The sequence below is a fragment of the Gastrolobium bilobum genome, unplaced genomic scaffold, assembly GCF_033153095.1.
Source record: "Gastrolobium bilobum isolate Gb01-03AN ecotype WA unplaced genomic scaffold, APGP_CSIRO_Gbil_v1 utg2492, whole genome shotgun sequence".
In the NCBI taxonomy this organism is placed as follows: domain Eukaryota; kingdom Viridiplantae; phylum Streptophyta; class Magnoliopsida; order Fabales; family Fabaceae; genus Gastrolobium; species Gastrolobium bilobum.
The window spans coordinates 17,445-89,533 of NW_026896979.1; the positions used below are offsets into that span (position 1 = coordinate 17,445).

Below are 72,089 nucleotides of genomic sequence, written 5' to 3' on the forward strand. Positions count from 1 at the left end.
TGCGTTGCAGATTTCGACGAAATTGGTTGTCAGTTGAAAATTTCTATGAAAATATTTTTCCGTTGAAAATTCTAATCTCTATTTTCAATGGATTGTTTTTCATAGATAAATTTCCTCTCTATTTTCGACAGAAATATTTTCAGTTTCTATTTTTTATGGACTTGGATTTTTGTCAAAATATGTCACTATTTGCAACGGAATATTTTATGTTGATAAATTCCGTTAATAATTAGAACTTTTCTAGTAGTGTTCTTTTCGTTAATTTTGTGGTTGGCAAAAAAATAGTGTTCTTTGGATCTCGTAGAATGGGTGTAATACAAAATTGGCGGCACTACAATATTTTCGTCTATGACAAAGTTTCAAGACCATAGTTTAAATAAAAAAATTATTTTTTCAATAGACAAATCGAACGATCACAACATTATAAAACATTTCTCATGCGGCATGAAAAATCTTTTTTTCCTTTAATTACAATTCAAATCTTTATTTTCTTTTCCTTATTAATAATAATCTTTTCAATTTTTTAATTTAAATCATAAATCAAATATTTATTTCTTTATTTTATATTAAAATTAAAATTTTGATTTAATTTTTGTACCGTATAATACACAATTTGTATTGTATCGTCCGGTACAACCATTTTTTCAATACACTCCATGATATATATTATTACGTTTGTAAATCATATCATATCGTACGAATCATATTCTGTATTATATACAATACTGATAACTACGGTTTTAGGTGACACTTAAAAGGGGACTAGGAATTGAGTGGTGTAACGCCTGGCAACTTGCAAGGATCAACTACTGTCCCCACACACTAACACGAGACTTTTCAGCGTGCTTTGTCCTCACTCGCACACTTCCCGGGAAAACTTTCCAGGAGGTCACCCATCCCACAATTGTTCCAAGTCAAGCACGCTTAACTATAGAGTTCTTCCGTTCCGAGCTACCGAAAAGTAGATGCATCTTCTTAGTATAGGTAGTACCAATTAATTCTTTTAAGTTATCCCAAACTGTTCAGTCTCACACCTGCACAGTCATTGGAATCCATCTCTTTCGGGTGTCGATTCGATTCATTCATGCACGTAAACTCCCGCTAAAAGCCTGTCAGGAGCCGCTCCTTGTCCGTGCCTTTTTGCACCGGCGATCACTCCTCGCCCTCATCAGCGCTCGGGATGATACATGCCCACCAGCTTCCGCCTGGTTCGTCCTTGAACCACATCGTACTGGAAGAGAGGCCCTGCTCTGATACCATTTGTAACGCCTGACAACTTGCAAGGATCAACGACTTTCTCCACACACTAACACGAGACTTTTCAGCGTGCTTTGTCCTCACTCGCACACTTCCCGGGAAAACTTCCCAAGAGGTCACCCATCTCATAATTGCTCCAAGTCAAGCACGCTTAACTATGGAGTTCTTCCGTTCCGGGTTACCAAAAAGTAGATGCATCTTGTTAGTATAGGTAGTACCAATTAATTCTTATAAGCTATCCCAAATTGTGCAGTCTTATACCTGCACAGTCATTGGAATCCCTCTCTTTCGGGTGTCGGGAGCCGCTCCTTGTCCGTGCCTCTTTGCACCGGCGATCACTCCCCGCCCTCGTTAGTGCTCAGGATGTTACAAGTGGCACCGTTGATGATTCAACTTTTTGCTTCTAGACATCTCATCATTACAAATTTAACTAGCTAATTTAGAATATCCTTTTTGAATTGGTATATGATGTGCGTCTAGCACATGATGCTGTCTAACTTAAAAGAAGCAAGGAATTAATCATAAATGTGTGAAAATAAGTCATAAATGCAAGAAATATTGATTATTCCTTCTCAATCATTCTCTCACTTAATTTATGTGTTTTAATAGCAGGAAACGCCACAAAAGGAAGCAAAAGAGAGAAGTCCAATTTTCCAGCTGGCGCACGGTGCGCAAGACCTGGCTCACGGTGCGCGGGACCTGGCTCACGGTGCGCCATTTGATGCAAATCGTCCATGTATCCTAGCGCACGGTCTGCTGGATGTGGCGCACGGTGCGCGAGCCTGGCGCACGGTGCGCTGGACCTAGCGCACGGTGCGCCATTTGACAGCGTTCCCTCTGTTTTCTCGTGCAAAGTGCGCCAGACTTGCGCAAAGTGCGTGGGAGATACTTTTCAATTTTAATCTAATGCGAATTACTCAAAAAGGAGGCCCAATTGGAGAGCAATTGAAAGTAGGTTTTCCCAAAACCTAATAAAAGGATCAGAAACAGAGGAAGGAAGAACTTTTTGACAATAAGGAAGAGAAAAACAACAAAGAGAGGGAGAATTCTTGGAGTTTCAAGGATTCGATTGATCAAGACGGAAGATATTCATCTTCCTTTTCTCTTTTAGGTTCTCAATGTTATTTTCTTTTATGATTATTTTGTCAGACATTAATATGTCTGGCTAGTTCTATTATTGTGATAAGGGTCACAACCCTTGATGTGAACCCTTTGTAGTTTGGTTGAAGTTTATGTTTATTTATTTAAATTGAAATTATCTTGCCTTGTTCTTCATTATATAATTCTTTTGGAACTGATCAATCTATTAGGATTTGTGAGGGTTAGGGTTTTCAATTGGGATATTAGAATTCTAATTCCTGACAAAGGGTAAGATAACTGTTCATGTATGCACTAGGGATAGGCTACATGAACCGCAAACGTTAAAGATTCATTGATTCTAAGGGTTAACTTGAAAATGGATTTCTAAGGGATTAGGATTCTAATAGAGTTAATAAGGTTAAAGTCATTAAGGGATTAGGGCTTAACTAATCATATAAAAGATGATGAATCGTTTGATCAATTGAATAAGTAAACGTAAATGTAATCCAAGTTGCAAGGTGGAGATCGTAAAGGTGTTTGTTTCTCTTTACCGCAATATTTTATCAAACATTTTCTCAACTTTTAATCTTTTGTTCTTGAATTTCTTTAAGAACCTTTGAACTATTTACATTTTCTTGAATTGTTCTCATATTTCACAAACCATAATTGTTCTTAAACCATTTTTATGAATCTAACAAGAGAGGAATAATTATAATAACTTTGGTGCCTCAATCCTCGTGGAGACGATACTCTACTCATCATTTTATTACTTGGTACGATCGGTACACTTGCCGATTTTACGCAACAGTATGTAAGGAAATCTTTGTCAATTAGATAACTTAAACTGAAGGTAAATGTGTCATATCAACCTTTTCTAAACTAAAAGAAAAATTGTACTTAAATTGAGTAGATGGGAGAATGGGCTTTATTACTTCGTCTTTTGTGTTACATGTGTAAGTCAGCATGTGCATTCATATACTTGCTGTTACTATTCGAATACTTCTTGAAAGTATTCTATAGTTTCGAGATAATAACCTCAAAATGAGTTCTTCCACTGAAGTATTTAATTACCAGCCAAAAGTAATTGAATACTTCATTAATACCAACTATAAAACCCCTATTTTTTTGCATATTGAGCCATTGAAACACCTTCAAAGCTCTAGTTTCCACCTAATTAGCCATTCCTCATGCCATATACATATATCTAGCTATCCATTGCATAACTTGCAATTTCCATCCATTGATTCATGTATCTTGGAATCAAACTATCATGCATAATTACATAAATCCTTATACTTCATGTTATATAAGATGTATCTTTTACATTATACACATGGCATTCAAACACTTGAATTACAAACCATGAATCACGAACTTGAATTCTAATATATATGCAAGATTTATAAGTTTTTAACCAAATTACAAGTTCTTTCAAAAATGGTTCTTCAAATGTAACTATCTCTAAGAAGCATAATTCGATACAAAACACTCCAAGAGAGCTAAACATGCTCCTTTCCCCCTTAAATTGAAAGCTCCTCCTCCTTGCGAACCTAAAACCACATAGGCCAAACAAGGTGAAATAAAAATCTCAGTAAACTAAGGGTACTTGGAGATTTTTCCACCCTTAAGTCAACATTCCTTCATGAAAGGTTAGAATATATATGATATAACATAACATCATATAATTAGGCAACCAAGAAATAATACAATCCATGTACCTAGGGGTGAAAATAGGCTGGACTGGGCCAAACTTTAGTTTGAATAGGTCAGATCTGTGTAAAATATTTTAAGCTTGGCTTGGTTTGTTAGCCAAATGTAGGCCAAATTATAAGTCCGGTCTGACTTATATTTAATAAACAAAAGGTATAGCCTAGGCCTGTTACTCTGTTTAAGCCTATTAGGCATTCAAGAATTAAAAAATAATTAAAATAATATTACTTTATTATTAATAATTTTATTTAAAATAAATAATATAATATAGGCTAGCATGCAGGCTTATAGGCTAGACCTTGTAAAAGAAAGCTTATGACCTACTTTCTAAAGAGGCTTAAGCATGTTATATTTTACTAGATGTAATAGGCTAAGTCTGACATGATGTAGGTCGGGTCGTAGGCCCTGACAGGTCGTTTGACCCATTTGCACCCCTACGTGTACCCAATACACTAGAACCACTCCAAAAAGTCATACCTTAAAGTGAGTGTTTATGTGAAATTTCCAAGAGTTATACCTCTTAGGAATGAATACCCAAAAGGTAGTCCATACTCCATATTCTCTTGGCCAATGAACCTTCTCAAGCAATCAGTGCAAATCTATGTACCCAGTATAATATCTCCTGGCTAATGAACATTCTCATCAATACTTGTAATGTCCGACCACTTGCAGGATCAATGACTATCCCCACAAACCAACATAAGACTTTTTAGCATGCTTTGTCCCCACTCGCACACTTTCTAAGAAAATTCTCAATAGGTCACCCATCTCATAATTGCTCCAAGTCAAGCACGCTTAACTATGAAGTTCTTATGTTATGGGCTACTTAAAAATAGATGCATCTTGTTAGTATAAGTAGTACATATTATTTCCTTTAAGTTATCCTCAACTGTACAGTCTTATACCTTCACAGCCTATGGATCCCTCTCGTTAAGATGTTGTTTCGATTCATTCATGTACCCATCCCGTTGGAAGCCTGTTAGGATCCGTTCCTTGTCTGTGCCTCATCTATTTTGCATCGGAGATCACTCCCCGCCACCATCAACACTCGGGATGTTACATGCCCACTAGCTTCGCTTGGTTCATCCTCGAACCACACTGTATTGGGAGATAGGCTCTGCTCTGATACCGCTTGTAACACCCGACCGCTTGCAGGTTCAATGATTGTCCCCATAAACCAACATAAGGATTTTCAGAGTGCTTTGTCCTCACTCACACACTTCCTGAGAAACTTCACATGAGATCACCCATCCCAAAATTGCTCCAAGTCAAGTACGCTTAACCATGGAGTTATTAAGTTATGGGCTACCGAAAAGTAGATGCATTTTGTTTGTATATGTAGTATGTATTAATTCCTTTAAGTTATCCTCAACTATACAGTCCCATACCTACACAGTCTCAGGATCCCTTTCGTTCGGGTGTTCATTTGATTCTTTCATGTAACCCCCCCAGCTAGATTCTTGCCATGAGCCGCTTTTTATCCCTGCCTCATCTCTTTTGCACCGGCTATCACTCCCCGCCCTCGTCAGTGCTCGATATTTATACTTTGCGCGGGATATTTCTAAACTACACTTGAAAAGGATGCTAAAACTCATTTGCGACATTGTAACAAATGTTAAAAGCATGCTGACATCCATTATGTTCCTCCTAAAGAGTTATCTTTCTATCTTCCCTTTGGCCATTCTATCAATGAGGAATATATTTACTGGGACCATTTCCAAATGCTACTGGAGGCTTGAAATGGTTAATAATTGCCATTAATTATTTCACGAAATGGATTGAGGCAGACCTCTAGCAACTATATCGACAAATAAGATTCGAAGATTTTTCTATAGAAAAATTGTTTGCAGGTTTGGTGTCCCCTACACCATCATAACTGACAATGGAACCCAGTTTATGGATAAGAAATTCAATGAAATATTGAAGGAACTTCAGATAGGGGTGTCAAAACGAGTTGACATGACATAATACGACACGAATACACTTAACACGAACATAATACGAATTTTTATTCGTGTCAAAATCTTTAACACGAACACGATATGAATGACACACAAACTATGGGTCAAAAAGGTAATTGACCAAAAAAATAAAAAATGGATCGAGATTTTAAAAAAATTATGAAAAATAAAAAAATTTAAAAAATTATGGGTCGACACTAATTTTTTTGCGGGTCAACTCGAACACAAATTTTTGTGTCGTGTCACAGGTCGACCCGCGTGTCATAACCTATTTTGACATCCATAACTTTAGGTAAAACAAAGATAGACTTAAGTGGAACATCCACAAACCAATGACCAAGTTGAAGATGCCAACAAAATTTTGAAAATGGGACTTGAATGAAAGTTAGAAGAGGCCAAAGGATAATGTCCTAACCATGTTGACTATGTGCTTTGGGACTACATGACCACCTCTCACTCAATAACAGGTGAAACACATTTTAAAATAGCGTATGGAAGCGAAGCAATGATCCCGATTGAAATTGGGGAACCAACATGGAGAAGGTTGCATCCAAATAAAGAAAATAATAGTTAAGCATTTCTCCACAGTTTAGACACAGTTGACGAGATCAGAGAAATGACACACATAAAAGAAGTGGCCTTGAAACAAACGATCTCTGTGAGATATAACCAAAAGTTTATGTCGCGAAAATTTGAACTAGGCGCGACTTGGTTCTAAGAAGATATGATATAGGAAACAAAAATGCGCGAGAAGGAAAACAAACTGCCAATTGGGAAGGGCCATAATGCGTGATAAAGAAAATTGATATAGTGCCATACCTGCACAGCCTCTGGATCCCTCTCGTTTAGGTGTTGATTCGATTCATTCATGTAGCCCTCTTGTTGGAAGCCTACCAGAAGTCGTTCCTTAGTCGTGCCTCATCTCTTTTACACCGGCGATCACTCCCCACACTTGTCAACGCCTGAGATGTTGCATGATATATGTACCCAGTACACTAGGACCACACTGATGAGCCATACCTCAAAGTAAGTGTTCATATGAAACTTCTAAGAGTCGTACCTCTTAGGATAAATCTCCAAAGGAAAGTCCATACTCCATATTCTCTTGGCTAATGAACATTTTCAATCAAGAACTCAATACAGTGACTATGGCACAAGCACATCATATTATGCATACAATTGCATATTAGCCTGTATGCTAATTACACAATTGCAAATCCATACAAATGTACGTTAGTTAGTATACTAACCAAACATTTTATCCTCCAGGTTATCATTGGTCTATACGATAACATCCAATTTAGCCCCCATCTAGTGGCATATTGCCATATTGGTCCACACACTAATACATCATTTAACCTCATATTTACCTGAATGTTAGTCTATACACCACCATCAAATTCAACCTCTGTATAATGTATATTAGTCTATACACTAACCTCCATATTATTGTATATTGATCCATACACTAATACACAATTAAACATCCCTATGATTGAATATTAGTCCATACATGTTGCAGACTCGGTAAATACACCGGTCGTACAAGTAATACGAGTAAGAGTATCATTCTCACGAGGATTAGATTTCAACCACTAATTCACTATTTACGCCTAAGTTAGACAATTGATCAAGAGAATTGTAGGAAAACTAACTTAAATAATAATGCAAGAAAGCAAAAATCGAGTTAATTGATAAACAATAAACACAATTAGGGTTTCAATTTCCCGTAACCTCCCTTTTACGGTATGAATTAAAACCCTTAATCAAACGTCCTTTTCACATCGTCAATCGATTCCCCTAAGTTAATTAAGACTCAATCCATTGACATCTTAATTCTTTACTTTCTTTAATGAATCATATTTACCAGGTTGTTATTCAAAAAAAATAAGTATTAATTTCAAGAATCATAAAGATTGTATTATTCCTATGTCTATCCTTAGAATCATAAGAATTAACGATGAATCTACCACACACGGTTCATGTACGAATATCCCTATTGCCATACACCCACCCTGGATCAATCTACAAGATCAAACACATAGAAGGCATGAAGAAAAGATAAATTCATTCAATATAAAAAGGAAATTAGACATTAAATAGTATTCATAACATAAAGATTTGATTGAGTTCCATCTAGCCCTAACGACAAAGGAAACTAACATAACATAGTAGAAACAAGAACATAAGAAAACAAGAAAGCTTTCTCAAACTCCATTGGGGTTATGGTATAGTGAATCTTCAAGGTTTCCAGTGTAATATTGCCTCTGAATCGTCTCTGGCTCTCAAAAGCATTAAGAACGTGTTTCTCCAATGAAAAGTATGCCTCCAGTGTCAAGTGATATCCAAAACTCATGAAGAATAGCGTAAATAAATGTATGAATATTTGTTTTAGGTGAAAACCACGTAATGATACTTAATTGAGTCACAATCGGGCGTTAAAACATGTTGGAGCGCGTTAAAATATGCTATGGCATAAAGGATTGCATGCATTAGAGCGTTAAAATGCGTTATTTTGACAACAAAAATAAGATTTCATAATTTGGGTTTAACTTGAGCTATACTCGTCTGATTGGTTTGATCTCGATCTATTGGAAAGATAAAAGAGAGATCTACAACTTCAATGAAGAACACAAGATCCAAATCCATCATCTTGGATACAAAAAATTGGCCGAAAGACAGCTTCTATGAGTTTTTTTACTAAATCATTGCTCCACATTTATCGCTTTAAGTCCTTCAAAACAAGCAAGAATCATTCACATAAGTTAATAATTCAAAGTTAATATTTTTTAGCCAAATAACTCCAAGTTTTCATGCTTTTGACAAGATATAAGAGTGCTTTTAGTCCTTTAAAACATGATAAACTATGCGTTTATCAATACACTAACATCCAATTTATACCCGTACAAATTCATATTAGCCCATAAACTAATCATGCATTTTGGCCTCCAATAACTATTCTTTGGTCCATACACCAACATCTATATGTTTCCATATGAAAGTATGTTATACCATACTATAACTCAACAATTAACCATTTAATAAATTAACCATAACTCTGATGGTGGAACATCAAGTGATACTAATCTCAAGGCCCAAGAGTTTGCCTCTTGAAGACAAACTTCCCAAAGATCCTCTTTTGTTCAACAAGTTGATAATCACCCAATTTCACCAATTAACAACCTAATCAAAAGAAGCATAACAACTAATAATTCATGCAACTCATGAATCCATAAACGAATAATTTTTATTTTCAAAACAGGCAAGCTTAGGCTACTTACCCTTAGCTCTTGAACTTTTCCAAAACAAGACATCCTTTCTTTAAATTTACCCAATGGTATTTCTACCACACTTTTTCCAAGGATTTACTTTAAAAGTTGTTTTCCTCTAACTCAAAGTTCCACATCTTTGATACCATTAACAAGAAGCAATTAAGGTACAAAGAATCCACATATTCAAAGTGGATAAAATCAATCGTTAACTCATAATTATTATAAACCAACAAGTCAATAGTTATAATTCTTCCAAGATTAAGGTTAAGCCACTTACCTTATTTTTGAATGTTTCAAGAATGGAATCCCTAGCTTAAAGTGAGATTCAAGGATGGTTCCACCACTAATTTTTAAAAATACGTTTGCAAAACAAACATTATCAAATAGATTTTTTTATTTAGTTTTTTGAAAATTAAAAACCTTTTTTTTAAAATAGAATTCAAAGTTGCTCTTTTATTCTAATTTATTGTTCAAAGAGGCATCCCCTAGTAAAAAGTTGTTTATGCTAGATTTTACACCCCAACCTTAATTAAAAAGGATAGGATATTATATTTATCTTTTTTTTATGTCTACTCTATATATTCAAGTAATCTGAAGGGTATCCTCCCGCTGTAACCGAAGACTAATCCCTAATCGAGCACTGTCGGATTCTTTTGGGGCAGCTCTCTCAAATCCTTTTTTTCCATTCCGAGAGCTCGAACTCGAGACTTCTGGTTAAGGGACCCAGGTTCCTTACCACCTATGCCAAAAGAGTTTGGTTACTCTATATATTTCTATACATACTGTTATATCATAATCTCAACCGACCTTCACCTCTTCTCTTTCTTCTCTTAGTGTGAAGCTAACGGTGTATATAGAAATAAATAAAATAAGAATGAACAAAAAAGATAGATATAATATTATATTCCTAATTAAACAACCCAACCTTAAACAACACTGCGCATACGTGCTGTAAAAGTTTCTTATTGCTTTCTAGGGTCTTTTTAACTAATCAGTTTTGTGAATACATATACCTATACATATATGTATCATAAATATAACGATATCATTTATGACTCTGTATTTCATATGCGTGCATTAAAGATATTCATTTATAGTTTACACTTGCTTACAACCACTCCCCCGTCAAGTACCAACATAAACTCCTTATTGTTGAGCCCCAAATGATATGAATAATGAGAGATGCCATTGAAAGGAAAAGAACGAGAGAAACTTGAAATGGATGATCATAATTAATGCCATTGTTACTTACATAGTTACATGACTATTATAAAAGGGTGTGATGTTGTTTATGTTATAGAAAATACACAAATAAAAATTTGTAAGATCCATGTAAAGAGTAGAGAAAAAAAAAAAATGAGTCTCACACAATTTTATGTATGTGTAGGAGATAAAATTATCTCATATAATATGAAAGATATTAAATTCATTATAAAACATGATAAATAATAAAAAAACAAAGAAAATCAACATGAATTACATGAAACAGAAGATATTGAACAGGGACATCAGTGATGAGTAAAAGAACGTAGTATAAAGTAAATGATGAGTAAATAGAGAAAAGCTAGAGTTTACAGGGACAGATGGGATGACCGCACGTGTAGTGCGCGGAACGAGGGACTAATTTAACTTATTTTTGGAAGAGTAAATTACATTTCTTATCATTTGGTTTTGGTTAATGTACGAATTAAAATTTATGATCCAAAAATATGTAAATCACTTTAGAATGTACACTTTATACTACAATTTATAGTGTAAACTATTAAACAGAAATAGAATTATTCAAATGTGCTAGTTTTAAAAAGTTTAAAATAATTTGTAAGAGAATTAAGCTCAAATTTTAATATTGTCGTTGTATAAAAAAAATAAGAATTATCATGTGAACTGCACGTAACATACATATTATTAAAAAAATTATTAAAATGGAGTCTTAATTGTATCATTTATTCATTTAAATTTAATTTTTTGTTTATTTATAATATTATTAAGATTAAATAATTTTTCATTTCATGGTGTTTATATTTTTCATTAATATTTGTTATAATTAGGACTTTTTACTTTTCTTTCTTAATTATACTAACTTTTCACTTAATTTTGAGTTATCTTTACTTAAAATATTATTTAAGGTCAAAACACCAAAAAAATGTTATATTTTAGACTAAAATCGCACTTTATAATTTAATTTTTCCTTAATTATTGTCACATGCCTTGCTAAACAAATGTAATTCTTTTTAAAGAAATATAAAATTTAATAAATTATTTTAAAATTTTCAAATCAAAAAATGATTTTCGTTTTAAAAAATTCTCATAAAAAGTTTTAAATAAGTTTTTTTACTTTAAAATAAAAGAAAAATATTTGTCATCTAAAAGAATCAAAGTTAATGTTATTTTAAATGAAATTAATATGTTTTGATGCATGTTTAATGATTATATATATATTTTTTAAAATTAAGAAGATGAAGAAAATAAAAATATTATGAAAGAGAAAAGTAAAAATCATCAAAATATAATAATTTAACTTTATAATAATACAAGCTAGTATCTTTTAAAATTATAAACACTTTTTACTTAAAATAAACACTTAAACTTATTTATCGGAAAAAAAAAAAAAAAAACTTAAACTTCACTCCTTTCTTCGATATTGTAATTTGTAAGTTTGTAACTCATTTCCCACCTCACCTTCGGTTGCTGGTTGAGTAATTTACTTCCCCTGACGAAAAAAAATTGAACCGTGCATCAATTATCATCTTCATTTTATTAATTTTAACCTAAATTAATTTACTTGGTTGTAAATTATTTTGGATGAGTGGTGATTTCATGAATTTGCCCCCAAAAAAAAAAAGGTGTCAGTCAAGTTCAGTTCTGTAGAGGAGGAGGAGGGTTTGGCAGTGCCAGGAATGGCTTTTCTCTGCAACTCCCTTCTTCCCACTGTCTCATCCCCATGGTGGTACGGTCCCTCTTGTTCAATCACTTCAACCTCTTTTGAATTCCAACCCCTCTTCTTATTATTTTCCATGTTATCCTGATCTGGCACTTCAATTATTTTGCCTCTTTCAACTGTTTGTCAGAAATTTCTGCTGCCATTGATTTCCTCCTTGTGGTTAGTACTAGTAGTTTGTAGGCTAGTGCTGTTTCCACTGTTTGCTCTTTGATTGGTCTAGATTCTTTATTGTTTTGCTAAAGGGTTGCTGATTTAACCCCTCATTTTGAAGCTTGAGCATCAAGTGAGAGAAGCTTGGTTATATGTTTATGATGTGAGATATGATGGCAAATGGTAATGATTCGTTTGACCATCGAAAGAGATAAGATAAAGCTGAGAGAGAACTTTTTTTAATTTTTTTTTTTTAAAGACAGAACAGGAACAGAGCGATTTGTACAATAAAGCAAGTTCATTACTTGGAAACTGTCCATGAGTGTACTGGGAGTAATGTCCATTGAAGGTTGCTTCTCATCGCTGAGATTTTTTGGCTCATTCTTATAGCCTGAATTTTCCAAAGTTAGTTTCTTTTTCTCAAAGGGGTTTGGAAAATGCGAATGTTTCAGCCTCTTTCTAAGAGGGATGCGGTCGCTGGGTTCGAGGGCGGTGGTGATGGCCAGATTCTAGATCTGGACACGGCAGTGAAAGATGGGGTTTTGGGTGGTGTGGATGCTGGAGTTGTGGGAACTGGGGTTGGTGAAAAATTGGATCTTGGGAAGATGATTGAAGAGTTAGACTTGTCTGAAGTTCCCTCTGTGTTCATTTGCCCAATTTCCCTTGAGCCGATGCAAGACCCTGTGACCCTTTGCACGGGCCAAACCTATGAGAGGTCCAACATTCTGAAATGGTTCAGTTTGGGGTACTTCACTTGCCCCACCACGATGCAAGAGCTTTGGGACGATTCCATCACTCCAAATACCACCCTCTATCGTCTAATACACACTTGGTTTTCTCAGAAGTATTTGCTGATGAAGAAGAAATCGGAGGATGTACACGGAAGGGCCTCAGAACTTCTTGAGACACTGAAGAAGGTGAAGGGTCAAGCTCGTGTTCAGGCTCTCAAGGAGCTCCATCAAGTAGTGGTTGTTCATGCCACTGCCCGCAAGGCATTGATTGATGAAGGTGGAGTCTCTGTGATGTCATCGTTACTTGGTCCTTTTACATCCCATGCTGTTGGCTCAGAGGTTATTGGTGTTCTTGTGAGTTTAAACCTTGATTCTGAATCCAAAAAGAATCTTATGCAGCCTGCAAAAATTTCATTGATGGTGGACATTTTGAATGAGGGCTCAATTGAGACGAAAATCAATTGCACCCGGCTAATTGAATCATTGATTGACAAGAAGGATTTTCGGTCAGGGATTTTCAAAAGCCATAGCCTTTTGGTTGGGTTGATGAGGCTTGTGAAGGACAAGAGACACGCAAATGGACTCTATCCTGGACTAAGCCTCCTCAAAACATTATGCATGCATACAGAAGTTAAGAATCTGCTAGTGAGCATTGGGGTTATTTCTCAGTTGGTTGAGTTGTTTTCTGGTATGGGTCCTGATTGTTTGGAATTAGCCCTTTCCATTTTAGATGCATTGGCATCTATCCCAGAAGGCAGATTGGCTTTGAAGGATTGTTCTAATAGCATACCCATTATGGTGAAATTGTTGATGAGGGTCTCAGAGAATTGCACCCAATATGCATTGTCAATATTGTGGTCTGTGTGCAAGCTTGCACCTGAGGAGTGCTCTTTGATTGCTGTGGATGCGGGACTTGCTGCAAAACTCCTCCTTGTGATTCAAAGCGGTTGCAATCCTATATTAAAACAACAGTCTGCTGAGCTTTTGAAGTTGTGTAGTTTAAATTATTCAGATACAATCTTCATTTCCAAGTGCAAGCTTACTAGAACCATCCAATGACAGTGGATTTTAACCTGGTTGTATCAACAATTTGTAAATCTGTAGGGCAAGATCAGCTACTTATCAGATCACAGAACTCAAATAAATCCCAGGACTTGACATGGGGTTTGAGGTGCAAGTCTCTCCTGTATATATACTTTTTAGTATTTTTATTCCAACAATTGATTTTAATGAAGACGAAGAACATTGACACCTTGCTGTCCAGTGTTTTTCAATAAGCCCCATCAAAGATGTATCTTGCAATTTCAATTGTAATTGTTGAGGAGTTGCTTTGCTCCATGTCTTCCTTCTATTGTAGGATCTTAAAGGCCTCCAATTTTCCATAAAAAATACTGGGAATTTTAGTTTTGACATCAACAACCATGTAGATAGAGAGCCTCCGCCTTTCAATTTTTATTTAATCTGTAATTCTGTACAATGGAAACAACCATTTCATTTTTCATTTGTTCTTATTATGAACTGTACCTGCAACTTATTCAAACTGTCATATTGATCTTATTAATTCTTTGATATCAATTATTCATGGTCTTTTCCAAGTGATGAACTGTATGCTAATTCATATTTAAGTTTTCTTTTGCAACCAGCGAAATGACATATGAGAGGAGGAGACACAGTGAAAGGTGTAGGGAGATGGCAGGTGAAGCATTCATCACATGTGCTCGAGTTTCGTATATTTATGGATGACTGGACGTTTGAGCGTAGGCGTGTGGTGCATGCATATTTTTCTTTTATCCTTTTTTATGGCACTATTTGAGTACAAGGCCTATGTAAACGTTACCTCTCGGCTCTCACTGAATCAATGGATGATTGGAAATTAAAGAAAAGAAAGGTTAGAAGAGCTTTCACTGAATAGGAACGTTGAATTGCTGTTTGGCCTTTGGAATACATCCAAAATAAACAGCCATGTCTATCCAAGTAGTGATATACTGGCCCATGTGTGAAGATATGTGGAAAAATGTTCAATCAAATAAAAAAAGCCTATCTCTGCAAAAAGTTTAGTGAATGAACCAAGTCTGAATGCTTTGAGGGAAGCCACTAGGAAGGAGTTGCGTCTCTGACAACAAATTGGCATTGCAGATTCTTATTTTCTTTATTCATTTTTAATTGATTTATTTTATTAAAATTAATTTTTTAAAGGATAAAAGATTTTTCAGTCTATAAAAATAAGTTATTTCCGATGAACTTAAAATAATGTCATTTTCGGATAGAAATTAAGGTGTTTTTGTAATTTTAATATATTGCAGTGTTATATTATAACCTAAAATGGTGTCATTTTGAGTTCACTAGAGATAACTTTATCTTCGGTGACTGAAGAAATATTTTTTCCTTTTTTTAATTTATTTCATGTTTTTAATTTTTCTGAAATTTCCTTAATAAAATGTAAAAAATAAAATAAAAAAATAAGAAGAGTGATATTTTTATAATTATAAAAAACCAAAGCCACTTTGGATTGTTCAGCCTCACATAGCTCATGGATCTAAACTTGCCATAAAAGCGAATCTTTGAAGTAGAGGAATCCTTGGCACCGGAATCTTCTAAATTTGAACAGTGAACATTTTCAGATCCAGGTTTACAACTATATTTCTAGATATATAGTTTTTCAATTCATATCCTAGTCCAGAGGATGTCAAAGATGTCGAATGGAGGGGGGCTTGGTTGGTCAATGATATCATCATTCTAGGGAAGTATATTTATTAAATATTTCATAAAGATAATAACTTTCGAGATCCCTTTACATTATAGGATGATGATGAATCTCCCAAATTCTTAAGAAATCACCTAGAAGGGTGTAAATGCAGAGGTTAGATTTAAGAAAATAGGTTTGAAGCTTGGAGGCGTCAATTATATGCATGGTTTAATTATATTGGTTGCGTACCTATCATTTTACATTATAATAAAGCGAGCATCTAATCTTTTGTTGTAGGAGATACTTCTTTCATGTCATAGACCCAACACATGGTGGGTCTCACCAAGTGTTGAAAAAATAAAAAAATAAAAATAAAAGGCACGTTTGTCGATGTATCTACAACATAAAATAACTCTCTCCTATGTCAAAGAACCTTGGGATACACCACCCCAAAAGCTAGCTCAAAGGGTGGGAGTGCCCAAGGCCTTATAAACTCCACATTAGTTGCTCTTCAACCAATATGGGACTATATATCTCAACACGCCCCCTCACGCAAGAACCCTCTTGGCTTGAAGCGTGGATTATGCAACAGGTCTAATCTTTGGTTTACCTTTTTGAGCTTCCACTTTAAAGTCGGGGGCGGTGAGGATCGAACCTCAAGCATTGATACTATGTCAAAGAACCTTGGGATAGACCACCCCAAAAGCTAGCTCAAAGGGTGGGAGTGCCCAAGGCCTTATAAACTCCACATTAGTTGCTCTTCAACCAATGTGGGACTATATATCTCAACATCCTATTACATGAGAGAATAATTTCCCTATAATAAATTATATTTTCAATTTTGGTCGTTAACTTCATTTATATTTTATGGATCTAAATTTTAATTATGTGAATCAATGATTAAATATGAATATAATTACGTTAGTGTAAAAATAACCTACTTTTTCTCTGAAAGAGATTAATTTTACACGTAAAAAAGGTTATAGAAATATATTAACAAACAAACAGTAAATAAAAAAATTTGAAATCAATGATGACTGTACTTGTAAAATTCGGCTCGACCTGTGTCGACCCAGAACTCGATGAACCGGTCATCGGATCAATTCGGGTCAAGTATTGGACCGATCATGCATCGACCCAGTCAAACCCGGACAAAATTGGCCAAACTCGGTGATCCGGTGATCCAGTGACCCGGTCGGGTCATGTATTTAAAAAACAAAAAAACAAAAATTGTTTCATCTTGTCAAAAAAATGTAGAACTCATTTTAAATTTTTTTTGTAATTTTATTTGCTAGTATACTTTTCTACAATGACCTCAAATTTCAGCTTCTAATACTGAAGCAATTTGTGGAATAAAAAATTAAGAGAATGTGACATATTTCCTTTTTAATATAGTTAAATTTGAAAAATATGAGTTCAATGTCATTGAGAGGTATGTTTATGGGGATTCTGAGTTGCAATTTAAATCGATATAGTAATAGCATGCATTTTTATTTATTTATGTTTCTTATTTTTTAGCTTATTTAATGAAACTTGTTTAATTCATTTTAGATATCGAGAATATAATTGAATTTATATGTTCATATTTATATATATTTTTATATATCTATATATATATCCGGGTCAACCGGTCCGACCAGTAACCCAGTACCCCGACCGGGTGGATGCCCGGGTCGGGTTTAATAACACTGGTGATGACACATACTCATTTAAGTTTTTGCATCGAACTGGAGTTTAAAAGTTAGCTTTTATCGGAGATGATGATAAGGGCAAAACGACAGTACTACAACTATTTTATAAATGTATCGCCGGAATGAAATAGATTTGGAAAGAATGGCCGAAGTAGAGCAGTCAAACCCGTTGGTTTGACTGACGGGATCAGTCCCATCACTGAACAAGACGGCATCAGAGGCCACGTCGGATTGTGCCAGAATCACATCATGAAAAACAACGAGTCCTCCAATGTGCCGTCATCATAATTGACGCGTCCAACACCCGCCAGGTCACTTGACGAGACTGGCACCATGTGGCCAGTGTCCTGTGAGCCTTGGTGACGGTATTCAAGGAGAGTCGTTGCTTTCCTAACTCCTTCCTGATCACTTATGCCTCCCTCGTGTCCTCCCCTCTTCTTCTCACTTCAGTCGGTCATTTCTTCCATTTTCGAAAGTCAGTGGTTGGAAGCAAATTTTTGGGATCCTAAGTTTCCGTCTGCAGTCCGTTGGCACCTCTCTAGTCACCAACCGGCGGAGCAAAGTGTGTGGTTGCCATCTTTCCTCCTTTCCGCTTAGTGACGAAACCACCGGTATGGGTGTTGCATTTTTTACCTGTTGGCTGGATTTTTTTGTATCTGTGTAAGGTTGTGCTGACGCAAGAATGTTTTCCAACCCATTTACTGCCCAGTTGTTGCTATGCTTCGGTTTAATTGCCCTAACTCGCCAATTGCGGCCTTCTTCATGCTTACGACATTTCATATACAACATCATCGTAGTACTCTCAACCACTACAACTTCTTGATGTTCATTCATGCAGTAATATTTATAGCGGCTTGGACATCGCTTTTTGACCCGAACTCTTATTTCACATACACTTCGTCTTCTCTTGTCCACGGACCACGACCTAAGCCTTTAACATCCAGTATGTCTTCGTTCGGGTAATCCAAATTAACAGCCTCATAGTGTGGGATCGCATCCCAAAATGGTGTCACCTCTACAAAAAAGGGTAAAAATGGTACCCAAAAAATATTAATAATACAACCGATTGTATTAGTTAACCTGATGATGGTGGAACAACAACAATATTGGACATATGAATAGCAGTGTGGTTTGTTATTGGATTATCATGATGTTCATCATCACCTGGATCACTATCATTTTGATCATGGTCGTTTACCAATAGAGTGTCTTCATCTTCCTCTTCCTCTTCATTGTCAGGTTCAACGTCTAGCATATAGTCACTTTCTTCTCCATGCACAATAGTTGACTGTGTGGGCTGGGGTACCGATGATGAAGGCATTTGTGTATGACTATTAAGGTCCAGCCCACATGTTGGTGTTGACATGTCCTCTGATATCTCAATATCCCCGTATAACTCAACAAATTGAGACGTAGTAGAGTTTTGGACAAATGTTCCAAGAAAAATGTCAATGTCCTCATCATCAGTTATTTCAAAACCTACATATTTTTTATTTCCACATGGGACTCGACCGGTAACTGAAGATATTACCTGATTTTCTTGCAACTTCAACTTCTGACGAATCTTCTGAAGTAGATCTTCAATGGACAAGCCTCGGACAATATACATTGCTCTTTTTTCCCCTTCGAACTCGCCTACACCGTTATTTTTAGAACCATTATAATATATGTAACAACCCCAAACCCTGTAGCATGATATTGTCCGCTTTGCCCCGCGCACAAGCACCATTGAGCTCACGGTTTTGTTTCTTGGGACACCCCACAAAAGGCCTCACACTAGAAGAGCATGCTTCGTTCCACTCTCCAACCGATGTGGGACATTACATCCTCCCCCACTGGGAATACAGCGTCCCCGCTGTACACACCGGTCCAGGGCCAGGCTCTGATACCAAATGTAACAGCCCCAAACCTGTAGCATGATATTGTCCGCTTTGCCCCGCGCACAAGCACCGTCGAGCTCACGGTTTTGTTTCTTGGGACACCCCACAAAAGGCCTCACACTAGAAGAGGTATCCACACCCTTATAAGGCATGCTTCGTTCCCCTCTCCAACCGATGTGGGACATTACAATATACAAACGAACGAAATTGTTCCATTGTAAAATTGTGTATTTATGCAAATAACACAGAACATTACAGGAAGGTGGAGATTCAAAAAAAAATAAGCAGCATCAAATACACATTGCAAGTGATATAAAAAAAATATCAGTAAAGAACTGGTCATTAAATTAGATACAAAAATAGCAAATACTCCCCCACTTCAAATTTGAACAAATACAAAAATAGCAAATACTCTCACACTTCAAATTTGAACATACTGAGCAACATCGGAAGAGCCTATATATAACAAGTTAGATAGTGATAGTAAGTGTTAGTGACCAGAATAATAAGTGAGTACAGCACGCTAAATTTGTAAGTACGGGACGTTACCCACGAATATGTAAGTATGAGACGCGACACTACACAACGAATATGTAAGTACACCACTAATATGTAAGTACAGGGCGCTATCCCAGAAGAATCTCGTGGGATGCTGACAACGTAACCCGTCGGCCAATGTGATTGGAGTGAGCTGCAGACGTGGCACAGACCCATGGTCCCGTCAAGTTTCCTGGCGGGAATGGAACACGTCAACATTGTTGGCGGCACTCATGGAGGACTCGTCTCTTCACATGAAGTGATTCTGGCACAATCCCACGTGGGGCTCTGATCCCGTCTTGTTCAGTGACGGGACTGATCCCGTCAGTCAAACCAACGGGTTTGACTGCTCTACTTCGGCCATTCTTTCCAAATCTGTTTCATTCTGGTGATACATTTATAAAATAGTTGTAGTACAGTCGTTTTGCCTGATGATAAGTGATTAAGTATTTCACACAAAGGCAACCACTATTCAATTTCAGCCTAAGCACTAAAAGAGTTAAAAGATGAGATTGCCCTATCTTTTTTTTATAGATATTTCAATTTGTCTACTGCATCGCGACTAGTCCAATTTGGAGTGAATCTTGGGATTAAAGTTTTAAATCCCTAAAAAAAAATAGTACTGAAAATGATCGAACGAGATTACCCTATCTAAACCATAGGATTTAAATCGAAAGAAATCGAAGGTTTAAAACCACCAAAAGAAGTTAGATTTATGTGGTTGATATAAACCGAGATTGCTCGTGTTAGTCCATTATTGATTATACAAAGTCCAAAGACCCTTCATCCAACTGTCATAATTAGTTTTTTGGTTGGAGAAACCTTTTTTCTATACAGAAATATACTTATTTTTTCTGGTTCTATAAGGATTTTTCACTAATCTCGGATTTTGTCATAATTCTTCTGTTACATAAATATACTCATCTTATGTTAGTCTCAGTTCGTAAAACGTGTCCAACTTAATTTTTTTTAAAAAAAAAAAAACTGATGGGACCCATTTGTTTCTATCTACAGGAAAATGTGCTGATCACCAGCCGCATAAGAAATACAACGCCCATTAAACATATTCTACAAAGAAAATGTAAAGCTAAAGGCTAAAACAGATATATCAACAGGGACAATGGTTTGTGGCCCACAACATGTCCAATAAATTTTTTATTATTTTTTGTTCTTAAGAGTGTTTTGATAAATAACGGGCCGAAGCCCAAAGAAAGGGAAAACTACAGGTTACGAACATAGAGTTGGGATATTCTAAAAAGTTCTTGAGCTTATCTTTAACGTAAATAAGTAAAAGTATATTTATTTTTAAATTTTAATAATGTGCACTTTATATTAAACTAGTAATAGATATGCCATTTTACTTATTTAGTTTAGAGATAAATTTACTTTTTAGCAGGTGGGTAGAGAGCATATATTCGATACTGTTAGACATAACTCATACTTAGCATATTGATGAGGGTTTTTATTGTTAGGGTCAGCAGAAAAACAACCGATGTCCCGCTCCTAAGTGAGCGGACGGGGGTCCAGGGGAGTAGCCCTAACGAGGGTGCGGAGGTAGCGCTTCCGACCCTGTAGAGGCCTGGTACTATTGTGAGCATCTGATTTATTGTAATTTTATTTTTTTCTTAGTAATTTGGGTTTTGGCCTATGAATAGCTGCTCTTAGGATTTTATAAATCCTATTTATATTCACTTGTAAATCGAGTGACTTGTAACGAGTAGCGGTGATATGAACATAGTACAGACGACGCAGTCTACATTGAGTGAATTAGGATAAATCACTGTGTCAAATCTCTCTTCCCTTTCTCTTTTGTTTTTCGATTTGTGTGTGTTGATTTCCAATAAATCCTTCCCAACCTGCCCCGAACAAAATTATCCTCCCATAAAGGATACATGTGGTTTATCCGAAAAAAGAAATAAATAAATTTACTTTAGAATAGTCTTATTCTTAGTCTTAATAATGTTTTTTTAATGGACAGATTGAGTCTTTTATTGGGTTCCTAGCTATGTCCCCTCCTTTTTCTCCCACTTCCAAGTTTTATTCGTCCAAAGACTCAAATAAATTTTTTTTTTAAAGTAAAATTTTAGGTGCGAAAGGGTATCCTATTAGAGTTAGGGCAGACTCTCCAACCTCTTTGAGAATTTCGAAAAGAGAATATAGATCGCCCACCAACAAAATCCTTAAATTGGCCCGTGGGATTAGACTCAACAACTTCAACTTTGAAGTAGGATGAATCTCTCAATGTTTTAGTTATGAATCTTATGATTTGTTTGGAATATTTAAAAAAATGATTTGATATGATTTAGAAATCAAATCCAATGTTTGAAATCTGCTATAAAATTTGAATTTCAATTAATTAAGAAGTCAAATCTTATGTCTAGAACTCGTTAAAAATAAAATTGATTTTATTTTATTTAATTGAGTAGATTATTTAGTAAGCGTAAAATGACCAATATATATAATTAAGGTTAAATTAAATTAATTCCCACTAAATCCTACCGTATTTGATAGGATTCATAAAATAAAAGTAATGAAGTTCATGAGATTTTAAAAATCAAATCATTTCCTATTTTCTAACATTCCATAGACAATATTTGTTTTTAAATCAAATTTTATTTATAAATATTCCAAACACACTACTACATGTTCCTCTTCTTCTTCTTTTTGACACGCAATTTATGCTTATCTTATTAAAATTTTACTTTTCACCTCTAAATTTCCTGTATATCAAAATTGAGTTAGATTACAATACGTTGATATACAAAAGAACAAGATTAGGGTGAACATGATAATCATTCTGTTCCCTAGCACTGTTTCTGAAAAGAAACAATTCTTTTTTATTTCTGTGCCTTGAAACAGTTTTTAAGAAAAAAAATGTGTTTGATAACATGTTCTATTTTTATTCTGAGAATGAAAATTGTGTTTGATAACACAACAAATAATATAATAAAAAACTAAGCATAATTTTTTTTCCGATTATGACTTTCCTTTCCATATGATGTGGTGGTGGGGGTGGCGGCGGTAATGGTGGTGATAGTGGTGGTGGCATGGTGATGGTAGTGATAGTGATGGCATTGGCTGCAGTGATGGTGGTGGTAAGGGTGATGTCATAGTGGTGGTGGTGGTGGTGATGGTGGCGGCGATGGTGGTGATGGTAATGATTGTGAAGATGGTGGTGGTGGTATTGGTGACGACAGTGGCTGCGGCGATGGTGGTGGTGGTTGGTGACGGTGGTGGTGATGGCAGTGGCTGCGGTGGTAATGACAGTGGATGCAGCGATGGTAGTGGTAGTTAGTGACGGTGGTGGAAGTGGTGGTGTCGTGGTAGTGGCAATGATGTGGTGATGGTGATGGTGGTGGTGGCGGCTGTGGTGGTGGAGGTGGCAGTGGCGGCGATGATAATGGCAGTGGTCGCGACAATGATAGTGGTGGTTTGTGACGGTGGCGTCATGGTGGTGGCAATGACATGGTGATGGCGATAGTGATAGTGGTGGTGGTTACGGTGATGGTAATGGGTGCGGTGGTGGAGGTGGCGGCGGCGGCGGAGGAGGTAATGGCAGTGGCTGAGGCGATGGTAGGGGTGACAATGATGATAGTGGTGGCGGTGACGATGGTGGCGCTGGCGTTGTGGTGGTGGTGGTTGTGGTGATGACAACATTGGTGATACAACGATGGCGGTGGATGGTGGAGGTGGTCATGTCTGGATGATGGTGCTAATGATAATGATGATAGTGGTGGAGAGTAATTGAGAGAAATAAGTGTTTCTCATTTTGTGCCTGGGAACAAAAAAACAGAAATTTTTTGATTCATTTTTCTGTTTCTCAGCACAAAAATTAAACCGGTCATCCCGGGAACAAAAAAATAAACCGGTTTTACCAAACGAGTTTTCTATCAATTTCCGTTCCCGGGAATAGAAATTAAAAAAAAAAATTAATTCCGAGAAGATTGTCATGCACACCTCTAGTCTCTAAAGTTGATTGAGAAATATTATAAATTTAAATTTTGGATATATAAATTTAAAGTTTGAAAAGTATAAACAAGTCTTAAACCTATTTATTTATTCAAGTTATACAAATCCATAGCACTTGATGCATATGTAAGGTGTGAAAAACTAACTTTATTATAATGTGTGTAATATATAATAATAGTAATAATAATAGTAATTTGACACAACTTTTCAACATTTTTTGATATCAAAATCTCTACGTACAGTGGTGTTAATTGTAACAAAAATTCTAAACTTTCACGAGTAACTTTTGAACTATTAAAATAAATTAATTGGATAAGACATTAAATGAGAAAAAATACCTAAAAGTTTCACATATAAGAGTAATGTAAATAACCAATTCAACCGAAAAACTTAAGCTTTTGAATGAGGCTACATTAATGGTTTTATATATCTCAACACGCCCCCTCTCACGAACACGAGAGCCCATTGGGCTTGAATGATGGACAATGCACAGGCCCAACTACCTATGCGAAGAAAGAAATTCCACTAGAAAGAAAGTGGGAGGCGGTGATGATCGAACCCAGTACACCGAGGCTCTGATACCATGTAAAGAACCAATTCAACCGAAAAGCTTAAGCTTTTAGATGAGGCTACATTAATGGTTTTATATATCTCAACAAGTAAAATTTCAACAAAACTACATGGTAACTAAAAAACTAAAATTATAAGTTTACCAAAAAAGTAAAATAAAATTAAGAGCATAATTATGTAGGGAATTTAAAAATATAATTTAATATTTATTTTTTATCGCTACTGTATTCATTCTCTAAATCCGTCCCTACTTCGAAGATCCGCAACATCTTCATCTTCAATACACCTTCAAAGATTGTGGGCATCCATGCACCATGTAATTTTAGTCATTGATTAATAAAAATTTGAGTAAATATTTTTTTTGGTTCTCAGCAAATTTCACATATCCATTTTAGTCCCTATCAAATAAAATGGCTCATTCTGGTCCCTAAGAAATTTAAAATAGATCCATTTTAGTCTTTTCAGGAACTAGTATGGGTCTTTTTTGAATTTGTGAGAGACCACAATTTTAACTAAATGAGTCCATTTTGAATTTTTTAGAGACCACGATGGATCTTTTTATTTGCTTGGGACTAAAACGGGCATCGTAAAATTTGCTGAAGACCAAAAATGATATTTATATTCTAAAGATTTTACGACAAAAGCTAATGACCACCTGCAACACGTTGAATAGGTTAATGTATGAAAAATAAATTTGTAAGTAATCTATTTGGTTAAAACCCCTTTTAAGTCCCTAATTCCTCCCCCCCCCCAAAAAAAAAAAAAAAAAACACGCATATATTTACGTTATTCTGTTCATTATAGTGTCATCCTTACACCTAATATGGTTGAATTTTCTAGTGACGAGTGTTAATTAGGACATAAACATAGATCCCACTTGGCTAATCAGAATAACATATAAATCCTATGTGCAGGGGCGGACCAGGGGGCATGGCCAGATACAACTTGTTGGCTTACAACTTAACGTGGTCATGGTGCAAGCGCAGTGGACTACACACAGTCCCTATAAAGAGACTCCAATTCTCAGGTTAATAGAGAGATTTTATATAGGTTTTATTTATCATAATTAAATGAATAATTAATCTCTATATATAACTTAAATATAAATACATTTGTAAACTGATCCGTCCATTACTACACATATATTTGAATTGTTGATTTGTAATTAAAATAGTCTCAAAAGTAAAAGAAACTAAGAAAGGTTCCTAAAGGCCACGCTGTGTAGTTGGTCAAGCAATATAAATTAATGAGCAATGAATATTGGTCCAAGATATGATTAGTTTGCATAAATGGGCATGGGTGAGAGTTTATGCAAGCACGCTACGTGTATGACTACGGATTATTTGCGTTGAAACATGATATGGATATCTGTTTCATAAATAGAATAAGGATAAGAATCATAATATGCAAAATATGTATGTTTTTTGATTTAATATATTATGTATACTTTATTTTTTTTCTTCCCTTTAAAATAAAATATTATTTAATTATTTTAATAATAGTTCTTTCATAAACAAAACTATAATAATATAAATTATGTAAATAATTTGTTATTAATATGCTAATTATTTATTTAAATTAATTATTACAAAATATATCATCAAAATTAATATTTTATTTGAGATATTTATTAAGTTTATAACAATTTTGAATTAATAAACAAAATTATGGTACGCAATATTAAAATTTATATTGTTTATTTTCTTTATGTAACTTTTTTTATAAATTGTTAAATACTCATTGTTTGAAATATCAAACGAAATACTACATTTTTGGAAGGAGAATATTCTAATCATTGAGAAAATAATTGAAACGTGATGCTTGAAATCGACATTCTCGACCCTCCGATCCAGATAACGAATATTCTTGAAGAATACATGCCTACCTTATTTCATCTTATTTATTGACATCGTAATTCATTATCAGTGGACGTAATCCTGGTTCTCGAGATGTGAAATTAATGTAAATATTTTTGGATTGACTATTTTGTAACTTGATTCTGCGTGGTGGAATCATATTGGAAGTTGAAGGCAACGTTGTAGGAATAGAAGGTGGGGGTGAATTTAAAGTATCTTTTTCTACACTTTGAAAGAAAAAAATATATGTCCGATGTTGGTTGTTTTTTGTTTGCTCTATGGTAAAAAGTAAATTGTGAATCAGAGAATGAGAACGGAAAAAGAGAGGAATTGAAGACGACAAGGAGTCGATAATGATGTTGGTTATTGAGAAGTCTTTCCATGCTCCTGGAGCACAGTTTTAGGTGCTTTTTCTCATAGAATTTTATTTATTTTTCATCGAAAATTTTTGACGGAATTTATTTTTCGTCTAAAATTATTACAAGATTTTTTAACGAAATTTCATTTATTTTTCGTCCAAAGTTTTTGACGGAATTTATTTTTCATCGAAAATTTTCGATAAATTTTTCTTTATTTTCCGTCGAAATTTTGAATTCTGTCGAAAAAATTGTTAGCCACAAAGACATATTTGACGGCTTCATTTTCGTCAAAAATTCCGTCAAAAACTTCATTTTTGACGAAATTTTAACCATTTTCAACGAAATTTTTCCGTCCAAAAAAATGCATTTTTTAATAGTGTAATAGAGATAAAATAGGGAAAATAATTTTTTGTTTGTGAGAGAGACCATTAAAAGATTCAATAGGCCTGGATCATTGAATTTTTTCAGCATATTCTCGGTGCTCCTGTTATATATACTCATTTACGTCAAGTAATAAAATGTGGAACTCATGTATCATTTTTATTTTTATTTTCGGTAAACAGAACTCGTGTATCATTAATAAAGGAGGAGGTGTGATAAATAGTAAATGATATACCGAGTACAGTATTTAAAAAAGTTTTCCCAATTCGAATGTTGAGTATTATTTATAGAAATACTTACATGAAAAACAAGTATTATTCATATTATAATTATTCTTGTAAATCAATTATTAGAAAATATAATTAAATGTAATATTATTTGAGATATTCTATTAGTTCTATAAGAATCTCGAAAAATCAAACAAAATTGTGGTCTGTAATATTAAAATTTATATGATTTATTTTCTTTCTGTAATTTTCAAAATTTTATTTAAATATTTTGAAATACTCACGTGTATACGAATAAATATTTATCTCCCCGTAATGATGAGACACAAGCTGTTGTTGACATTCATGGATTCCAGTCCTCTTTGAATGAATATGACAGAACAACAGGGGACAGGGAGGCGGCTAATCTCTATTCCTTCGTTAATCTCTAAGCGATGACTCAACTTATCTTGAATCTGTACCCAACAGCATGACTTAACCACACAAATGCGATGACACTTGGAACAAAGACAAATTTGGAAGGAATTATTTAATGTATTTAATAATTTAGAAGCTAATCCATCCAATTACATTGTTTTGACCACACTGGCACGGTTCGCTTATGTCACTAATTACATTATGCATATCCGCCGACGGTCAAGACAAAAACTACACTTTGAATTTCTTCTTGGATTTATTCCTCAGCTGCCACAATTCTTAGGTCGTTGGCCTTTATTGAAATTCAATCCAACACGCGCTCTAATTGTTGCCCACACTTCACTGCTCATTATCACAACACTCTATAAATACAACACACAATCTTAATCACAAAGATATATATTGCTACACATTCTAGTATCATTACAATAATACAAAAGCAATTAATACTTGTGTTCTAAATTGGCAAGGACAATGAAAACTAATTATTCCATCTCTTATTCTTCTTCATCCAAGTCTTCATACTTATCCCATGAACCAAAGGGGCTGAAACATGGGTACCCTTCTCGGTCTCAAACATTGCTTCATTCAGTAAAGAAGTCACAAGCAAAGCCTTGGAAGAATAAGGCACCCATTGCACCAATGCCACCAACACCTGTCAAAATATACAAGGTGGACCCTATGAACTTCCGTGACCTTGTTCAGCAGCTTACTGGTGCACCTGAGTTCAAACCTCAACTTCTTCAAAGCATTGCACGTGTTGCTACTTCCCTTGATGTTCCTTCGCCCCCAGAGCAAAATCTACCAATTAGCAGAGTCGACACTGCAGCAGCGTGCACTAACTGGTTCCATGAGTTCCAATCTGAAGCATTTGGAATGACAACTCAGGAGATTTCTGATGAGGCAATGACACCGGGTTTTCTGGAAATGAATTTGTCCTCACCATCTTATAGTAACTGGTGTTCCTTTCTACTTATGAGCCCGAGAACTGTGACCAGCTTGGAACCGGGCAAGGTTCTCTAGGCAGATACTTTTTCTTTAGCATAAAAAAGTTTTAAAATTTGTGTTACTACTTCATCAAGTGTGTAGTAATTAATGGTGTATTTCAGTCACATTATTCACCTTTAGTTTCAACTTTACTTTTTTGGGTTGTTAAATGCCAACAAAACTACAAATTATCTAAATGCCTTTGCAGAATGCAGTTATCGCTGCTTCAATGTAAACTTATACAACCACTTTAGTTATCCATGTTTTACTTTTGTTTTATGCAACTAATATTTTATTCTTTCATTTACCGTATGCAGAATGCTTTAATTTGTTTTTACACCTTCCCAGTTAAGATAAGGAGTATTTACCTTCCACTGATATCACTTGTTTAAACGAAGTGTTTATTTTAAGCTTAAAGTTATAGTTAATGGAAAGATCTAACTTTATATTCTTAAATATTTTTAGAATCACATTAAACATTAAGAGACTACATATATTATAAATGTCATAGGCCAAAATGTTAAGCCTACAAAGTTGCAGTGAGACGCTTATAATAAAACTAATAATTTATTATAAATACATGAGCATGTAGATTAGACTCTAAGCCTGTATTTAAATTTAGAGTAATACTTTTCTTATGTTATACAAGAGAAATATTATCTTCTACACTCACATTTTTTAAATGGATCCCGCATATTTTTTTTCTCTCACCTCCAACTTTTTTCTCTCTTATTTATTGTTTGAGTAGGAGATAATACTTCTCTTATGCAACATAAGGAAAGTATTACCCTTAGATTTACAAATGTTTGGCTTTTGTGTGTGTGTAGTATTCCCAAAAGCATCGTTGTGAGGAGGCGTTTAGTAGATGATAATTTTTTTTTACTGGGAACAGAGGATTACTGGAAATATGGCAAGAATATTAGTTTTCCTGGAATGTTACGAAAAAGGTGTTTGGTAGATAAAAATATTACTGGGAATTTTGATTAATTTTCCTGAGAAGCTATTTGATTGATGATAAAATATTGCTGGGAATACGGGAGAATTTTACAAAAATAACCTTGTGCAAAAAAGAGTATTTTTTGTCGGCGAAGTCTTCCAGCATTGTATGCATATTCATCTTCAATATTTTTCATATCATGATTTTTGTACTGGACCTCATCCTCCTGGTAAGTTTGTTGTGCGTTCCCATTTTCCCATTTTTTGTTGTCTCTTTCCTTTGCAACCTTCTTCCATCGATGGGGAGAAAGTTCATCATCATCTGGAAACGATTTTAGGAGTTGTCTACCACATATAGGAGTTCTTTTCAAGGGAGTTGATGGTGTTGCAGATATGGATACAACATAAAAGCTGTTTTACTTTCGGAATTTTTTTTTCTGTAACTCAAATTTTTTAAATTAAATATCGACAAATTATATAAGGTTTATTTAAAGCAATGTCTAGTTTAGTTTAACTAGTTACTCAGTTCACAAGCCCCTCTCTCGTCCAAATGTAAGGATCAGTTTTTTTACTTGCTCAGTCCAATACAACTTTGGGTAGCTAGACATGGTAGAAGATCCATGATATTTCTGACCAAGAAATAGAGACCATGTTGTGAAGACCACCTGTACAAAACGAAGGGTACAATTGTCCAAAAAAATGAGACAACAATTCCTTGCATCCGGTATTTCACAAATACCACCCCTTTGGGGGTAATTTGAGAAGGGAATTCATAACACATTTTGTTCATAAGACCAATTTCTGGGTAAATTGGATACCCAGACAAATAATGTAAAAACTCCTGCCAAACATGGATAAATACAAAATCCACTTTTACTTTCCTGGCAAAATTATAAACATATCTCTACTAAACAAGCCCTGAAATTAAAGTTTTCAGGTCAGGAATGAAAGTTAGGTAAATCTTTCTCAAAGTGTTAATGATTAGGTTATCTTTCTCAAAGTGGTAATTTTAGGATTTAAACTTATGACATTAAATGTAAGTCAGATTCACCTAGAGTTACAATTCACTTTCTCTTGAGTAAAAAAGAAAAGAATAAAATTAGTAAAAGAGAGACTGAATGATATGTTAGTTGCGGTGTCAATTTTGGCATTTCTCTTCTAATTAGCACATTGAGTTTGGGTAGTTGGTAATATGCTCAATTTGACCGGACTCAATCCTATCAAGTCTTCGACCCGACAAAAAATAAGCCCATCTTTTATGTCATAGAGATATCTTATCTTATGTTATAGAAATAAATATGTAGGGTTCATCTTTTATAAAAAAAAATAAAAATAAAAGTAAACATGTGGGACCCAAATGTTTATTTCTATGACATGAGAAAAGATGTCTTCAACAACATGAGATTAATAAGTTTCATTTATAAATGGTTTAAAAATACCAGTTCATCTTATTTTATGACAATTTGTGGGTTAGCAGATCAACTCATCTAAATAATAAAAAAAGTAAAAACAACTTGAACATTAAACAAAAAGTCAAAATCAAGGTTTCGAATTTTCTTCATCAAACAATGTCATCTAAAGTAGCAGAATTCAAAGAAAATAAAATTAAGTGCATAGTTGATATTCAAGTATGCACTTAACATAATGAAGCGATTTGTTTAGGTGGAGAACGATTGAGTGGATCGAAAGGGAGAGAGATCAATTAAGGAATTTAAGGTTTAATCATGAAAGGTGAAGAACATAAGGCTTTTGTTTATAAAAAAGTTTGAATGAATGGATAAAATTATGTACGTTACTATAGTGATGTCAATTCAAGCTGACATTTTCTCTTCTAACTAGCATATTGAGTAATTAGAGTTGGAAATACGGGGTCACTTCGTCTGACTCAACCCTGATCCGTATCTAACCCTACAAGAAAAGGCTGGTGGGTTTACTCATATTTGCAAATGGTTTGAAAATATCAATTTATTTCATTGTATGGCGGGTTGGTGGATCAATTCCCTTAAATAAATAAAAAACTTTAATATAAAACAAGGATTCAACCTCAAGGATCAAGATTTTCTTCATCAAACAATGTCATCTAAATTAGGAGAGTCACAAGAAAATAAAGGTATTCTACACATAAAAATGAAAGTTCTTGAATATAAATTATGCACTTAACATAATGAAACAATATGTATAGGTGAAGAATGATTGATTGAGTTGAGAGGGACATACATCAATTAGAGAATTTAAGGTCTGTTTGGAGCACATGATAAAGAAGATAAGATAGGATAACTTATCATATCCTACTTTTATCCCTTGTTTGGTGGGTCAATAGGATATGATTAGCTTATCCTATTGTCTCATTTTATCCTATCCAATACATGATTTCTTATCCTATGGGAGAAGTTGTGTTAGGATTCAACAGGATAGGATACCAATATTGGATATCCAATATATCCCACGCTACCCCATATATATCCACGCTACCCAATATATTTGTATTTATTGTATTATATTTTGCTTTTCTTTCTCCTTTCTCCTTCTACATACTCTTATCAGATTGTTAATCAGGTGCTCATCAAGCACAGGACATGATATCGGCTTATCAGCTCCATATCATGTCCTACTCTTATCAACCCCATATCATATCCTATCATTATCCTATCATGTCCACCAAACGAGCTCTTAGGGTTTACGCATGATAAGTGAAGAGCATAAGACCTAACTCACTTATGAATTTAAAAAAAAAAAAAACAATGTAACTTGATAGGTCAATCCGTCTCCCCTCGCGTCCAACCGATTTTAACCTATATTAAAGTGGGTTGAGTTATTGCGTATTAATAATTACAATCCATCCTCCCAAATTTAGCAATTTAAACAAACTAATCTATCAAGTGGAATCTGTTTTGTCAGCACTAAGTTTGGGCCAAAATGAGAGTCAATTCTTAGGAGGCTAAATATAATTTAGTTTGATCTGATAAATTATTGGCCCAATCTAATTCTATGCGTGCTAGATCAATTCAAGTTGATCCATTGATCGTTGTTTCCTTTAATTATTTATTAAATTCAAGCATAAAAAGGTTAATTTAAAATTTTATTTAATTCATTTATAATGAAAAATTTAAATTAAGTTACATTAAAATATTTAAAAATAATTATTACTTAAATATATAAATGTTTGTTTTAAAACAACATCTAAGTAAATTTATATAATAAAGTGAAACCTGATAATATACATACATACATACATACATATATATATATATATATATATATATATATATATATATATATATATATATATATATAACTTGATAATATATATGGACTTATCATTTCTCAAGCTGCTTGAGACAATCTTATCTCCGATAACTAAATTATAACCGTACAAAGATTGATCAATGGTGATAAAGGAAGAGAGAAAAAAGGGAATCATAATCATTCAAAGGTGAATCAATTAATATAAGGAAATAAATAAATAAAACGACGTAATTTTGGGGTAGCCGGAGATAAACTTATCTCAAGCTGCTTGAGAAATGTTTTTCCCAATATATATATATATATATATATATATATATATATATATGGGTTTGGTGTTTGTCATTTTAAATGACATAAGTTATGTCATTTTAAGAGAGAGATAGACACAAAAAATGGAAATCATGGAGAGAGAAAGTGGGTGGTTTTTTTTAATTTAAATTTTAAATAAAAAAATTTATTTTGTGTCTATCTCTCTCTTAAAATGACATAACTTGTTGGGTATATTAATAATATAATCCAATAGTATATTCACATATAAGCCCAATAGGTGAAAGCATGGTTATTTGGGTCCACATGGGCTAGAGCCCAATAGCTTGCATTATATCTAGGATTTCCTAAGCTGTAGGTAACACTGTTGAGCATTTCAAACTTGATGTCTCTTGGTGTAATACTTCAAGCACCTCTAAACCCTTCTTTCTCAACCTCATAACCTCCAACAATCTTGAAGTATTAACTTCGTGTATCAGATTTGAGCGAGTAAGGTGTCTATTCGAAGATCTCATCGAGTGGAACTCATATTTTAAATCACTTTCGCGATTGGACGGAAGGATTTACCGGGATCTGAGTTTGAAAAAAACTGGAGCGCAACTTTTCGGTCCAGATCTCGAAAATTTCGGCCATTTTCAGAAACTGAAACCTAATGGGCTTTGTTCTACTCGTCGATACGGTCGTTTTGAGTGGTCACTCGCCTTAAACGGAGATCGGACGAAAGAGATATGATCACACTTTTATGCGAAAAAGAATATTCCTGCGAAAAGGAATATTTCGAGGGAATATTCTGTTAGTTATGAAATATTATGCAGGGGACATTTTAAAAATCAGAAAATGTTCCGGTGAGTTTCTGGCAACAAGGGTAGTCCATCCTAAGATTTTTGGGCGCTCCGGATCTGTTTTTGGGGTCTGTTTTAGCAAATTCTATGTCTACAAAGCAATTTGATGAAAGTTGGAGCCTTTGCTTTAATTTGCGAAGTCTGAGAGAACTACAAGGTGCACTCTTTCTAACTCTTAGCTCTGATTAAAATGCCTAAATATAGTTCCTATGATATTATGAAATGAAATCATTTGATGTTATTGAATTTTATGGTTGGAAATTACATGTTCAATTTGGCATAGAAGAACATGAAATATTCCATAATGTATTAAATGATTTTGCATTTACCATTAAAAATTGTGGATTAATATCAATGGAACAAAGATGGATATTTTTGTAGGGATTACTTGTTAAATTCTCTAAATATTCATCTAGCTATGACTTGTAGTGAATATAAGACGATGAAAAAGATATGAAATCACTTGAATTCTTAGTTCCAAAACAAGAGTGGCTCTCCAAAGCTCTCGTAGCAGAGAAGTTCTTTGAATTCAAATTTAATACGAATTCAGTTAATTAAACTTGAGAACATAAAGAACAAGCTAAAAGATGATAAATCTGATATATCTGATAATCTTTTTTTGTCAATCTTGCATTGAGTAAACTACCTGCTGAATGGATTTCTTTCAAGACTGAAAGAACAAAATGAACTGGATAAATTAAAGAGGTTTATTTATATTTAGGATCAAAACTATTCTAGGAAGAGTTTGGAACAAATAGGACAATAAAAGTTAATTGCCTGCTTAGTTTCACATTCCAATAAACCTCAGAAGAAGTCCAAGTCACCAAAAGGTGAATCATCTTCATAGTTAGAGGCCAAAAAGACTATCTTCAAAAGAAGAAGAAGGACAAGTGCCATAACTGTAGAAAGTGGGATCATTGAGTAGCAGAGTGTAAGCTACCAAATAAGTTAAAGAATAACACACCACAAAATGAGGCTAATATATGTTAACTAATGAACCTGAGCCTCAAGCTTTCATTGGAATGATGAAGAATGGAAAGGCCAATGTCTCTTTTGAGTGGTGGTTGGAGAGCGGTGCTACCTGTCATACTACAAATGATAGGAATTTACTCACTAAGGTCATAGGAATGAAAGACACAATGGAAAATTGCAGTGGTGATAAGACGGATGTGACTCATATTGAAACTGTAAATTTGGTGCTTTCTTTAAGTAAATTACTAACTCTAAAACAAGTTAGAGTAGTACTTTTACTTAAAGAAAATTGATATCTTTGCTTGATAAATCTTGTATGCCTTTCTCAACAATGAATGATAGAGTAACTTTATTTGTTAACTCTTGTTATTTTGGTTGTGCATTCATGATTAATGGTATGTATAGATTGAGTTTAGATACTGTGGGCATAAACCGTGTGAGTTCAACTTTGATTGATCCAAAGTTATTACATAATAGACTTGGACATGTGAACTACAGGAAAATGCATCATCTAGCTAAAACTCTTGATACTCCATTAAATGCTTCTATTCGATTTGACAAATGTGAAGTATGTGCACAATCTAAGATCACTAGAAAACCTGTTAAGTCGGTTTTTAAAAGCACACAACTTCTTGATCTGATACATTCTGACCTTTGTCACTTTAGAAATTATATTACTAGAGGTGTTCAGATGTACTTAATATAGATGAATTTTTCTAGATATTGTCATGTTTCTTTATTGAAATCGAAAGATGAAATTTTTGAAAGGTTTGAGATTTTTTAATTCAATAGTAGAAAATCAACTCAACTTGAAAATTAAGAGGTTTAGGAGTGATAGAGGAGGAGAGTACACAATGACAGGGTTCAAGGAATTTTGCACTTCGGAGGGCATAATACTTGAAACCATTGCTCCTTACTCACCCCAATCAAATGGTGTTGCTGAGCGCAAGAATAAGACATTAACTGAAATGTTAAACTCTGTTATTTACAGCTGGCATGCCTTCCTCCTATTGGGGAGAAGCAGTTCTAACTGCCAATCACATCCTGAACAGGTTGCCACACTCTAAGTTGTCTATGACTCCTTATGAGATATAGCATAAGCGCTCTTGTAGATATGATACTCTTAAGACTTGGGGATGTATTGCTTATATAAGAATACAAGATCCTAAGAGACCTAAGGTGGGACCTAGAACCATTACTTGCGTATATCTAGGAAGTGCAGAAGACAGTGCTGCAAATAGATTTTTGGATCTATTTACAACTACGGTGATAGAATCCAGAGATGCATAATTCTTTGAAAATAAGTTTATCAAAGATCATGGCTTCAGTGTTTCTAGATCTACAGATATGATTTTAGAATCTCCTATAGAATCTGAAGCAAGTCTTTCTAACACTTACCCCACACAACTGGCTGTTGAATCAGTTCCAGTTAGAGTATCTACGAGAGAGAGAGTTCCCAAAGACTTTGGCGAGGACTTTGTCACTTACCATCTAGAGGATGATCCATTCTCCTATCAGTAAGCAATAAGATCTAGAGAATCTCTACTTTGGGCAGAAGCCATAAATGATGAAATGAGCTCTCTGCTGCATAATCATACTTGACAGCTAGTCAATTTGCCGAAATGGGATATGGCTAGAGGTTGTAAGTTGGTAGTGAAGAAGAAACTGAATAGTGATGGATCGATAGCCAAATACAAAGCACATTTAGTAGCTAAAGGCTATAGACAACAAAGTGAAGTAGACTATTTTGGTGTCGACTCACCTGTGTGTTATCTATCAACTATAAGAATTCTTCTTGCTTTGACATCTATTGAACACTATGTAGTACATGAAATGGATGTAAAGACAACTAGTGGATGACATGTTAATTCTTGGTTTTGATCATTCTGAGCTAATTTAGCTAAAGAATTTGACATGAGAGATCTTGGAAATACCATATGACGACTTCCTTGTGGTAGATACCTAAGAGAAACAGTCTAGAGAGGATCTTTCTTAGAAATACCATATGAGGTTTGGATAAAAAATGATATACCATGCTTATTTTAATACGTATGCATATGAGGTGAACTTAAGGGTGGAGTGATCCTTCAAGGACCCTTAGTTTACTGAGATTTTATTATCACCCTATTTGGGGATATGTTGCAGGTCCTGTTAAGAGTAAATACTAGCTTAAAGAGGAAAGGGGCACTTTTAGCCTCTTGGAGTAAATAGAGGCATATGTGTGTGTTGAATCGTAACACTTGTGTAGCCATTTTAATAGAACTTGCATTCGAAGTTAAAAGCTTATAAATATAGTATGTAAGATTCAAGTTCGTATGTATTAGTTTATAATTCAAGTGTTTGAGTAACATGTATATAAGAAGTTTAATGTATTTCAATTCTCTTGAGGTATTAGAATTATGAGATTATGTATAATGGCTAGATGTCAATCTTGATGAATTAACTAATGAAAAAATAAAGACAAGACATCATAAAGGATAGGGGAATACATAAGATTTAGTATGATGGCTAGATGCCAATAATTGTTATACCGATGGATGGGTTTTGTATGAAAAGTTTTTTGATAGCTAGATGTATGTATTTGTGTAAGAACATATGGTTAAGTTATAAGCACAAATCTTAAAGTAAAGCAACTTTCTTAATTATTTTGTTGCACTTAATACCATAATGTATAATACACCGGGTATACATACGGTGTTGCAGGGTTCAAGTTTGTACTCAAAAATAAATGAGAGATTATTGGATTGTGCTCTTGTCACTTAAAAGCTTTTTGAGCTTTAGTAGATGAGTTGAGCGCAAAAAATCTTAAGATAATGATTTATCCTTATATATACCCACTATAATCACTGAAGTTGTGATATGCTTTTGAAATAAAAGATGGGTTTTCGTTTTATCCTTTAACATAACACAACAAACTTTTCTATCCTCACAACATTTTGTTGGGCCCACACTTTTTAAAACAAAAAAATAAATAAAAAATTAAGGCACACAAAACGAATCTCTATAACATTACATAATCATTTTTCCTACAACATAACTCTTATAAAACCCATAAAAGATTAGTATCAATACACTTCTGTCTCCTTTCTTGAGTCATAGCTTGGATAATTTGTCCATACTATAGCTATTGCCTATGAGAAGATTCAACATTAAAGAAGAAAATTCCATACACTTACGCTATAAAAGGTAAATCCTTTGAACCACGATGCTTCCATACACTTGTGTTATAAAAGGTATATCCTTTGTATTGAGTAACCATGATAATTTGTTGATATCCCAACTCACAATGGTCATACACACTTCAAAATTCACATGATCAAGGGACGTTAGTAACAAAGGGGTCGTTAATAAAAAGAAAGATATTAAATTAAACATAAATTAAAAAAATATTTAAACCTAAATAATTAAATCATTATTATTATTGTAATATCGAAAACGGTGTCGCAGCTGAAGGTCCTTATCCCGTGAAGAACTTGTTTTAACTATTGAAGTCATGGTTACAATCTGCCGACTGGTAAGGAATCGCCAACCATGTCATGGCTAGCCAGATCAATCGCCAATTCACTCAGACTCGACGACGTCGAAGAAGAACAAGAAGAAGAAGAACACGTTCCTAACAACAACAACAATGACTTAAAATCCACACCCGAATCCAAATCGGATCCCGTTAAACCCGATCCACAATCACAATCATCGTCACCAACCACCGCACGTGGCGTCAAAGAGGATATCTCCGAGCTCACCAAGACCATATCGCGCCAATTCTGGGGCGTTGCCTCTTTCCTCGCCCCTCCCCCGGATCCCGAACCCGAACCCGACCCTTCGCGCCCACAAACTCAGATCTCGAATCCCGATGAAGCCCTTATTGCCGGAATCAGAAGCGATTTCGCTGAGATTAGCGGGAAATTCAAGAGCGGGATCTCGAAGCTTTCGGGTAATAAGGCGGTGTCTGAGATTACGAAGATCGCATCGAGTTTCCTTCAACTTGGATCTGAAGAGGAGCGTCCTCTCCACGAATACGAAGGCCTCGACGGCGTCGTTGGAATCACCGAGGAGGTGATGCAATTTGCAAGGAACATAGCTATGCATCCGGAGACTTGGCTCGATTTCCCTCTTCCTTATGATCCCGATTCTGATGGTAAATTTAGGGTTTCTTTCTCGGTCTTATTTTTCTTTCCTTATTAATTTGATGATTGATATTGTTACCTGTCGTGTGTGATTCTACAAGTTTCATTATATTGTGATTTTCTCCCTCTATTAAAATTGCAATATATGTTAATGTGCATTTTAGTTTTGTATTCTATATGATTTTTGCTGATATTGGTTCATCTTTGAATTTGTTTTTTTTTTTTCATTCTACAGATTTTGAATTGTCGGATGCCCAACAAGAACATGCTCTAGCTGTTGAACGTTTGGCTCCTAGGTTAGCTGCTCTAAGATTAGAACTTTGCCCTGGATATATGAGTGATGATTGCTTTTGGAAGATTTACTTTGTACTCCTACACCCTAGACTCAGCAAAAATGATGCTGATTTTTTATCAACCCCACAAGTGAGTTCAAATTCACTCGGAATTGATTTTCTTCTTACTTTTTTTTATGTATTTGTTTGATTTCTTCTTTCTTCTTTCTTCTTACTAAGTATGTGCTACGAATGACTGAAATGTAGACATTCAAGGTATTTTATTGCTTTTAGTCATCGCATTTGAATCTTGTAGGTTGGTATTCTTAAATTGTTTTAGAAACTGTGTCACTATGCTTAGATGGTCTGATCTAATTGTTCAAAACCTATTTATGTCTAATGTGATCCTTCTGCTTCACGACAGACGAGTCTCCAAGATGTTTGGAAATGAAAACTTGTCATCCTTGCGGCATGTGACTTTTGTCTAGCTTTTACTTTCGGTGTTGTTAATCAATCTTTTAGCCTGCATTACCACCAATTTATGCGATGTGTGCAGATAATGGAAGCAAGAGCAATGCTGACTCAGACGTTGGACAAAAGAAGTAAGGAAAAGAAAGAGCCAGACTTGTCTGCTAGCGCAAATGTTCAGTCAAAAGAGGCAGATCACCATTTGTCTGTGCCAAGCAGTGCTCAACATGGATCAGATACTCTGAAGACATCTGTTGTTGAAGCAGTCCCATCTATGGTTGTGCCTGATGTTGAAATGGAGAAACATACCGTCCAAAGTACTGAAATTCAGATTATTGACAAGTCTGTGGTTAAAGAAGCACCAGTAAATCCCACTGCAGAAGAATCATCATCCAGTTCTGCCAACAGAGTTTTGGATGATACGTATGAGGATGATGCGGATGATTGGTTGAAAGAGGATACTTCTGAAATGGTTGGTGGCAGTGGAACATCCTTTCCCACTGCTAATGAGGATGATGTATCTTTCAGTGATCTGGAGGAGGATGAAGGTGAGGTACCTGCTAGTTATAAAAAAGCTACATCAGGTTCTGATTCTTCAGCAAAAGACTCTCGAGATTGGGTTCAGTTAAGTAGAAGCTCAGCTAGCTCTGATAAGGATATAAACTCTGTAGAAAGCAAACATGCAGGTTCCGAGCATGCTAGTGCTCGTAATTCAGAAAACAAGGATTCTAATGACTGGCTTAATGTTGATGACATTGATGTAATGTGACGATGCTGCAGACCATGTCCAAGATGTAAGTGTTTTTACTATGATCCTCTTCTATTGTGTTAATATTTGCATATAGTATCTGTTGATTAACATCTGGAAACCGTATTTGTGTACATAAAGCCAGTTTCCGCTTGGCATTATGCAATGTGTGGTTATTAATGCTCTCAATTAATTAAACTCGTGTTTAAACAATACTGAATGAAGCCTTGCAAGAAATTATCTGTGCTGCGGTTATGAGATTTATTAATGGATTATGAGAACTGCACAGCCCACTTTAAAAAATGCTGGGATGCAGCAACTGAAATATATAAACAGGAGTAAGACATTTGTTCTAATACTAAGCCGGTAATCAATATAAATTTTCTTCTTATGTGATGCATAGTCTCCGGGCTATTTGTTGTATGAGATTGAGGTATCTATTTAGCCTGTATTTTCTCATAAAGGAAAAGTTAATTATTTAAGACCTTTCTTTAATTATTTACAGGCATTACAGAGCTGTTGTGCCTTTAGAACTCTAGACTTGTAATGTCTAATGTTTTATTAATAGGGCACGTCAATTGGTTTAAGTCGGATATTCGAGTTTCAGTAAATGAGAATGCATTCTTGAAATTTGCAGGCTGAGAAATCTGCAATTGGGATAGTTGTTGTAATTTTCATACCTTACGAGTTACGCCCCTCTATAATAATAATAATAATAATAATAATAATTATTATTATTAGTATTATTGTTGTTGGCATAAAACACAGCATACATGTATCATCACAATTCTTTGTTCAATTAAATATAGAAAAAAATATGTATTATTTTAAAGGATGTAAAGTTTTGTTATTTTAAGTGAGAAAAAAAGATAGATAAAGGCGGAGAGAGAGTGGATAAAAAAAATAAAAGTGTGGGTTTCATTTCTTTGTGAGAGTGAAATGATATAAGTTATTTAAAATGATAAACACTTTTTCCTTAAATATAACTTCTGACTATAGAGACATTGAATTGGATCGAAATATAAGAGTTAAACGAATTGTAAAAAAGTTACTTAAAATGCCAGTCTGCAAATATTATTGAGAGTCCGGGATTAAGGCTTTCAACTCCTTTTAAAGATGGTATCATCATTATCTTCATGTAATGATATCACCTATATTTACGGTTGATCTACAAATCTCATTTCTCTTTGAATGGTATGCGATTTTCAAAGGCGAAAATTATGGATAGTGCTCATGAGAAAAGGACTCTCTTAATCTCCTTATTCACTCCCCCTTTCCATATATACAGCTATTTACAATAAAGACATTTCTTGAAGTAATAACTGCTTTTCCCGAGATTAGAGCTTCTCAGGATTTAATGGGGCCGAAATTGCTGGAGAGGCGGTCGAGATGAGACCAAAGCATGCTTCCCAGAGAAAATCTTGGTCTAACTTCTGTCGTGCTCTTGGTTTCATGAATGGTTGTACTGGATGATGAGGATTGAGGGACCCTGTTGGGCGAATTGTGAACCGTAACAATTGACCCACCAGTTTCTTTTCTCAACAACTCCGCTATATTTGGGTTCACATCTTGACCCGATGAATCTGTAACATAAAATGATCCAACTGCTATCTCACCCTCTACTCCAATCTGAACCCTTGTTATGGATAGTCCATTCTCACGAATGACGCGTGTCACGTTCGACAGTAGCCCTATTCTGTTTTGAGTGCGAATGTCCACCCTTAATCCCTGGCACCAATTCAACAAGATCTAACTTTACTTCTTTCATTATCTTTTTTGGTTTGTCAAGAAAAATAGTGATCACGAACAAATGTTATGCAAAACAAACGAAAACCTTCATGCTGGGTCTCATGGGACATACATGCGACACTCGGCGTTCTATAGCAGCGATTAAACATAGGGTGAGCTTTTGCCTCTCGCTTTCGTTGTCCATATTTGAACTACCCTTGGGCCTTACGAAGTATTCCTGTGTAACACGTGCATTAACATTAAATGTGACCACAACGTGGTATATATACTCAAACGCATATTATAAAGGGTTTAGTGTAAAAGTACATAAGTTGTGTTTTTTTTAGTAATTTACACATCGTACGACTGGTTGTACTCTATGTTATTCTAAAATGTTATTTTTTTTTCACTTTACACGTCAGCGATGTGACTGAGGTGAGAACCGGCACTTTATGTAAAACACTTAAAATGACACAACGTGTCAATCAAAATGATACCGTTTTTTTTCCTATTATAAATGATGACGATAATGTAAAAGTTTCTAGTACCTGGTCAGCGATGGAGCTCGTGGAGCTAACAGCCGCGTGAAAAACCTCGTACTGCAAGTCCGTGAGCACGCACACGGTATCAAACAGCAGCTTAGGACGGTCCCTACTCCTTACGTTCACCACCCAGTACCCCTTCTCCTCGTATCTACTCACGGAGACGTGGGTCCCATCACACCCCTTCTTGTGCTCGCCGCTTCTGTCCCCGTGGCAGGCACGGCAACTCTCGTAGTCCCCATCGGCGTACATCAGCTGGTGGAGTCGCCGTTCGGTATGGTGACGCCCGGCGGCGAAGCTCGTCAACCTCACGCTCCTCTTCTCTTTCTCCCCACTGCCGTCATGGGCCTCAACAACGTTCTGGATCTGATCCTGGACCTTGGCCAAATGTTCGTTGTAGTCGATGGGCCCAGGTTTGGATGCTTCCTCTAGATAGATAATGCAGGCCACTCTATCATTGTGGGTCCAGCCCGTTGCGGATGTGACGTTGAAGCCCAAGCTCACTAGCACCGCTGATATCTCTGAGAACAGGCCCGGTCGGTCCGTCCCTGTCACCTCTATGGCTACATTTGCCGCGGACACTGACACTTCTTGTTGTGGTCTTCTAGTCTCGCACAGAGCCTGCAAAATATCTAAAATTCTTTTTTATATTTATGTTTCAGGTCTTAATTATTTATATACAATTCAATTACTTATGTAAGTTAGATAGGTAGATAGATGACAAGAAGATGGGAGTGGCAGAGAGACCTGCTGAATGTAATGCACGAGGTTTTTATCAGTGAGCTTCTTGCCAACCTGATCCGTCACGTGGAAAACTGCCATGAAGGAGAAAGGTAAATAAAAGCAATCTTATAAATCCAGATTATACAAAAACATACATTTTGACATTTTTTTTTTTTTTCCTATAAGTTTATTTTTCTAAATTAAAATAAGTGTAAAACAAATATAAAGATGGTGGCATGTAAATAATAAAGACGTTGTTTTATTGAGGGAGAGATACTGACCATCCATTAACCATCCACCATCAGAAGAAATGTATGATTTGGAAATGACGAGGTCAAGATCTGTCAACACCTGCACCATCTCCAATAATATCCCATGCTTGTTCGCACTATCAATCTGTTTGTGAATACCGAAAAAATTATTAAAATTAGTATTGTTGAAATGAAATTGTAAATAAAGTCAAGAGGCTTTTACTTCTGGTGCATTGAGTAATTGTTTTTGAACTCTTTACTATCTACGATTTTGTTTGGTTTCTAGCAAAACTAATGATTGTTTGTTAAACCCACGAATCTTTTCATACCGGATTACCACAATTTTTACAGACTACCTGCCAAAATTGGTTTATTTACTTTTGCAGATGAACATGATTAAATTAAGTTCTAGCTACAATTAATTACGTGCGAAAGCCATTTTATGACTTATATGTAGGATTACTCTATTTTGTTAACAATGCATATGCTAACTAGTAATAGCGGAGAGAGCAAGCACAATTAGATACCATAATTTTATTGGCTTTTGGTTGCAGGTGTTATAATAACAACTTGAGTAGTTAAGCTCTTAATTTCTATGTGCATTCTATTATTATTACTTTTGTGTATAAGCTCAAGTTGGAAAATCTCCACTAGGATATTTATCTATTTAACGTGTACTTGGTTCTTCCAAATCCTATAAACAACCACTGGAGCTGTTTACAAAATCTGTGGGCGAAAGCCTTGTGTAATGGTGGACACCACACAATCAAGTTTTTTTTTTTTTTTTTTGAACAAATTAACTAATACAAACTACCTAAATCCCACACCACTAGACCAAAGCTAATGGCTTACCATACAGTCAAGTTTAACTATAATGAATAGGACCCAATACGTAGGATTGATATGTGATTAAATATAAACAACTTAGAAAGTAGCTAGAAAATTGCATCTAACCTTAACCACCGTGCAGTCTTTGCAAGAATCGTTGTCTATACATACCCTGCACATATAGATCAAGAGACAGTTAAATAAGAACATGAATTCATTCGTGATGTTTCATTTTTCTTTCAGTAGGAAACAAGAAGACGATGAGATTTTCACACAACGAAAATAACAAAAGTACCTGGGTGGATGTATTCTTTCTATGAGCGATTCAATCTCTCTGTCGATGTGAGGCTGGTAAATTATCTCCATCTCACTCTATGAACAAGACTTCAATTCGAGTTTAGTTAGATGTTGTTCGACAATTTATCGTGGACTAGTGCATGTACCTATAGAGATTCCCAGGCTGTATAGTTTAGAAAATGTTCAAAACGCATGGGAGAAAAAAAGAAAACGCGTACATATAAAAACAGCTTAAGGAAACGTGGCGATAATGGAGCGCTGTCTTTCTTGTTTTCTAAGTGATGATGACACAGAAACCCAAAAAAGAAGAAAATAATTGGTAATCATAACGATTTTGAACTTTGTCGTCTTAATTAGAAATTCCCTTTGACTTGGAAAACCAACTATTTTTTCAGACACTGGACAGAGATATTGTACGGTATTAGAGGAAAAATAGTTCGAAAGAAAGCACCTGAAGCTTGCAATCTCAAGATTCAAATTACCTTTGAAAATGGTTATTAAATATGAAAGGGTATATAGAATAGTGCGGTCCACCTGTTGATAAAGGTGCAGGGTCCACGGTCACAGCAGATGTAAAATCCAAGGTCACGGACTAGAAGTTTCCATTGGAGAAAAACATTGGACAGAGAGGGTAGGAGTTTTGAGACAGGTACGAAGAGGGTGCCAAATCTTGATGTTCTAAATTTGGTATTGTGTTACGTGTAATTTCAGAAATAGATGTGTGCACATACGCATATTTAGTAGTATGTAGCCGAAACATATGGGGTGAATGGAGCATGTATGACCTACTCACGCGCAACAAAACATGCGCAAGAAAAATTCTAGACAGCTTTGGCATTATTGATAGTTATTATATTAGAGATAACTACTCCTATCATTTTAACTCATTCAATAACTATCTACAAAATTTTGAAAATTCTAATCTAATTCTTGCAAAAAATTTATCACCTGTTGTTTTTGGCTTTCAACGAATTGTGGGACTTGGCAGAATTTCTAAAATGTAAGACGGAAAGGGCGAGAATCTGTGTTTGCGGGTTTTTAATCTAGTAAGACAGAGACCTGAGACCTAACTTTACCATTGTGCCACGTGGCACTTGTTATGAACGTGGCGATCCTGGTAAGTTGCAAAAATGCAGACGAATTTGAGGTGGCTAAGTCTCTCCCTCGGAGCGATAGACACGAATTGGTGTAAAGATGTGGGTTGGGAATCCGTTGTGGGATAATGTCACGCAGTGTCTGTAGCTTTCTCTGAGTGTAGTGTGTGGAGGCCCTTTCCTTTGACTCTTTTACCCAGTCAGTGACTCGACCACACACCATAAACCCACCTTTTACTTCGGATGGAGACCGCAATCCTAGGAAGCGTATTGGTTGCTCTTTAGATAGATAATATATAGCCATAGAAATTAAAAGGATAAATTATTAAAGCAACAAAATTTAAATAAAAATAAAAGCTAACCTTTTAGAGAGAGAAGTCACTTAGAGAGAGAGAGAGGGGGAGTGAGATAGAGAGTGGGAGGAGATGGTGGGGAGGGTTGGGGGAAGGAGGGAGAATTAGAAGAGAATGAGATGATTTATAAAGAAGGGGGAGAATTAGAGGATATGAGAAAAAATACTTAGAAGAAAGAGAGTAAATCCTTATTGTTATCTGTGAACTATTTATTTATAATCACTTACATTTACTAATCGATTAATTTGAATTTTAAATGGTAGTAGCTACAGAATACAGTGATGTAATTCCTTGAACTTGTTGATGGTAATTATCAATAGTCTGTGATCACTCCGTTTGGGCGAGAGGAGATAAATATATTGATCAAGGGTAAGGTTAAGATGTATACTAAGTGTTTGAACTTTAGTCATAGAAAAAGAATTGGTTGTGTCAAGGTAAGTAGGAAAAATCATGAGAATTTTATTGGAGATAATTGTAAAAAAAAAAATTCAAAATAATGATAGTTGTTCCTATTATCATGGAGTTGATAGGCTAACATACGCGCACACACTGATTTTTTTTAAATGTAAGTGTCGGACATCGACACGCTCCGACACGTTCCGACACGCGGTTAATATATTTGGACACATGGTTAACTCTTCGACACGCTCTGACACGTTTTTTTTGACACGTGGTCAACTTTTCACACGCTTTGACATGGTTTTTTGACACGCAGTCAATTTTTTTCGACAGGTGGTCAATGTTCCGACACTTTTTTTTTAGTCTTAATTTTTTTTATCAACTAAAAATAAAAAAAAAAATTCATTTATAAATCAATTTTTCTCTGTTATGAAATTTGACATAAAAATTAACAAGGTACGAAAAATTAATTTTTTTATATTTATGTTATAAAATTTGAATATTTGATTGGTTATATGACTTATTATAGACTGTAATATGTATTAAATATAAATTATATTATATATATTAAAAACATTATTTAATATCAAAATGTGTCCTAACGTGTCGAAATATGCTATTTTTTAGAATTAATGTGTTACGTATCATATCATACAGTGTCCCGTGTTCCGTGTCAGTATCCGTGCAGTTTTGATGCTAATTTAAATTTTGTCTTCGAAATTGAAGATATTTCCTCAAGTGATTGCACATAAAGTCAATGAACTGGACCCAAAAGAATTGGATCAAATGTGAACCTAATATGAGGGTCAGAAGACTCAGAACAGTTGCATAATTCCCGAGATACCAATGTCAATATGACAAGATCATGATACAATCAGCATTTGTTTTTGGACAAAAGCCTAGAGACCATACTGAACCAAATGGGCTTCACAACTAAACACAGGGATATGTCTTCACGTGGGCCTGTTGGGTTGGACAAAGTCCATCAAAAAACAGAATAAAAAATCATGTAACCCACTAACGGTCTGATAAGGAAGAGGAAGAAATACAAGAAACTTAACGGTAAGTTCAAGTGACACATATTTAATTTTTATTAAACAAAATTTATGCTCCCGACTCGAATATGATTAGCTTATGATTTATCAAAAAACAGAAATACAAGAAATTCATAAACAAATGTCCTAAATAAATAATCTTAGTTAACATTCCTATCCACATATTAAGAAAAAAAATCTTTGCATAAACCTAGTAAAGTTAAGCTGAATATATTAAATCAATCATATGGTTACTTAATGAAATGGTTATTATAGTTCATTAATGATATAATTGGTCTAATCAGTGTTTTAAAATCCGGCTGGGTCGACCCGGGACTCGGTGACCCGATGGGTTTTCCGGTCCGAGCGGGTAGTTGGACCGCTTCTGCAGTCAACTCGGCCGAAACCCAACGACCCGGGTTAGACTGGTTATTCTTTTTTTTTTTTTTTGGTAAATTTTTTGTTGTTGTTGATAAGAACTCTTGAATTAAATCATATTCATATTTTATGATGAATATGATTAAAAGTAAGGTGAAAATAATAAGGTATTTTAGAATAGTGCAGTTCGTTTATGTAATTTAGTTGCATCTTATAATGATCTCATGAAGTTAAGTGGTGATAAACACTGATGGTCTCATGATCTCATCTTAACGGGGGACACTTTTTTTTAGTGTATATTTCATGCATACTATTTGTTATCATGATAACGGTGACACTTTTTTCTTAGTGTATATGTCATGCATACTATTTGTTATCATGATTTAATTTATGTAAAGTACAAAAGGTGCATTTAACTTATATTGCAATTTTAATCTAATATTAGGATATGGTCTAGAGCTAGAAGCTTAGAAGTATATAATATTTGCTATCATTGAAAATCAATTTATTTTTTGAAGCTTATTGATAGTTTTCTTATTTGAATTTTTATTAATATAAGTAATATTTTTATATTTTTAATATGTGAACAGTAAATCCAGTTCAACTTGATTGAACCAGTGACTCAGTACCTCGGCCGGTTCGATGACTGGTTCGAGTTTTAAAACACTGGGTCTAATACCCCAGGACCGATATTGTTGGCTATTGCTTTCTACAAGAGAGTTTGAAATCAACAGGTGTTAAGAACCTTGAGGTCACCACCCCAAAAGCTAGCTCAAGGGGTAGGAGTGCCCAAGGCCTTATAAAGGCCATATTAGTTGTCCATCTAATCAATATGAGACTATATATCTCAACACGCCCCCTCACGCAAGAGCCCTTTAGGCTAGAAGCGTGGAAATTGCACAGGCCCATTTTTGGTTTACCTTTTTGTGCTTTTTTATTTTTATTTTAATTCCACTTTTTTAAAGCGGGGGGACGGTGAGGCTCTGATACCATGTTAAGAACCTTGAGGTCACCACCCCAAAAGCTAGCTCAAGGGGTAGGAGTGTCCAAGGCCTTATAAAGGCCATATTAGTTGTCCATCTAATCAATATGGGACTATATATCTCAACAACAGGCAAACTAATTTGCCTTGGCAATTCCATACACGAGACGCCACTGTTTCTGCATGTATTCTGCAACGGCATTTTCAGATTTTGACGTCATAAAACTAAAAAAACTAGTCCCTCCAGGTCTCTATCTCCTATTAAATTTGTTTGTGTTGCGTGTCCCAGCAAAAGAAACTATCCATTCATCAGAGTGAATCAAGCTAGTCGAGAAAAAAAGAAGAGATTAAAATTGGTGATTTCCACTGATGGAACTGAAAAATTGATTTATTATGCCCACAAAAGTAACAAGTGGATCTTCGAAATGGCTGGTGTGGGGTTTGCTTGGTACGGTGCTTAAAAGGGTTTATCATGTACCTTCTATAGTAAGAAACATCATCAATTGAATCAAAATTTCTGATGAAGAAAAAGAGAGTGGGTGGATCAGCAATAAACAAGGTTTAATCCAAATTGGCAGGAGGGAGGGTGACATTTGAGACAGTTCAATTGTTCGTGGGGTTTATTCTGTAGACTTTTTGTGCTTGTGTCAAAAGATGTGCTAATATTGCTCATGAGACAGTTGTTGAGATTGTGAGTTATTTGACAGCAATAATTCTCCACTATTGTGACAGTACGTCTCTCTTTGTTCCTGTTTAAGTACTTGAAAATAGTTCCATTCACCAACATGCAGAATGTGATTTGACATGTGTACCACATTATATCTCTTTCACGGTGGTGCTTCTTTGACATGCAGCTACATCATGATTTCTTTATGTAATATACCTGGTTAAGTTATTTAAATAATTCTGTAAATTTATTGCATCAAACAATGGGAAATATAATAATCATGTTGCAGGAATGGTACTGTTGAAGTGTTGGTTCCTGCAACCATTTTTTAATTATGTATTCCCGAAAGTACATAGTTAAAAACAATAATTTTAATATTATAATTATATACATCCGGAATTACATAATTAAAAATGAGTTGTAGATGTTCTGTTATAGAAGCAGGAATACATAATTAATGTTCTATTATAGAACATCCGATGCACCCTTAAACAATTTCCCTAATAGCAGATATTAACCTTCCCGCAGACATATATTCAATCTTTCCTCTTATTAGGTAGCATTCATTAGACCCGCAAAACATCATTTGTTAAAAGCTGGCATTCATAACCCAGCAGTATCATTTGTTTGAGGGTGTAATCAGTGGAACCCATCCTTGAATTGGAATGTTGAAGCCTTGTTACAGAACATCCCATTCCAGTATATTGTTGATTCCATTTCTATTGAGCAGGTATACATGCTCATTGTTCAGGTCGTCATTTGAACTATAATTTAGGCTTTGGACATAACTGTGCTTCATGACAGAATTGCTAACCACTAGATTCCCTTGCACGTTGCAATATAATAGGCAGTACATAATAGATAGATAAATCGAGAAAGACAAATGCAAAAATGGACTGGCTTATATGAATTTTATTAAATCCAAGGAATCAGTATAGAGACAGAGGAACCCTGTGACTAAGCTCAGTAACAAAATAGAGAAAGAGAAAAGATACATCTCAAGAGGAGAGGATAAAAAAGTTATCATGAGGAAGAAGATTCATTCACACCAAAACTCCCTTCTCTGAACATGAGAGGAATGCTAATAACACCCCTTTGAACAGTTTCTTTTCAACATTATTTTTTATTGTTGAGTGAAATCTAACACGGATTCTACTAAATAACCAAATCCCATTCTCTACTCAGAATAAAATCTCATCCAGAGTGCTGCCAAGAGTAAATGAAACCTGGAGTTCAGTCTTCAACAACAATTGTTAGCAGAGCTAACGCAGTGACACGTTCAAGATGCAATGCAAACTCAAATGTTATCTTTCAATCCTCGTTTTTAGTCAAAAGAAAGTTAGAAAAGCATGACAAGATTTTATATGATGGTGAATTAAGTTGAGGTTGAGTCATTTTCCTTTGCAGCAGAAGCACCGGTCTCTTCCTGACGCTTCTTTTTCCAATACTCATCAAGTGGGGGTCCAAATATTGCCTTACCAGAAACAACACCAATGCTGCATAGCCCGTACAAAATCTTAGTACATAACTCGATCAAGCTAATTCAAAATCTTCAAACATATTTGATTTGATTAGGTAATAGGTGTCAATATCTTAACAACAATAGTGCTTCTACAAGTTTTAGTAACACCCCAAATTTAGACTAAGTGAGAACCAATCCATATATGTGATATATAAAATCTTCACCGCACATCGTTAACAATATGAATCAATTATATAATATGGGAATTAAATTGGGGCATGTATGTATACATCGAAATTGGATATAGGGAAAGAGAAGAATGAAACTTACATGACTGCCCCAATGACTAAGGGGAAGGAAAGAAACTTTCTTCGCCCAAACATTATCAAAGATTTCGCGCCGCTCTAGAAATTCAGGTCATTCACTATATACAGTAACAGAGGTTCCCCGATGAGGTTATTGAGGTCTCTCTTAGCAGCCAGAGCAACAGCATAGGAGATGTTAAGGTATGGAAGGTCCACATCAAGGTCCATCAGTCTCAACCCCAAAACTTGTTTGACACCGCAAGCCCATAGTACGTTTTAGGGCCCAAACCCTTAGGATTAAAATGAGTTGATCCAGCTTTAAAAAAGAAAGAAAGAGAGAGAGTTGTGGATAATATCAATTCATTTACTTGTAGGTCCATCTGTCCATCCTTAAAATGTTAATTAGTCAATGATTACCTTGATCACGCGTGTCAAAATAGATTAACACGACATGAATTTGACATGACACGAATATATCAACATGAACATGATACGAATTTTTCTTCGTGTCAAAATCTTCAACATTAATACGACACAAATTTTTTGCGAGTTAACACCACACAAATAACACACAAAATATGGATTAAAACGGTAATTGACAAAAAAAATTAAAAAAAATGTGTCAAAATTAAAAAAAAAAAATTAAAAAAAATAAAAAATATGGATCAACATGAACACGAGTACATCGACACGAACACGACACGAATTTTTTATGTGTCATTTTTTTCAACACGAATACAACACAATTTTTTTGCGGGTAAACTCAAACACGAGTTTTTGTGTCGTGTAAGAGGTCGACCCGCGTGTCATAAGTTATATTGACACCCCTACCTTTGATTTTCATGTACACAGCAACCCTATTTGCTCTTTTTTGTTGTTGAAAATAATGTAATGCTTTTGTAATTATTAGTAAAATAAAAAAAAAATTAACAAACTAAACGCATCATAAAAATGAAAAAAAAAAACACGATGAACAAAAGCATATTGAATTATTCACCCATGTAAACATAACTCTTTGAAACATAAATGACCATTTAGGGGAACGAATATTTGCATTTGACGTTTATAAGTAGTGTGGTATGGAGGGGACACGGACGGGTACACATGCGTAAACGTTATTTGAAAATCTCATTTTTCAATTATATCCAGTTTTTGACTAATAGCTTGCTTTAATACTTACATGCCTCTTCATGTTGGCATTAGGCTGAAATACCCAGTCATTTTCGAGGTTGCTCCATTACGAATGATTTTATAATACTCAAAATCACCCCCACACTGATATCAATTTGGCATTTTGTTATTTTTAATATTTTCTGTATAAATTTTAAAAAAATAAAATAAAAGTAATATAATATTTTTATAATTATGAATAAAAACAGAATTAAAGAACAAATTTTTATTTCACATTTCAAACGCAATATATTCTCACATTGTATCTGGTATTCTCCAAACATTTAACTGACATTTTGTTATTCAATTCAAATAAGTACTAATTTTGTAACACAACTTATTTCTTTGGTGAACATATATATTTATTTGCCCACAAATTAATCATATAATTTTTTTAATGCAAGATTTAAATGAGTAGTACAAGTTATGATTGTGTAGTTTATAACTGTTCATAATTAAAACATCTTTATATGAATTTAAATGACTTCACTTGATTTACTTTTTGCTAAACTTATATAAGGTAATATGTGCCAATAATATATATATATATAACTATATATTATTATATATATATATATATATATATATATATATATATATATTATTTTTATAAAATTAAATCAAATAATTTTTTTTAATTTTATGAACGTTTTCCATTGTATCCGACTTTTTCCTCCACCTATATTTTTTCTAGGCTGCTTGTGGAAGAAACAGGAGCAGTACGACTATTTTGGAATCATGGTATGTGAATGCTCTCGGCTTCAGCAAAAGCAAAAAAGCATATACATCTTTTGGTAGCTCTTATTTCTGTTGGGTTTGCTCTTTTACTAAAGCCCAAATGGGTTATTAGTATGAGAAGAGCCCAAGGAACCTAGAGTCCAATGAGCTAGGGTTTCTTGGAACCCATATAAATAGTACCTCTTAAGTCATCAGCCTCTAAGGTCTTTTTTGTGAGAAAGAGGCAAGCTCTGAATCTAATCAGTGCCCACACACTTCCCCTTCCTCCTCGAGAGATAGTTTGGAAGATCTGCCACAGTCCAGCTTCAAGGAGGTTGTTCGTGCTGCGGCGCTGAGGTGAGCTGTTCGTGAAGAGGAATCCTACAAGGGAAGATTCTACACGAGACCTGCGCACCGAGAGGTAATTGTGAAACAAGGATGATTCGGTAAGCATACCAATGTACTAGGTCCTAAACCGCTTCCGCATAAATCTAAGATTTCCTACAATTGGTATCAGAGCCTTGGCTGTACATTGGTATGTGAATCTAGTTTCACTATTCATGTAATTAGTTTTGCTTCTTGAAATGTGGCACCTAGGGTTCTAGGATTATGGTATGAATCTAGCATGTGTATTTTATAATTCATTTTCATAAAAGTTTAAATTTTAATCGGTAAAAATGCTTTAATCCATGGTTAGGATCTCTCGTGTATTTCTCGATTTGTAACAAGGAGACTAATCCCATATGATTAGGTTTCCTCCTTGCTGTTTTTGTTTATTTTTGGAATTTCTGTGTATTTTTCAAATATTTTGTAAAAGTTCAAGATCGAGAAACCGCGAGTAAGATGCGCAGTCAGAACTGTCGGAGACTTTTCGAGGTCTTCCCGATCTCGGAATGAGGCGATCTATATATGGTTGGAAAGAGGACGGAAAGACGAACGCAACGGTGGGTGGCTTACCGCCATCTGAGTTTACACGCGCCTCCACAAATTCTGAGAGTGGCCGCCACTCTCCGGCAAAGAATGGGAGAGTGAGGGAGCGTCCGGCCACCTTTTTGGGTGATTCCGGCGGCGGTGCACTCCTCTCTACGTGGCGGTCCTTCCCCTGGAGTTTCAGATTGATTTGACTTCGGGTGACGGCGCGGCAGACCTGACGGCTAGGGTTTCTCTTTCGCGTCCTAGGGTTTCTCGCCAAAGGATTGGGTCTTTGGGCTTTTGGGCCCATGAAACCCTAAAGGGGCTTGAGACAGATACTATGGGCTAGGCGAAAGTCGAATTCCAAAGTTGTATTATTTTATTTTATTTTATTTTCTTTAAAATAGGAAGGCCATGGATTAAAGTAATTAGATTTTATTATTTAATGCTTTTATTGATTGGTATAAATTATATGATTGATAACATGCCATATAGATTAGGTGGTGCCATATTGTTGCATAACTTGTATGATTGCATGAGCATAATAGCTATTATGTCTTCAGCGACTAGTATGATAGTTATTATGGGATTATTTTGATTTTAAATCATCCTAAGAAATTAATTAATAATTATTATAATTTTTATTAAAAATCTAGATTAATAATTGAATTAATTAATTTTGGATAATTAACATCAAGACAAATAATCGTTATGGAAATTATTTTGATTTCAAATTATCCTCATAAATGATAATTATTATGATTGTTGCAATCTAGATTAATAATTAAATCAGCTATTTGGATGATTTAAATCTAGAAAAATAATTAGAGAAAATTTCCTAAGAGACTTCTTTTATTTTGCGAGTAATTTGTGGGTTTTCTGAAATGGTCATGGAATAACACACGCTGCATACAACATTCATGTATCATGATTGTTTGGAGCACACGCTGACGTAAAGTGACCGGATTTCAGGACCTTAATGCTTTCAAAATTATGTTAAGCTTAGTGCACGTTTATCGGTGCTCTTACTTATATAGTTTTTGAAATCAAACAAAGGATACTCTCAATTAAATAATTCTTGGAAATTAGAAAATGTTGCTTATGTTGAATGGAAGGAGATTTAAATTAAGAGATTAATTTAACCTTCAAGCGCATTATAGGACCATTAATAAAATAATCATGTGAAGTCCCATCGAATAAGCATGATTGGATTTTATTAGATTGGACTTAAATATCTATGGGAGGAGATTTAAATTAAGAAATTAATTTAACCTCCAGGCGCATTGTGGGCCTATCAATAAAATAATCATGTGAGGCCCCAACGGATTAGCATGATTGGATTTTATTGGGCCTTCAAAATTTCAAAATTTTAATAAAGTACTGTACGACCCATCGTCGATAATACTAAGTTATTAAAGATAATTTTGAAATTAAACAATGAATTCGACAAGGCTTATGAAAATTCTCAAACAAAAATGTTGAATGGGTGAAGGTTTTAAAAATTAATTAATTTTAAAACCTGCGGGCTCCTTTTGTGGGTTTATTAGTGAAATGGTTATCGCTGAAGCCCCATCGGATAAGGATAATCAGATTTCACTAGATTAAATCTTAATAATTTCAAAATTTTAGTAAAGTATTGTACGGCCCATCGTCGGCAATGCTTAGACACTAAGGATAATTTTGAAATTAAACAATGGTTAATTACATTCAACTTTGGTAAAATTGTTAACCCTCCCATCGAGGCTCTGGCAATGGCACTGAAGGCCCAAATAACAATTTTGGTTTTTACAAGTGACTTGCCCATCGTAAGCCTTGTAAAGATAAACTGAAGGATTGTTAACAATAAACAAGAGTAGTTATGAGAATCTACTTGCACTTCGTTTGTTTATTGCATTATTTGTTTGTAATTGTGTGCTTTATATGTTTTTCAGAAAATATCTTAGAAATGATTTTGAGTCGAAAACCTCTAGATGGTACCAACTATGAATAAGTGAAAAGCAAATCTTTGATATTGTTCTAAAACATGGAAGCTAAAATTTGTCCTGACAATGTGAGGGCCATAGCAACCTGCAGAGAAAGCGTTTAAGGAAACTAAGATGCATTTCTCAGATTGAGAAAGGGCAGATATGGTAGTTCGTTGCTATATTATTGTCAGTCTTTCCAAATACTTGCAAAAGCAAGTGTACATGATTAAGAGTGGAGTAAAAATGCTTCAGACTCTTAATGACATGTTTGCTGCATCTAGCAGCTCTGCTAGACAGAATGCAGTCGGTGCAGGTTTTGCTAAGAGTCTTGTTAAATCCAAAGGGAAACCCAAGGGTGGTAACAAGAACAAAATGACTTGGTTATCAGTTGTCAAACCAGTTGCTATGAAGAAGCCGCAAGGCAAGTTCTTCAAGTACAGACTAAAGGGACACTGAAAGAAAAATTGCCCAGAGGTGATGAAAAGAACCAGACATGGGCATATCAAGGCCTGATCAGTGAATGAATTATTGATTCAGGAATCACTGATTATGTTTGTTACTCTTTGTAGTAGTTCAAACATGACATACCTGTCAGCAATGGACATAGATATTTTAAGCTTGAAAATGGGAACTTGTGTCTGCATTTGCAGTAAGACAATTTATTTATAAGACTATGGTTTTGGGTGACTGTTTATTTGTTCCAGATTTCAAGAGGAATTCAATTTTTGTTAGTTGTTTTGGTTAAAACATGGGTTGACAATGCAATTGATTCCTCAGTTACATTTCGAAGTTCATCTTCGTCTTGTTTTTTCTGGTACATTGTTTGAATAGTCTTTATTACATATGTCCTATACCCTTTTTTAAATTTGTTATGTTGAATGGAAAAGATGATGAACAAGGATTTTCACCAAAGAAATAAAAGTTTCAAATGAAACATAACTTTGGCCTTTGTGACTGAGTCACATTATCTCAAGTAGGAAACATGTTTTAGTTAAAAGAGGGACTGAAAGTTCAAGAATCTTTTAACTAACAGCTACATGTTAGTCCTATTTGGAAGGTAAAATGGCCAAGCAATCCTACAAGGGCCAAAAAGGTTTGCGCAACTATTCAACTGGAATTGGTACATACTAATGTATGTGGACCAATTAGTGTTCAGACCAGAAGAGGTGATGAGTACTTCATTATATGAATGTTTACTCTGGATTTGGACAGATGAACCAAGTGCGCCATAAGTCTAAAGCTTTTGGAAATTCCAAGAGGTTTAGTCTGAGGCAGAAAAGCATGTAGGTGTTCAAATCAAAAACACTTTGGTCTGACTAAAGTGTTGGCTACCTGTCTGGTAAGTTCAGGTCTTACCTGATTTAAGAGGGGATAGTTTTTGTAACTGTCAACTCTAAGAATGCGTTAGTTGAATGAAGTTGCAGTATGTGAAAATCAAACATTTCTAGACTTGGTAAAGATCATGTTCAGTTATTCATCTTTGTCAATGTTGTTCAAGGGAGATGCATAAGAGAAGGAAATGTACCTTCTTAACTTGATTCCGTCAAAATTTGTTGTAAAGACACCTAAAGAATTATGGAAAGGGTGTAAGCCCAGATCAAACCATATTCGGATTTAGGGTGCTACGGCACACGTCCTACAACAGCAGTATAAGATGGAATCTTGTATGGAAGAGTGCATATGTTTTGGCTACCCTAAGAGAACTAGAGATGATTTCTTATTTAGTCTTAAGGACAAGATAATCTAAGTGAGCACTCACATGATTTTCTTAAAGGAGGACTAGATAAGGAATTATAAGCTCTTAAGTTAGGTTATTCTTGATGAGATTTATCTCAGATCAAGAATTTCCAGAATCTCTAGAAGCTTCATCCACTGTTCCCTTGATTGTTCAAGAGGGGATAGATATATCTCTAAGTGAACAAACAAGAGAACCATGATTAGAAATTCAACATGATAATATATAAGTGAAACTAGTAGAAATATTAGTATCACATGTAAATGAACAATATCAAGGATAAGCGGATCCTCAAGAAATTGAAGATCCATCATTTGACCCACTCTTTGTTTTACCTATAAATACACAAGGTCTAGTGCAATACATTCGTAGTGGGAGAGAACCTTGTTAACTCTCAAATTGTTTCTTGTTGAGTGATATTGATCCTACTAGTTACGATAATGCACTAGAAGATGTTGTTGATCAAGTGTTGCTCAAGCTATGAACAATGAGATGAAATACTTGTATTTCAACTCTGTTTGGTCCTAGTAAAGACACCAAGAGGGGTAAAACCCACAAGGTGCATGTGGACATAAAAGGCAAAGAGAGGATGGACAGAAAGGTGAAAACCTTCAAAGCTAGCTTGGAGGCAATTTTTGCCAGACGCCATGCTTGAGTCTATCCAGATTCTCTTAGTTGCTATAAGTCTCAATTATGAGATTTCATTTTGGGAGTTGGATGTCAGGATATCTACATACAACAACCAAAAGGGTTTATAGCAAATGGGTAGAAACACATGGTATGCAAGTTGTGAAAGTCTATTTCATAGACTTAAACAAGCATCCAGGTCTTGGAACATCAGTTTTGATCAGGTTATCAAAATTTTGATTTTGAGAGAACCTTGATGAATGATGTGTATTTGTATGTAAAGGATCCAACGGAAGACAGTAGTTTTTCTAGTACTTTATGTAGATGATATGCTCCTTATTAGAAACAATGTGGAGGTAATATCAAGCATAAAGAGTTGGCTAAGTTAGTGTTTTGGTATGAAAGCACTGGGGAAGCCAATTATATTCTTGGTATAAAACTCTTATGAGACCGGAAGAATAAGTTGTTGGCATCACCTCAGGCTACTTACATTGACAAAACCCAAAATTCAACATGAGAATTCTAAGAAAAGAATTATAATTCTCAGATGTGGAATTCATCTTCCTAAGGAGTGACCAAAGACTTCTAAGAAGGATGAATGCATGAGCAAGATATCTTATGCTTTGGCAAAGGTAGACTCACGCATATCATGTTGGGCGTTAAACCAGACATCTGTCACGCAGTGGGAGTAGTGAGATAGTACCATTTTGAACCTAGAGGAATACTAGATTATTGTTAAGCATGTACTCAAGTATCTTTGGAGAACGAGAGATTATATGCTGGTATATTCTAGTGGGAGTCTTGAAAAGCTGAGTTTTCAAATATTCAGTTATTTCAAGTCGGTATTGACTCAAGAAAATCAACCTCGAGCTATGAGTTTTTCACTAAACTCAGATAGCATTAGAGGTGGATCTTGCAGACCCAGTTACTAAGAGTTTGCCTGAACTTGTGTTCGAGAGGCATGTTACTTCTTTGGGTCTTAAGAGGATCCCAGACTTGCATTAAGCAAGTGGGAGTTATTGGTTTCATTGTGCTCTTGGAGTAAGACCATGAAACAATAAAATAATTTTCTGAATTTCATAAATAAGGTTTTATTTATTTATTTTGCGCACTATTTACAAACATAAAGGTCCGGATCAAATTGTGGAGTATATGATCATATGGATACGTTCATGGAGGACATGATCATAGGTTCTCACAATTGATGAATGGATTCACAGCTGTTAAATAAAGTTGGGCACTTTATTTAGGCTGCAATATTTTATGAAATGGTTTTGTCCGAATCATTGGAAAATATTGGTGTGAATTAACATTCACATTGAAAGGATCAAGGAGAGATTTGATTAAGGTTGTTTTTCTGTCATAAGGTATCAAATCTCCAGTTAACTATAGTTATGTGATTGCTCTTAATCCTGAGTTTATTATAAATAGGTAATCAAATAGTTTTCATTCTTTGATTTACCAACGGGTGAGGTTCGATCTATTGACGGCCAATAACTCGGTATTTTGGGAGTGAGATTATTTGATTATCGGTATTTATGAGATAAACAACATGGAATTTGTAGGATATGTCCCCTTGATATGTTTCGGTACTTGGATATTAAAGACACTGGCCAGTGCATGTAATCCATTAAAGAAACTATCATAGTCAAGGGAATAAATAATTGATTGAGTTACAGAAAACTTGTCAATCAATTATAGACATTCTACAAAGGGGCGATGCATATTCATGTTATAAGTGTTGTTAATCTTGGAGTTCAAGTTCGGGCTTTTAGTGGAGTAGCACCGAATTAGATAATCATTTGTTGATTATCAGGAGCCTTGATTAATAACAGATGGTAGATCCCCAAGCTAGCTTGAGACAAGGGATGGGGTATTTTTCGGATAGATGATGACTTATGGGTTACATGATCTTGGGTTTTACGACTCAAGTTTGTATCCAAAAGAGCAAGTGGGAGATTGTTGGGTTTGCTCTTTTACTAAAGCCCAAATGGGTTATTAGTATGAGAAGAGCCCAAGGAACCTAGAGCCCAATGAGCTAGGGTTTCTTGGAACCCATATAAATAGTACCTCTTAAGTCATCAGCCTCTAAGGTCTTTTTTGTGAGAAAGAGGCAAGCTCTGAATCTAATCAGTGCCCACACACTTCCCCTTCCTCCTCGAGAGATAGTTTGGAAGATCTGCCACAGTCCAGCTTCAAGGAGGTTGTTCGTGCTGCGGCGCTGAGGTGAGCTGTTCGTGAAGAGGAATCCTACAAGGGAAGATTCTACACGAGACCTGCGCACCGAGAGGTAATTGTGAAACAAGGATGATTCGGTAAGCATACCAATGTACTAGGTCCTAAACCGCTTCCGCATAAATCTAAGATTTCCTACAATTTCTTCGAGGCTTCTTATCTTCCCATGTCAAATAAGATTTGAATCATTCTCTTGTTAGGAAATTTAAGTCTGAGCTGAGAAGTTTAATATTGGTCAAAATTTGATTAATGAAAGGATATATAAACCCAATATATTAAGGTTTTGGTTGAGATTTGATATGAGTCCAGTTATTGTGATAAACCACCGCTTAGCCTATTGATCATAATTCTCTTGTATCATGAGCGCTGTCCATGACCGTCCAACAGTGGTGTCAAAATAAATAATTGATTATGTCAACCGAGTATTTGAATATGTTCAGTTTATAATCCAATTACTTTATGATTTTAGTCAAGTGTTGATGTAAATCCATTAATACTTGAAGAAACTTCTATTTGATATATAGAGAGCAAATGTGAGCTTGAGACTCATAATGAGGAGAATATTAGGAAATCAAGTGTGAGCAATGAAGTGATTAGAAATGGATTTAATAAAAATCATATAAATGGAAATGATTCATAAACCTAACATCTTAAAGTTGAAATGTGATTTCGGACTCACTTATTATGATAGATTATTATTTAGCTCATTGATAATAATTATCCCACGATCGGCGCCGTTACCTCCATCCGTTTATAACTTCAAACTAAATCATCAGCAAATTTGATTAAATTACCGACCTGAAAAGGCCACCTAAGTGGTTCATTTCATGAATACTGAACTCTCCAGAGCCACCTAAGTGGTTGATTTCATGAATACTAAACTCTCCAGAGATTGATAGCTTGCATTGAATCCGATGTTATAATTACCTCAACAAAGCAATGATCACATACTTTTTCTCTTTAACTTCCGTAATTGATACAGTAGCATTGAATCCATTGTACTTTTATATGACTCAATGGATCCTTTCTCTTTTGTTTTAGTTAAAAGATGCTAAACTTTATTGATCAAAAGAATATCATGTAGGTAGCTTCGTTTTAGTGCTTGATGAGCCCATTTGAGTTGGCAGTGCACGCTCAATTAATTTCTTTTGCGTGTTTTTAGCATTCTTTAAGCTGACGTTGTGAGTTTATTGTGATGCAATCTCCAACTTCAGGTTCGGTACCACAGGTTGTGAACCAAAATATGAAATATTCTGGAGCCGGTAAGTCAGATATGAATGTCAAAAGAAGGAAGAGACACATCCTAATAATAACTGATGACCTCTCACTCTATCAACAAGACAAATATTTTCATAAAATCCCAATTTCATACAATATACATATAAGCAAAAGAGAATTAAAAAAAAAAAAAAAAATCCCTTTTCAAGTTACGGTCCCAAATGAACTAGTGACCTACACCTCATGTATCTAAAACAAGCTTAAAAGAACTCTTGCTCCTGTCTTGATATGTGGTTGCTACAGAACCAGGAGATATAATTTTTTTTTATTTTTTTTTCAAGGTTTATGCTTCTGCGTATAAATATAGTCGACGTGAGCGGTAAGTGTTCTCCTCATCAAGCATTCATCCTCTCCAACGCCTTCGCAGCTCTCATCAAATGCTTCAAAATTCTACATATATGAAATCAAGATCATACACTTAATTAGTCATCAACATGAAGTAACTTAGAAGTGAATATATAGCACCAAAATTCAACCAACCTGATACTGTGTTTTTACCAAGGATTCCTTGTGAAAAGTTGGTTCAGGGCGTGTGGCATGGACAAGCATGTAGCAGAGGAACAGGGTGAAGAACAGGGCTGTGACCTTGGTCATCTTTGCTTTATGTCAGAGATGGCAGAAAATTTATTAAGGAAGAAAGAAAAAGAGGTTGAGGCTTGAATGAAAGAGGGAATTAAACAAGGTATTTTATAGAGGCAAAGATGCAAATGGAGGTGTGAACCTTGGAAAGTGAGTAGGGGCTTTATTTATTGTGGCTGATAATCAAAGACCAACGAGGCATTGTGGCACCAATGAAACAGAAGTAGATGAATAAAAGAAACCCAAAAGCCTTTTTTTTTCCTTTGTTTAAATAAACAGTCACGTGAATAGTGGACAAAAATTGACGAACAAAAAAGCAACCACATTAACTAAACGAGAAGGAAAAAATGTGTATTATTTTAAAGGAGGTAAAATTATGTTATTTTAAGAGAGAGAAAGAGATAGATAAAGAAGAGAGAGAGTTAACAAAAAAAATAAAAGTGTGAGACCCATCTTTTTATGATAGTGAAATGACACAAATTTTGTCATTTAAAAGGATGAACACTTTTCTCAAACGAGAAACGCATTACAAAGGAAAGGAATAAATCTTTGGTACTACTGTTGTACCTAGATTCAGTGCATCTCATCAATGAGAGCATTACTCATCAGAGGAGAGAGAAAATCTGATAGAAAAAACAGAATTTTAACTAACATGTAATATTTTCATTGGTGAGGTGTACTGAATCTTTGGTACAGCAGTAGTACCAAAGATTTATTCAAAGGAAAGGAAGGGTTCGAAATTCGAAATCCTCTTTAATAATAGCAACAGTGACCAAAATGCCACTATTCACGTACTTATTTACCCAAATGCCATGCGAACAATGTTATTTCTAAATATGCCACGAGTGCAAGTTCATTACAGTGTCCAGTGAACTTGATTTGCTGATGTGACATGTTTCTGGTGGACAACAATTTCTCTACTGGGAGTAGCGAACTACGTTGCAATAAATGCAGTTGCACTCTGACACATTGGCAGGACACGTGGAGAAGTCTGCTGCCATATCCAGCGAACTAGGTGTGCCATGTGGCAGCATCTCACCTAGTTCGCTAAAGGTCCAAGCGAACTAGGTGTCACACGGCAACTCTATGCTAGTTCGCTACATGGGCCAGCGAACTAGCTACCGACAGTTACAGTTCGCTATCAAATATAGCGAACTCAGTGCTATTTATAGCCCCCAACTCTCACCTTCAATTTGGAAATCTGGTGCATTTTTTCAAAATAACCCCGATATCTTCTTCTTGTTTTTTGTATTTTGTATTTCATATTTCACGACATAACGAGTAAGAGCAGCAATGATTTAATCGCCATTTTATATTACAATGAGAGGAGATATTTTGGACCGAACGATCAAGTGTTTGAAGGAGATATGAAGATGTTCCGCATGAGCCCCATTGCAAATATAATGACCTGAAGATGTTCCTTAATAATAGTTGGAAATTTATTAGGAATTTTACATATCTCATTTTTAAATAGAGTCAACTAAACAGTAACTATTGGCTCAAATGATAAAGATTAACAAGCTTATTTCCCTTAATCAGAGATATTGAATTCAAATCAGGAAATTAAAAAAATGGTCTAGGGAGAAATGGGTCCAATAATATTCAAAGTGAATTAATTAGATAATCGGTAAATTGATCAATATTTGAAAAAAAATATCTAGAGTGAACAAATCATTCGTCCCGGATGAACTCAAGAGGGGTGTGAATTGAGTTTTATAAAAATAATTTGCTAATTAAAATTAACTAAAAGCAATAAATCAAGATAAGGATGGAGAGATATTAACACAATAATTTTTACGTGGAAAACCTAAAAGGGAGAAAAATCACGGGCCCTAATATCGAATACTGAAATTCGACGGGCAACTCCACTATGAAACTTCTGTATAAGGAGTTCCCTAGTATCCTAGTTTCCTAGTCTACCCCTTACATAAATTCCCACCTGGTTTCCTAGTTTCTCAGTACGAAATCCTAACCCTTTCGGATTCCGAAACCCTATCACACAAGGGTTCTCAAGTCACTCTCAATTTCTAAAGAAAAAGAGATATATTGGTATCCCAGTTTCCCAACATAAGAACTGGTATCCAAGTTTTTCAGTACAGACCTTCAAAAGGTAAAGAAGAAATTTACAATTAAATGATTTACCTCAGTGCTTCTGTTCCTCAAGCAGATAGGTACTCTGAATTCCTATGGAGAAATATTCACTTTGCCAAAAGATGAATGCATGAATAATTGTTTTTGAGAAAGCTCTTCAATTGATGCACAAGAAAGAATCTTAATCTTGAAAATTTAATACTCTCTCTTGTATATTCTTCTCTCTTCTCTCTCTTATATTTTCTCCTCTCATAAATAATATGCAATGAGCCTTATTTATAATAATAATATTTTCTCTCTCCTAAAAGCCCAAAAGATATAAATTTGAAATATTTCCCAAAAACTAACCAAAAATCTTTTACCTTTAAATGAAATTTTAAATGCAATTTTCAAAAATAAGATTTCTGATTTTTTCAAATAAAAAATATGTAAAGCTTAAATATCTTATTCTATATTATGCAATGCAATTCTAATCTAAATCTTTAGCAAAGAATATTTTATTTCTCTTACATGAAATCTAAAATGATAATATTTATCCTAAAATTTACTTGATCCTATGTCTTTCTCTCTGTTCATGGTATCTTCCATATCTTCTCCAATCTTCATCCAATCTTCAATTATCTTGAATACTATTTCAAATCAAAATAAATATTATTCTGAAATCTCAAACAATCAGCTCATTAGTATTTTCAAGACAATAAATTATTACCAATTAAATTAACATTAAATTGATTGTAATCATCAAAATATATTTTAAATCAATTAAACATTTGGAATATAACAAATATCAAACACAAATCCAAATTGGGAGAGTAGTCCAGTAAAAGAATTACTGAATAAGGCAATAATGTGGCGCAATTGGGAGTGGCAAATAAACTTGGATGATGATACACTGATTTAACATTTTATTTTCATGTGCGTTAACCATGTTCTACTTCAATTAGCGTATGTGCCTCTCAACCATTAAATTTTAAACCGTAACCTTTATACTTTTTTAAATATATAGGCGACCTGCTTTCCCCCAAGAACTTGCAAATGATTTGTGTAGGATGTATTTCATTTGGTAAAAATGGTACGAAAACAAACTGATGCTTTTATTTATTTGAAGATATGCTTAGAATGTCGCATTAGAAGTATTGTGACATCTCTTGACCTCATGAATGGACTACATCCAACGAATCTCAATATTAATTAGGACTTTTCGAAGGTCTAGTCATAGTACCAATTCACATCCAAACGCACGTTAAGCTGTGGATCATCGGTTTGGAATCTTGTTTCATTTTCCACTACTCAGTTTATAAGAGAAAGATGGGATTAATTCGATTTTACGTTCTAGAATGCCCCAGAAAGCTTCAAACATTTTTTCCAATAATATTTGGTATGATATGAAACTATTATTAGGTCATCCTGAAATGAAAATTATTATTTTTTAGGTAAGGTGTGAGGATACTCCTATTGAATATATATATATATATATATATATATATCAATTAATGTCTAAGTGACCACCGGGTTTGTTGACTTTGAAATACATATAAATGCATTTACTAAAAAGTGAGAAGTCATAATTGTATTGAAATCTTCTATGTCAATTTTGCTCTTTACTATTCGGACTATTTTTTATTTTTTTTTGGTAAACGCTATCCGGACTATTTAATTATGACAATTTAGTACAAATAAAATTGGAGATAAAAGTTACTTCTAATTTTTTTTTTTTTAGTATTAACCCATTAAAATTGAAAGGACATAGAAATAGATTAGAAAAATTGATTTTGTCACAATTCATAAGTAATGTAAAAAAATAGTTTGAGAGCAGGGCATCATTTTCCATATGAAATGTACACTTTGTGCGATATAAAATTATTGAGTTAAAGATACCCTCATGTCCAAACATGCATTATGATCCATGTGAACCTCTCAAAGCGATGATTCATAGGTGCTAGGAGGCGCCTGCACGAATCAGGACAAACTGGAGAGCAGTAATGATAGCACTGAATGATCTTTGATTTTTTAGCGAGTATAATGATCTTTAATGGCTGAAAAAAGGTCATATATTCTGCAATTAGTTGTAATTATAAATGACTATAAGAACCACATTTTGCATATGGCATGTGGCCAAAGGACAATGTATATAATATCTATATGCATATCATAAGTTTTGTCTCTCCGTTGCCTCTCAAGGTTAACTTTAGTTTTTTTCTTTTCCTCCACTATAATATAGTTTATTGGCCGTAGCCTCGGCAGTTCATACATAAAAGACGACCCCGTATATTCTCCTGAGAATCATTTTGTCCTTTTATGTTAGAAAAAGTTTGAAACTTCCGTGTAAGGTTGAAAATGAAAGATGGATTTACATTGTCTATGAAAAATATTATTTATGTATCTCAATGTTGAGACCAAAGCTGGTAAAATAGGTTTAACCTATTGAATTTCCTTATTTAACTCGTAAAAAATGGTGGGTTGGGTTGAAAATTTCAATTTATCAACCTGTTTGAACCCACCCCATTTAAAGACGGGTCAAAATAGGTTCAACCCGGGACAAGACAGGGCTGGGCGGGTTGACCTGTCGGTTAATTTTTTTTTAAATATTAATTCATGATAAATTTTACATTTTTTTGTCATCATTTGATACATTTTACATATATGGAGAATATAATTTTTGAAAATAAAATTATTTTTTTAAAATATTGGCAGGTTGGAGGGGCAGGGCTGGTCGAGGTGGGTTGAAATTTTCAACATACTTTCAAAAGCGGGGCAGGACTGGTTGGGTTACTTTAAGACGCTAATTTTTGCTATTATTGTGAGCCCACAATAGTTCGCATTTTTTGCATATAAATATAATAGTGCTATTGTTGAAATATAATTTTTGGTTAGCGTTGGTCTTGGTTGATACCGTTAATTTGTTTTTAATAATTAATTCTTTCAATAAATTTTAGATTTGTTTTATGGAGAATCCTTGGTTTCCATTAAGACTCATTCCTTATTGTTTAACACAAAATAAAATAGCACATAAACATCAGTTGAATCAAAATACGGTAAAAATGTTTCCTTTTTGTTTAACAAATGTTTTCCTTTTAAAACAAATTTTGTATTTAACATAATTCAAATATATAACTATAACTCATACTAGTTGCAGAATTATAAATCTAGTCATATCATATGTAACAGCCCATTGTACACCGGTATTGTTAACATTAATTATGATATTAAGCGCAGTTACAATCACAACAATTCATTTATAAAAATGCGAATAAACTTTTTCCGATTATTACGCGAGCATTTAAAACAATAAAAGCGTAATAATTAAAAGTTGTGACCATAACTGTAAACTCTTGCGGAATACTTACTTAAACTAGTTTTACATCTTACTTTACTTATTATAAGTCACTAAGGGGTTCCCATAAAACCACTTAGCCAATTTGTCAATATTACGTTTTTACCTATCCGAACATGGTTCACTAATTATTTTTCTGCGAACACACCTGACCAAATCAGACCTTCCTCTCTAGTTATCTTTTTTTCTTATTTAATTCCATTTCTAAAAAGCTATCACACGCTTTAATCGGAGCTCGTTTGCTTCAGTTATCGCCGTTTGAAGTTGGACAAGCAAAACTGCCAACCAATCCCAAAACAGCTCAAAACATCTCTCATTCCATGAATTACTGCATAAATTGTACTCATCCAATTGCTCTCATATTTTTATGCTACAAACTAGACACCTCAAACTTCAATTTGATATATCATACACTTAATTTGACTGAGAAACGAAGTGGAAATTAATTTCCCAAAAACTGCCAAAGACAGCCCTTGCATAATAGGGTTCTGGGCAGTCCGTGTTCTATAAATCCTAAAGGGTTGCTTGCAACCCAAAATTTGCTCATATTTTAGCACCATGTAAAGGACATCTCAAGATTTAAAATGACGTATGGAACGTCCCTATCGGACCTCTGTGTAGGGAGATATGCTCTCTCGAAGTTCGTCTAAAATCTGCCAATTCTACAGAAAATTTGCCAGAGTTTCCTTTGTTTTTCCTATAATCCCCAAATTTGCATAAGCTCACTAGTGCCTCAAATGTACCTAATAATCAAATGGGTGACACACACAAGGACCAACAATGCCTTGGGGTTTTTACAACCCAACTCAGTTTATATTTATTACACAATATAACTCACTTTAAATCCTTAAATGGTTTCAATCAACAAAGTCTCTTTTCATGCATATTTCCAATATACAAGTAATCATAAACCTACAATAGGCCTAAAGCCCTTTCATCATAGTATATCATGCATTTCTTGTACATTTACAACATTTAACTTACATATTACAACTTACAACTTCAACTTCAAATTACAACTTACAAATATTACAACTTTAATTACAATTCGAAACATAAGCTTAAATGACACAAACTACTAGACTTAGGCAAAACGATATGAACAAATATGCTAATGAAACTCATCCTACATACATATGAGATGTTCATGCCCTAAGTCTAGCCTAGGCCACATGGCCATCAAAATGCAAAATAATGAAATGCTCCATCTAATCATCCCACGGTCTTCTTGCCCGCGCTCCAACGCCACTGCTAGCTCCTGAAATAAAGCCCCCAAGACTGGGTGAGATATACGAATATATCTCAGTAACCCAGAGGTTCTGGAGAAAACTCCGCCCAATGGTTCACTTCGAAGCATATAAATAATATAAAACAACCACTTTCAAAACGGGATAAAGCAAGGGATTTAGAGAAACTGGGGAATATCGGGATATAAAATACGACGAAGCTGGAATGGTAGCTACCAATACCACGCAACGTCCTCGGCATATAAGCCTACGGGTCTCATCCAAGGCGTGTTCCAAGAACCACAACCAAGGTACCGCTTCCATCCATATACACCCGAGACTTCCTAATGTGCTCATACCCGGATGACACACCACGACCCTAGGTCAACTGGAACTCCCTCTCGGAGACCTATCCAGTGGAAGTCCGCACTGCCCGAAGGCTACACTGTCTACTGGCCAGAGACTCGGTACATAAGTACCCTAGTAAATACTACATGCATGCTCATGCTGTTCTACACTACTCATATACATTTCCTACCAATACCATCAACTGGCATGGTGGAACACACAAGGGGAACAAGCCCCAGTACCAAGAGGTTACCTTGATCTGTTCCTCCACTTAGCTCCACAGCAGTTTATTTCCCAAACTTGTTACTCAACAGAATGCGTCAATCCACTTGGTCCAGGACCAAGGGCAATCCACCGATTTACGGTTCGGGATTCAAATCGACGTACGACAACCTACACAACTATGTACAGCCATCAGTACACGTCAATTCTATCAAAACGCGAAAAACGTCAAAACCACCCCCTCCCAACGGAAGGTTCGGCCAAAGAAGGCAAATTTTCAACTTTATTTTTCTAAATTTTCTTTCTCATTTTATTACACATCCTTAGGTTGCCAAGAGGCTAATTCAAGTGTCATTTTTCCGTTTTACGTCTTTTAAGCATCGTTTTGCTAAATAATTCACTCTAGGTTCTTTTATGTCCTTAAATACAATTTATTATTTTCCATTGATTCTACCACTTTCCAACCACCACACAACCCATTTTAATACCACTCAACACTTGATATATCATCCAATCATCACAAACAACCTCAACTCCCTAATGCTCCCTTTATGGCCGAATTACACGCTTGGAATTTCCAAAGGATTCTCACTCAATTTTCATCTTTCCACACCTCTTACAACACCATTATATTAACAGATAATCATCTAACAACTCACCAATAACATCTTAAAACATTTTTCCAAAATCCAAGTCATGACACTTCAAAAATATTCTAAAAAGTTACAAAATCACATTTTTCACCTAAAATTTTCATTGCATCTATAGTTAATACATATTATTCTAAGACACTTTCATGTACAGACTTTTTCCAATTGAGCTCTCTAACATCACACATCAAAATTTCAAGGTCTAGGGTTCATGAATATCAACTACAATCAAACCATGTAAATGGGGTGAAAATATACTCACAACCAAGGCTTGATGCTACCCCAAGACTCCTCCAAGCAATGGAAGCTGAAATGACTCCATGAACCTCCATTTTTTCCCAAAATTCGAATATGAACTTTTCTTGGATCTCCCTAAAGACGCGGTTTCAAGGCTCAAGAGTGGTACCAATGTGATTAGAAGGTTCTTTCCAGCAAATTTCAACACAAAATTTGTTGAATTTGGTGGAGAAATGGCTAGTTTGTGAAGGAAAGAAAATCAAAGGTTCATGACAATGGGGGGGCTGTTTCAAGGGAAGAAGAAAGGGGAAGGAGAGAGAAAATGAGAGGAAAATAGGGTTGTGAAGTCACTTAAGAGATTTATTCCCTAGGTGGGTCCCACACGCGTTTTAAATTTAATCAATCACCTAATTTCGACCACAAATTCATAACCTACATATTTTTCTGGTTCATGACATATTTTTGTTTCTTAAAAATACTGATAAAATTTTTACGCTTATCGGTACAACTATACCGCAGTATTTTTACACTGAAAAAATCACTATTCATCAAAAATTTTGAAACTTGCCTACCCACTCAATTTTTCATTCTGAACCCATTTTGAGGGTTATTTTTATCATCTGAGACCTTCTACTCAATTTTTATCTTCCTAGGTTTGCGTGTTGGCTAATTACTGTTTTGCCTTTTCTTTGTATTTTGACCTAATCTTTAGGATTTTCACTAATTCTTCATTTAATTACTCATTTAATATTTTAAATACTTAATTTAAAATTACGAGGTGTTATATCATACAATACTTATTAGTTATTGCCAAGTGGTTCCCATTAACCAACAAGGCCGGTTTCACATTTTTGTCAATTCCTACACAGACCAGCCTTCGGCTTTTTCCTAAACTACAGATGAATTACATGTCCATAAATTCTCATCTTTTATTATGTTATTATAGACTTCTATAGCTTTCCAACAACATTTTACACGCCTCAATATAAGTTGTATAACTCCAGATATGCCCGTCGTAAGATAATTGTGTAAAACAATCTGTAATGAATAAAGGGCAGTGCACAAAACCCAAAATCAATGCATGTTCCAGTACCCAGAATAATCTTAAATTTTTTATTAATAAATTAGACATATAGGACTTTAATTTGACATATGATACATCTTGTTTTGTTAAGGAACGA

General features: G+C 34.9%; 5 protein-coding genes across 6 annotated transcripts; 3 read left to right on the top strand and 2 right to left on the bottom strand.

The window, feature by feature from the left end:
- The first annotated feature begins 12,156 nt into the window (after positions 1–12,156).
- LOC133303197 (U-box domain-containing protein 30-like) lies at positions 12,157–14,980 on the top strand. The gene is made up of 2 exons (XM_061503074.1): positions 12,157–14,273; positions 14,746–14,980. The coding sequence occupies exon 1, from the start codon at positions 12,809–12,811 to the stop codon at positions 14,159–14,161; it is 1,353 nt and encodes a 450-aa protein (XP_061359058.1). The 5' UTR covers positions 12,157–12,808; the 3' UTR covers positions 14,162–14,273; positions 14,746–14,980.
- A 13,169-nt stretch (positions 14,981–28,149) lies between these two features.
- Positions 28,150–28,698, top strand: LOC133303190 (uncharacterized). The gene has a single exon (XM_061503067.1). It carries the CDS (start codon positions 28,150–28,152, stop codon positions 28,696–28,698), a length of 549 nt encoding a protein of 182 aa, XP_061359051.1.
- A 9,706-nt stretch (positions 28,699–38,404) lies between these two features.
- LOC133303199 (uncharacterized) lies at positions 38,405–40,749 on the top strand. Its single transcript, XM_061503077.1, has 3 exons — positions 38,405–39,063; positions 39,288–39,475; positions 39,881–40,749. Exons 1-3 carry the CDS (start codon positions 38,457–38,459, stop codon positions 40,559–40,561), a joined length of 1,476 nt encoding a protein of 491 aa, XP_061359061.1. The 5' UTR covers positions 38,405–38,456; the 3' UTR covers positions 40,562–40,749.
- An 813-nt stretch (positions 40,750–41,562) lies between these two features.
- Positions 41,563–45,041, bottom strand: LOC133303200 (ACT domain-containing protein ACR1). Of its 2 annotated transcripts, none has more exons than XM_061503079.1 (7): positions 44,908–45,041; positions 44,739–44,784; positions 43,815–43,929; positions 43,558–43,625; positions 42,817–43,431; positions 42,402–42,506; positions 41,563–42,268 (listed from the first exon to the last, which is right to left on the bottom strand). In XM_061503079.1, exons 1-7 carry the CDS (start codon positions 44,976–44,978, stop codon positions 41,888–41,890), a joined length of 1,401 nt encoding a protein of 466 aa, XP_061359063.1. In that variant the 5' UTR covers positions 44,979–45,041; the 3' UTR covers positions 41,563–41,887. The 2 variants fall into 2 exon arrangements, with proteins under 2 accessions (XP_061359063.1, XP_061359062.1); XM_061503078.1 differs by having other exon boundaries at positions 42,375–42,506.
- A 17,017-nt stretch (positions 45,042–62,058) lies between these two features.
- On the bottom strand, positions 62,059–63,013 carry LOC133303204 (phytosulfokines-like). The gene is made up of 2 exons (XM_061503082.1): positions 62,702–63,013; positions 62,059–62,611 (listed from the first exon to the last, which is right to left on the bottom strand). Exons 1-2 carry the CDS (start codon positions 62,813–62,815, stop codon positions 62,498–62,500), a joined length of 228 nt encoding a protein of 75 aa, XP_061359066.1. The 5' UTR covers positions 62,816–63,013; the 3' UTR covers positions 62,059–62,497.
- Between the last annotated feature and the right edge of the window lie 9,076 nt (positions 63,014–72,089).

Coding starts and splice junctions, on each gene's coding strand:
- LOC133303197 (XM_061503074.1), top strand. CDS start 12,809: ATGCGAATGTTTCAGCCTCTTTCTAAGAGGGATGCGGTCGCTGGGTTC.
- LOC133303190 (XM_061503067.1), top strand. CDS start 28,150: ATGAAAACTAATTATTCCATCTCTTATTCTTCTTCATCCAAGTCTTCA.
- LOC133303199 (XM_061503077.1), top strand. CDS start 38,457: ATGTCATGGCTAGCCAGATCAATCGCCAATTCACTCAGACTCGACGAC. Junction 39,064..39,287: donor TTATGATCCCGATTCTGATG/GTAAATTTAGGG, acceptor TTCATTCTACAG/ATTTTGAATTGTCGGATGCC. Junction 39,476..39,880: donor ATTTTTTATCAACCCCACAA/GTGAGTTCAAAT, acceptor CGATGTGTGCAG/ATAATGGAAGCAAGAGCAAT.
- LOC133303200 (XM_061503078.1), bottom strand. CDS start 44,978: ATGGAGATAATTTACCAGCCTCACATCGACAGAGAGATTGAATCGCTC. Junction 43,432..43,557: donor TCGTGCATTACATTCAGCAG/GTCTCTCTGCCA, acceptor GATATTTTGCAG/GCTCTGTGCGAGACTAGAAG. Junction 42,507..42,816: donor CGAGCTCCATCGCTGACCAG/GTACTAGAAACT, acceptor CGTGTTACACAG/GAATACTTCGTAAGGCCCAA.
- LOC133303204 (XM_061503082.1), bottom strand. CDS start 62,815: ATGACCAAGGTCACAGCCCTGTTCTTCACCCTGTTCCTCTGCTACATG. Junction 62,612..62,701: donor TGGTAAAAACACAGTATCAG/GTTGGTTGAATT, acceptor TCATATATGTAG/AATTTTGAAGCATTTGATGA.